General features: G+C 36.1%; 6 protein-coding genes across 10 annotated transcripts; 4 read left to right on the top strand and 2 right to left on the bottom strand.

Moving 5' to 3' along the window:
• Positions 1-11,118: 11,118 nt before the first annotated feature.
• LOC103447357 (acylamino-acid-releasing enzyme-like) lies at positions 11,119-18,522 on the top strand. Of its 4 annotated transcripts, none has more exons than XM_070810571.1 (18): positions 11,119-11,348; positions 12,322-12,474; positions 12,649-12,958; positions 13,072-13,293; positions 13,395-13,613; positions 13,739-13,813; positions 14,192-14,330; positions 15,018-15,169; positions 15,255-15,334; positions 15,415-15,536; positions 15,624-15,702; positions 15,782-15,959; positions 16,101-16,161; positions 16,453-16,575; positions 16,885-17,082; positions 17,635-17,703; positions 17,984-18,060; positions 18,178-18,522. In XM_070810571.1, the coding sequence occupies exons 2-18, from the start codon at positions 12,324-12,326 to the stop codon at positions 18,239-18,241; spliced, it is 2,319 nt and encodes a 772-aa protein (XP_070666672.1). In that variant the 5' UTR covers positions 11,119-11,348; positions 12,322-12,323; the 3' UTR covers positions 18,242-18,522. The 4 variants fall into 4 exon arrangements, with proteins under 4 accessions (XP_070666672.1, XP_070666671.1, XP_070666674.1 ...); XM_070810570.1 differs by having other exon boundaries at positions 11,165-11,348; positions 12,299-12,474; XM_070810573.1 differs by having other exon boundaries at positions 11,184-11,348; positions 12,282-12,474.
• Positions 18,523-19,420: 898 nt separating this feature from the next.
• LOC103447356 (pentatricopeptide repeat-containing protein At3g23020) lies at positions 19,421-22,745 on the top strand. The gene has a single exon (XM_008386549.4). It carries the CDS (start codon positions 19,659-19,661, stop codon positions 22,263-22,265), a length of 2,607 nt encoding a protein of 868 aa, XP_008384771.3. The 5' UTR covers positions 19,421-19,658; the 3' UTR covers positions 22,266-22,745.
• Positions 22,746-25,143: 2,398 nt separating this feature from the next.
• On the bottom strand, positions 25,144-26,442 carry LOC103407240 (CBL-interacting serine/threonine-protein kinase 4-like). The gene is given in 1 exon segment (NM_001328752.1): positions 25,144-26,442. A coding segment is annotated over 1 exon segment (1,299 nt).
• An 11,563-nt stretch (positions 26,443-38,005) lies between these two features.
• On the top strand, positions 38,006-39,001 carry LOC103447353 (uncharacterized). The gene is made up of 2 exons (XM_008386546.4): positions 38,006-38,298; positions 38,630-39,001. Exons 1-2 carry the CDS (start codon positions 38,170-38,172, stop codon positions 38,729-38,731), a joined length of 231 nt encoding a protein of 76 aa, XP_008384768.3. The 5' UTR covers positions 38,006-38,169; the 3' UTR covers positions 38,732-39,001.
• Positions 39,002-40,089: 1,088 nt separating this feature from the next.
• LOC103447354 (U-box domain-containing protein 43-like) lies at positions 40,090-44,481 on the top strand. Of its 2 annotated transcripts, none has more exons than XM_008386547.4 (4): positions 40,090-40,350; positions 40,894-42,209; positions 42,353-42,674; positions 42,843-44,481. In XM_008386547.4, exons 2-4 carry the CDS (start codon positions 40,980-40,982, stop codon positions 44,336-44,338), a joined length of 3,048 nt encoding a protein of 1,015 aa, XP_008384769.3. In that variant the 5' UTR covers positions 40,090-40,350; positions 40,894-40,979; the 3' UTR covers positions 44,339-44,481. The 2 variants fall into 2 exon arrangements, with proteins under 2 accessions (XP_008384769.3, XP_070667140.1); XM_070811039.1 differs by having other exon boundaries at positions 40,131-40,350; positions 42,458-42,674.
• Positions 44,482-52,059: 7,578 nt separating this feature from the next.
• Positions 52,060-56,981, bottom strand: LOC139190657 (uncharacterized). The gene is made up of 6 exons (XM_070811038.1): positions 56,861-56,981; positions 56,563-56,612; positions 53,746-55,389; positions 53,529-53,659; positions 53,362-53,437; positions 52,060-53,278 (listed from the first exon to the last, which is right to left on the bottom strand). Exons 3-6 carry the CDS (start codon positions 55,376-55,378, stop codon positions 53,175-53,177), a joined length of 1,944 nt encoding a protein of 647 aa, XP_070667139.1. The 5' UTR covers positions 55,379-55,389; positions 56,563-56,612; positions 56,861-56,981; the 3' UTR covers positions 52,060-53,174.
• Between the last annotated feature and the right edge of the window lie 7,846 nt (positions 56,982-64,827).

Raw genomic sequence — 64,827 nt, 5'->3', positions numbered from 1 at the left:
CTTCATTTACAGAGCTCTAGCTTCAAAAGCTTCATTTACAAAATGTAACGCCCCACCCAGAATTAATTCTTTAATTCCAGAAATAATATTATTAGTATTAATAGGTCCAAACTAAACTCCACTTTATTTAGCAAATTTTAAAACACAAATCTTTATTTAAATAACTCATTCACATAAAAAAAACCATCAATGTTAATTAAAGATTAGAACGTATAGTTACCTTGCCAAATTTTTGTACTAAAATTTATTTATTACACTTTATAGAAAATTTCCTCATTTCCAATATGATTCATAAATATTATTATTTGAACAACCACACAATTATAATCTCAAGATATTTCCATTTCCTTTCAATTGACCAAAGGTCTCAAAATAAGAATAATTCTCAATTAAAGTGAAATTCTCGATTATTTAAGGCTGCATCTAACACTGTTAGACTGCCTACGTACTCTGGAGTAAGATCAAGCCTTTCGTAGTTCACATACTCCAAAATCGTATTAATATTCAAACCGCAACAATTTGATCTCAAAAACATAATTAAAATAACAACATTCACATAAAACATAATTATCGGCCCCCTGGCCGTGCGTCGCCGCACCCGCCGCCGCGGGTGGCGGTCGGCCGTCCCAACTCGCCGGAAAATTCAATTATTTCTAAAAATTCTCAAAAATTACAGAAATGAAGATCTCAAATAGTAGAGAAAACTTCATACCTGTTGCCAAAGTCCAATTTAGTCTAGAAAGGCTCCAATTTGGCCCAAACCCGCTGGAACTCTAGAAATGGGTATCCTTAATTCGACTTCAAACAAACTCCGACGCCCCAACCATTGCTTGGGGTTTGTTCCTGAGGTTAATAGGAGTCTACTGGTAGTGGAAATTTAATCAATTCATTTCAGATTTGGTTGAATTTAAGCAAGGTATGTCGCGGCACCCTCGGGTGTGTTCTTCCAAATTTCAAGACCAAACTTCATGATTTTTTTTTGGGGTAATAGGGAGAGGGAAGGTCATGGAAGGGTTTCCAAATGGTTGATTGATCCAATTCACCGGAAAAAGGGGTGAAATTCCGTCGGAAATGTGTGTAGCGCCGAACCGGGTCGGGTTGCCAAGGCCCGGGTCCCGCTTCCCCGTGTCCCCTTTCTCTCATTTCCCTCCTTGTTCTCTCTCCCCATTGGTCCCTCAATCATCTCCCCCTTTCCTTATTGGCTCCTCTCTCCCTTCTTTCCCTCCTTTATAAACCATCTCCACCGCCCATCTTTTCTGTCTTCAAATCTCGGCCACACATGTGGCCTTCCAGATTTTTCTTTAAAAATCTGGAGTTATCTTGAACTCAGCTATTTTACTAAATTGCCCCCAACTTTAAACGTTAATAACTTCTTCGATAAAACACCGTTTCACGAACAGTTTGCGCCTACGCGTTCATGAGATCGAGCTCTATTCAAAAATATAAATTGTGACCTCAAAAGGTCTATAAATTTTAAATAATTAATTTCCAAACTTTAAACCTCGTAATTAGTTTAATTTAAAAACTAATCTCAAACAATTTAATATAATTTCTCGAAAAATAACAAAAAAACTCAATAAGACCAATACGTATATTATCATAATGTCTAGAAACAAAACTTTACAATTTCCCAAATTTTATTTCCGTACCCATACATCGATTTACTTTCGATTTTCTTCACATATTCATAATTATGAATATGTAATTCATATATTTAAATTTTCAGGGTATTACAATCACCCCCCCCCCCGTTAAAATAAATCTCGTCCCCGAGATTTCAACCACTAAGTAAGGATAAAACATTTTAACAACTCCGCAGTACCGTGATTCTTGAACGAAAACAAAATTTTATTCTAGGATTTTATTCATATTCTCATGTGAACCCAACTAACCATATCAATTATATAGCCATGAAATAAACTCGCGTCATCAATGCTGACAAAATAATGAATCTAAACAACAACAAACGTAAATATGATGTTATACGTGTTACGCACACAAGTTGGAAATAGTCGTCAGAGTGACACAAGAGCTAGGTCACAATTATCTTTTTCATTCGTCCATCACCAAAAATTAAACCAAAAATAGAAAGGGGTTTGATTTACTCCCACCATTCCTTTTATAATGAATAAAAGTATATCCCCATTTACAAGTTTCTTTCAATTCAAAATAAAGAAATCAACGAATAAATCCTGGTAATTTCCACCCACCTTCACAAATTCTCAGCCACATTCATTGGCAGAATAATTATCCGACTCGCTAGCCAGACATCTTGATAAAAAATCATATCAACCGCCAAACCATCATTCTCGTTGGCTAATATAAATACCAAAACATCATCCTACCTCAACCATTTGCTAGATATATACTAGCATAAACGATTATCATAAATTCCAGCCATAATCATCTTCGGTCAGTTTAAATATCAAGATTTCAAGCCATAATCACTAGTAGCTAAGTCAATATCAAAATTTCATCCAACCATTAAAATTTCCAATCACACCCACTGGGTAATGGAAAGAAGTTTAAAACCAAATATGCAATACCACTAAATTAAACGAAATCAATTTCATTCTATGATTTCATTTCCTATTCAGCATTAAACTAAATTACCCATAGTAAATTTAAAAACTTATCTTTTGTTCGCAATATCAAATCTATCAATAATAACTCATGACTATGGTAACCAAATCGTTCCAGTTTGCATTTACAAGCTCTCTCCTACAATTATTTCCATCAACAGTTAACATACAATTGAGAAGTCATTTATATTAAGCAAACTCGATGTTTCGTTCCATAATCTCATTTTCACTATTTCAATTTAAATAACCAAATCATAACCTCATTTTATGAGTTCATTCTTATCCGATAAATTTTCCATCACTATTATTGATAGCACCCCTTACCATCACTTTTAGCAACACTAATATCCGAGCTTAATGTCATAAACAATATTAACACAAATTAAATATCAAATGCCAAACTATAACTACCGTGGCTAATAAATACTAGAATTTCACACCATAATTCGTTAACGGCAAACCAAATCAATCAAATTTATAATTTATAAACCTTCTCCGACAATTCTCCTCATCAACGAGAAAAACTCATATGAAAAAAAAAATTTATATTAAATGAACTTAGCACCATCCAAGTTTAAATGAAGAAACTTTATGATCTTTTCACCATCCCAAACATAATAATCAACCATACTCACGGTTTATAATTTTATCTCCAATGGTAGGCCCAACCTAAAATCATGGTTAATTTATTTTCATTAGTCACATTGCTTCCCATTAAATGCATGCCCAACAGTACTTCCCAAAACATAAGATTCATAATCATGCCATTTACCAAATTTTTTTTTTCTAGTACAATCTTTCAAACAAGGATTTTAAAGCCAATCATTTACTACCATTTTTCATGTTCAAAAGTTGTAATATATCAGTGACCAGTAGATTGGAAAAAGTTGTAATATACATAGCCACACATCATTTTTTTTTTAAAAAAAATTTCATTCTCGCAGCCCGCACAAGGAGCTTTTCTTCCAGAACACTGGGTCTTTGTACCCATTCATTTCTCACATCCATGGGCCTTTTTCGCCCAATTCACATTTCTCACTGGCACAGGTATAATACAATTCTTCCATCCACTTGTCACCAGTCCACCCTCACTTTAACGTTCAAATTTTCCATAATGCATATCATAATATCAACTCAAATCAAGATTAATCCAAACTTTAATCAAATACTCATCTTCAAAGCTATAACATAAATACGATAATTTAAAATTTCCTACTCTCATTCACTTCAATTCAAAGCATCATAATTCACAATATATGCATTCAACATAAATTCCTTCATAAAAAATAATGCAATATAAACGCGAATCACAATTACCAAGGAAATTGCATCACAATTATAATACACTTTCTATATGTATTTCACATATAAAACATGAATGCCATTTTATTACTAATAACATAAATTAATACATCTACACTGCATGTCATAATTCACACCAACAAGACTCAAAAATAGTGTATCACGTAGAATAGGATCATTTGCTCTGGTACCATTTTGTAACGCCCCACTCCGAATTAATTCTTTAATTCCAGAAATAATATTATTAGTATTAATAGGCCAAAACTAAACTCCACTTTATTTAGCAAATTTTAAAACACAAATCTTTATTTAAATAAATCATTCACATAAAAAAACCATCAATGTTAATTAAAGATTAGAACGTATAGTTACCTTGCCAAATTTTTGTACTAACTATGACCCTAATAGCCACTTTTAAAGAGAACCTCTTGGACCTAACTATCATTGCACTAAACCATTATTGACAATATCATTGCACTAAACCATTATTGACAATAGGCGAGTTGATTATTTTTTCTTAGGTAATGCTAGGTAGACTTAATTTGTAGACTAAATTTGCAAACAAAATGATGTGTCACCAATAAGAAATAAGCACGTTAATCAACACTTAAATAATAATCTAATAATTAACTTTCACGTCATTTAGTTTACAAAATTGTCTACAAATTTAGTCTCTTTTGCATTACCCTTTTTTCTTCTATAAATTGATTTTTAAATGTTTCTCAATAATAATTGTTGGGGAGACTAAGTTAATTGAGTAGTCATTTAACTGCAACGTGCACCATGATGAGCCATTCAAAATGAATAGTAAGGGCAACTTACATGCATTTGCCCTCCTAAAACGGGTAGACTTGTTTGTGTCTATTCCAATCCTACCAATCTTTTGGAGATTAGAAGGGACAAGTTTTCGTCCTAATTAATTTATCTTCTAGTTTCACTTCGACAAATTATGTGAGTGGGCACCCACTTCTTTATTCCATATTGATTGAATCTAGTAAGTTATCTAATATAAACCACTAATCGAATCCTATACACCAAATGAGGCCGAAATCTTGACCAATATGAACCTTATAGCCACTTTTAAAGAGAACCTCTTGGACCAACTATCATTGCACTCGACCAATTATTGACAATAGGTGAGGGGATTATTTTTTCTTGGGTAATGCTAGATAGACTCAATTTGTAGACTAAATTCGCAAACTAAATGATATGTCATCAATAAGAAATAAGCACGTTAATCAATACTTAAGTATTCACATCATTTAGTTTACAAAATTTAGTCTCTCTCACATTACCCTTTTTTCTTTTATAAATTGCCCTTTAAATGCCTCTCACTAATAATTGTTAGAGAGACTACGTTAATTGAATAACTGCCACATGCACCATGATGAGCTACATTATTTCTTTAATACACCATCCAATAATATATATATATATGTTCTCATTCCCTTCTAAATTTCAATTCCTAAGCCTAATATATAAACAAGAAAGTCAAAAAGCCGATGCAGAAAGAAAGGAAGCAACAGAAAAAAGGACTGAATTGATAGCTATATACCTTTCATGCTCAAACTGGTTGAGAACTTGAGAAATCCCATATTAATTATGGCGGAATTTACGACACATGAATTTCTATCTCTTCATATTATCTTCCTTCTTCACAGTCACAGTGAAATCCCACATATCTCCATATTTCTCATTGAAATCCCATATATCCATGGTGTTGTAGTCCGCTATCAGCTTGTCAAGAGCTCCCCTCTCCATGTTGTATATTTAGGGTTCAAAGTTGTCGGGTTTGTCCGGCTTATCCATCTCAATCATGCAAAACACAATTGCAAACAAACCGGCGCCAATGTACAAGTACTCCCCCTGAAAAACAATGCATTTGGGATATGATTTCCTATGCGACGATGAACAAGACCATCATGTTAATGAATGCAAAACAATTGGCATTACCGGAGCATTGAAATACATTCTAGCAGCAATTGCAGGGAGAAAAAAGCCATAATAAAAGACATGCCGAAACAACCAAAACATATAATGTTCGTTTGCTGTAATGTAGGTTAGTGAATTGTTGTTGCAAATGTACAATATCGTCCAAGTAATATAATGATAAGTAGAGTGTCGTTCAAATAAGGATCGAATTAACCTAAATTTACTATTGAGATTTACTTCAAACTAAACTTAAATAAAAGAATGATTACGTTGACAAATTCAAATATGCAAAGAACGAAAGTAAAAATAATAATTGATCGAACATGAAGTAAAAGTGAATGAATTAAAAAAGATTAATTTATGGAAGCATTAGGACATTAGGTTCCTCATTCTTAATCCCATCTAATCCTGTTATTCATATTAACATCAAATTATTCCTAAGTTGCTAGCAATTATCCCTTGATTTGTTAATATTTCCTGTCAGAATATACTAACTATGTTTCTAACTATCCACCTATGCTATGTCTAGCCACACACACACACACACACACATATATATATATATATAATCGAAACCATTTACGCTAAATAGATAATTACACGAGACTACACAAATCATAACCTGTATGTCTACTCATTTACGTAATTCATGGTAATTGTTACAAGAAGCAATCTACTAAACTCAACATGCCAGTCACAATTTAGTTCTTCACACAAATAATGGCCAATTATTTGATAACGACAAAGCATAATAAGAATTACTCAACATGGAAAATAACTAAGATTAATATAAAATAACGAGAATTATATGTTCATGATAAGAGTACACCCTAGTCCTAACAAAAAGACTTAGTTCATGATTAAACTAATGACAAACATGGATGAATTCGATGACATGGAATAAATCTTGAACTTCAACTTTGTATTAGAGTAATTCCACCCTTAAAGACTTTACGCCAGCACCCAGCGCATTTATCCACTCAAGTGAACAGTAATAGACCCCAATGAACAGAGTTATATGATAAGAATTACTCAACATGGAAAATAACTAAGATTAATATAAAATAACGAGAATTATATGTTCATGATAAGAGTACACCCTAGTCCTAACAAAAAGACTTAGTTCATGATTAAACTAATGACAAACATGGATGAATTCGATGACATGGAATAAATCTTGAACTTCAACTTTGTATTAGAGTAATTCCACCCTTAAAGACTTTACGCCAGCACCCAGCGCATTTATCCACTCAAGTGAACAGTAATAGACCCCAATGAACAGTAAGAGCAAGTCTACTCCTAAAGACTTTGCGCTAGCACCCAGCGTATTTATTCACTCAAGTGAATAGTAATAGACCCCAGTGAACAGTAATAGGCCAAAGCATCTCCACCCCTAACAAAAAAATTGCCTAGTCAATTTTATTAAAATATTATTATTTATTATTATAAAATAATAAAAATAATAATTTTATATATAAAAAAGAAGAAGTCAGGAACCTTTTCTCTCTCAATCCATCACGCTTCTCTCTCTCTCTGGTTTCTCACATCCCTCTCGCAGCCTCGTCTCTCTCGCTCTATCGTCCTTCACTCCTCATGGACTGGAATCTATGCTCTCTTTCCTTCGAAAGGTAGGTGGCTTTCAGGTTCCACTACCCTCTATACTCTCCCCTCTACATCCCCAACCGGTTCTCTCTATTTCTCTCTCTCTTTTCCAGCTCACTCCGGCGGTTCATAATTCCGACGTTGAAGCGGCTTGGGAAATCGTACATGTAGACCTTAAGAGGCAGGGAGGTGGTGGCGCAAAGGGACCGGACAACCGGAGGCGGCGATGAGGGGAGGAGTGGGAGGAAGTAGGATCGGATGTCGACGGTGCCGATGAAGATTGAGTAGGTGAGGAGGAGGAGGAAGGTGAAGATGAGGGCGTCGGGCAATGGGTCACCAGCTTGATTTCGCGGGGGCCACCAGCTGTTTTTCGTCTTGCTTAGTCGTCTTGCGTTTCCTCGGCGCCATTCCCAAAAAACGCACGCTAATAGCCCGGTCCTTGGCTCTGTCAATTCTAGGTTGGTTTAGAGACTAGCTTAGGCTGGGTGCCAGGCAATTGAACAGGCTGGAGTGGATTGACTGAGTCCCGACCCCTTGTTTTGATTGGGTGTCGGCCTAATGGTGTTTCGGTGGAACTGCTCTAATAGGCCAAAGCATCTCCACCCCTAAAAAAATGCGCTGGCACCTAGCCCATTTAAATTTTTTTATAAAAGAATAAATAAATAAAATAGTTTTAATTTTGGATAAGATTTTTAACCAATCTCGTAACGCCACGTGTATTTATCTAAACGTACTATTTTGTGAATAGATTTCCGTTAAGATTTGCAACCAATCCCGATGCGCCACGTGTCACTATCTGTTTACAATAATTTAGCCAAGATTACGATAAGATTTTCAACCAATCTTATTACGCCACGTGTCATTATCCGAACATACTATTTTGTGGATAGATTTCCGATAATATTTTCAACCAATCCCGACGCGCCACGTGTCACTTCTTGTTTGCAATAATTTAGCCAAGATTTCAATAAGATTTTCAACCAATCATGTAGTGCCATGTGGCATTGTCCAAAACCTCATCCTTTCTTTTTTTGTCCATATAAACCCTACATCTCTACATTCATCCTCACACCAAACTCAATCCTTCTTCTTAGCTCAGAATCTTTCTTCATCGTTTTCAAATCTTGAGTTTTTTTTACAATGTCTTCTTCAAGGAGAGTGCATAAACAATTTGTGGAGCAACAGAAAAGATTGTTGGCACAATAGGAAGAATTGATCAATCTCGAGGAAGGTGTAGGTGGAGATGAGGCTTTCGCAATGGAGGACTCAGATGATGACCATAGAAGGCAGAGGGTCTCACATTTTCATCGTGTCATGGAAGCTGTGAGTCAGATAGCCAAACCCAAATGTGCCGCAAACTTCGATAGAAAAAGGGAAAGATGAGGTAAAAATCTCTTGGAAGATTATTTTATTCCCAACAGTGTATTCCCTGATCATGTTTTTAGGCGTCGTTTTAGAATGCAACGAAGTTTGTTCAACAAAATCATGAGTGCTATTTGCAACCATGATCCATATTTTGTGCAAAAGGAGTTGTATCTGGGGCAATCTTTGACAATTTGCCAACATTCCCATTTGTTGAATGATTTGTTGTGGTTCTTCACATTGTAGAAAGCTTGTGCTTGTAGTGTCTATAAATGTGGGATAAGACAATATTATAAAAAATGTGGGTGTAACACAAATAAATAAATTAAAATATTGATGCGGGTGAAATACATATAAATAAATAAAAATATTGTCACCTGATCCGCTAACCTTGTCCCACTACGTAGATTACCGAAAGCATGAGAGATGACGTTTTTCCAACAAGTAAAGGATGCGTTGAGTTTTTTCCAACGACCTTGAAGGCCTTGACTACTTCTGGCATATTTTCCATGTACATCGCAAAACATTTTCGTAATTTTACTCCACATTTCTCACTTATCCATTTCATTACCCGTAATCGAATCATGAGTTGTGTGAACCCAACATTCAAACAATGTAACATCTTCAATGAGCTTCCACATAGACATTTTTTTCTCTCAAAGTGTAGAAAATATTGAAATGTAGAAAGTGTAGAAAATATTGAAATGTGTTGTAAGGTGGAAGATGAAGGTTAGGTATTTATAGAAAAAAATTTAAAAATTTAATGTATTTTTTAATAATTTTTTTGTATTTTTTTCATAATTTTTAATAAATTTTAATGTAGTTAATTAATCTGGACCGTTGGATTTGAAAAGTATTCAAATCCAAGAGCTAAGGAGCTGCCACGTGGCCAATGGTCATAATTCTGACCGTTGGGCCTTTTTATTTTTATTTTTGGTTAAAAAACGTGGACCGTTGATCTGTGATCGGACGGTCCATTTTAAAAGTAAAATTTAAATTTTTTTTACCGTTGGATTCCAACGGTCTAGAAAACTAGCCATTGGAAATCCAACGGCACTGAGAAGGCCACGTAGCCTACTTCTGGGTGAAGAACATGTGGGCTGACAGCGGGCCCCACCACCTGCATCCATGTCCCCTACTAGCACCCACTCGCGAGTGAACTGCACACGACAGCCAAATGCGTCGGTCTCTGGGTCTGTCAAAAATGGGCTGGTCTGTTGCTTGGTTTGGGCTGGGTGCCAGGCAAGTTTGTGGGCTGGAGTGAATAGACTGAGCCCCAGCTTGGTTTTTTGACTGGGTGCTGGCACATTTGCACCCCGGTGGAAGTGCTCTTAGAGTGTGTATATGCGTTGGGAAATCTTGGAGCCTTTGTGGAGTTGTAAAACTGGTAGTCTGTAAGTGTGCGTGATATGATCTTCCCCAAAATCCTTGCGGCACTGGGTTCTTTTCCTCTTTATGTGACTTTTTTTTCCTTTAAAATCCCCCTCCTCTTCTTAACTAATCCACGTGCTTGTGGGAATCTCAAAAACCCAATTCCTTTTGGGAAATACAGCACCGCATGCTTTGCACCGCCTAATTATATTGGGCTTCCCTTAATGATCCAATTTTTTATATGATGTACTGTTCCATTCTTTGCTCCAGTCCATCAGTTTACATCCCACTAGGTAATTCTTTGTGTTTCTCTAATTTAAGCTTCCAATTCCCTGCTCACAAATCATATTTTCTACTAAAACTCACACAAGACACATTAAACTCACCAATTTAATATAAAATCATGACTAAATAATAACTGTAAGAGGTATAAAACATGCATATAAAATCAACCTAACATATACCCCCAGTCCTATCTTTTGCTAGTCCTCATCAAAACATAAAATGAAAACAAATAAAATTAACTAAAACAAAAACCTAATTAAGCCCACTTTCGTTGGTGAAACGATTGCACTGTGCATATGCAACAAGCCTTTAATCCCTATTTAGCGTTTGGTCTAAAATTTGGGTGCTTATTTTTTATGCAAGCTGAAAAACGCTCTTAACCAATTCACAAGCTTCTTGCAATTAGAAATAAATCTTAAAATAAACTAATGGAGTTAGGTATTTATTTTTTAGCTTAACCACGAAAATGATTTTTATACGCTAAAGCTTGAAAAAATGTGTGCAGAACCTTTTCATGCCTATTTATTTCTATCATTCTACAGCAGATTCAATTAAAATATGAGGAAGGGAAGTCAAAACTTGAATGCAGAAAAAAGAGGTATAGCTAACTTAACTAAACTCGTGACCACTTAACATTTCTATTTAGCTTCTTTGGTAAGCGGAACATGACATAATTAATCATTGTTATTGGATTTTACTGTACATGGTCACCTAGAAGAATCATAGAAAAATGGTGTATTATTGAAACAAAATGAGCAGTGCATTATTAACCACCTCGGCTTGGTGCGTCAACTTGCTTCGTCCGATTCCAAGATTCCCTCCTCCTCCACTTCCGATTTTATCTCACATTCCCACTCTTCTTCTCACTCCGAGGAGCAGCAGTTGCAGACCCCTTCGATATTTTCTCACAACGTAAGCTCTCTCTCTCCCACACCCCCCCCCCTCCCTCCCAAAAAAAAATTCTATGCACTGTTGACTTTTAGTCGTCGAATCCAAGTGTTTGTGCTAAACTCTTTGATGGGTATCTGGTATTTCTTCCTTTCTTACTTTGTTCATCTCACTTTGCTCGGTGCTTTGATTCATTTGTTTTTGGTTGCATAGAGTGGAACGTTTTGAATTGAATTACATGTTTGTTTGAATTCTTGAACTAGTGTGCGATTGTGAATTTTAATCAGGAGTTACCAATCAAAATTATCTTAGTATATTGTCTCTGGATTGATGGAATGGCCATATAAAAAAACTAGAAAAGGATCATTGGTTTTGGACATAGAAAAAGATTCTAACTTTATTCCACATTGCCCGAATTCGCGAGTACCCTTTTTACTAGATGGGATTCCAGTGATGGGTATGAAATTTGGTCTTGGAAGTGTAAATTGAATTTGAGTAATTTCCGTGACCGCAAAGAGGCCTTAAGATTTTCCTGTAGCCGAAACTCTTACAAGTGGTATGTGGTAGAATCGAATGTGTGAGTTAACTATTTGGCAATTCCAAGTTATGTAGAACTATAATCTGAGGTGGCAGATTGACTTGAAGAAATTTCACGTAGCTGTTATTGACGTTCATCACAATAATCAGAAGTAGCATCCTTTTTCATGTAAAGTAGAATTTGAGTTGGCGGATTGCTTGTTTCTGTTACCATACATCTGCTGTATTCGGTTGAAGAAAGAATGACATGCTAATACTCATTTGTTTCATTAAAAGAACAAGAAAATATAGTTTTTTTTTTCTTTTTCGTTCTAGGAGATTATGCCTTTTTTTTATATGACCAATGCTTCTGACCTTTGAGTTATGAGCTACGACATACTTTCATAGCTCCTTGGCATCATATATTGACAATATCTTCAGTGCAATCTACTCCGTAGTAAAAGATTGTCTACACTTTTAGCCATGGGCAGTTCTAAAGACGGTTCATTGAAGGAGATGCCTCTGGGGGTAGATGCAACAACTGAGGAAGAATATACGTCACAGTCTAGGCTACTCCAAGACTTCACTAGTATTTCCAGCATTGACAAGGCATGGACTTTTAAATCTGACATTGGTATGATTTCTCATTCTTCTAACGTGCATGTCCTTATCCTCAGATTACGTACAACAGATTCATATGTACATACATTACATGCGTAAGGAAATATATAAGCATATATACCTCCTCTCTAATTGAAAGGCAAAGACTTTTTCCTAATGAGGATGTGCACATTAAACTTTGTTTCAGGAATTGAGTCTCAGGCAATGTTTTCAATTAGTCAACCGAATCTTTTGGCAAACAAGAGGAAGAAATTCATTCTATCCTCTCATATTTCAAGAGAAAGTAACGATTCTATAAACTTCCAATGGTCCCCATTCCCCGTTGAGATGATGGGAGTCTCTGTATTTGTTCCATCCCCGTCCAGTGCAAAGCTTCTTGTAGTTCGGAATCCCGAGAATGAATCTCCCTGTCAATTTGAAATTTGGGGTCGAGGTCAAGTGGAGAAAGAATTCCACATCCCCCAATCTGTTCATGGTTCAGTATATGCTGATGAATGGTATATATCGTGAATGCATTCTTTCCATGCACGATATTTGATGTGTGTTCTAGATGCTTTTTTGCTTATGTCTTTAGTGATAGTGGTAGACCTTCAAACTTTCAATGATACAGGTTTCAAGGAATTTCTTGGAACGCTGATGAAACTCTCATTGCTTATGTTGCTGAGGAACCAGCTCCCACCAAGCCCACATTTACAGGTCAGGGCTACAAGAATGGTAGTTCTACTGATAAGGACTTTGGTAACTGGAAAGGTCAAGGGGATTGGAAGGAAGAATGGGGGGAAACGTATGCTGGAAAAAGGCAGCCCGCACTTTTCGTCATCAATATTAACAGGTCTTGTACAATTGGTTTAGTTTCTATTAGTACCAGGATTAGAAGTAAGGAGATTTCTCGTTTAAATTCCCAGCTAACTTTAATTATCCTATGTTGTACAGTGGAGAGGCCCAAGCTGTCAAAGGAATTGAAAAGTCTTTGAGTGTTGGTCAAGTTGTATGGGCACCACCAGTTAAGGGCTCACATCAATCTTTGGTTTTTGTTGGGTGGTCTGATGGTTTCAGAAAACTTGGTATCAAGTATTGCATTAACAGGCCCTGTGCATTGTATGCAGTCAGGGCACCAAATTCTGAATCAGAAACCGATGGATCTGAACTCAAGTGAGTTGCTTTGTGTAATACTTTTTGTTGCCCTTTGTTTTTTGGATCTTTTGCTTGTTAATTGCTTTGGAGATTCTCTGTGCTTCTACATTTGATAGAAGTATTGATCTCTTTAACTGTTCTAGAGCTAGTTCAACTGAAGATTTTCCTGCTGTAAAGCTGACTCAAAGCATAAGTAGTGCTTTGTATCCACGGTTCAGGTAATTTTTCCCCCATCTGACACTTAGTTCTTTGTTTGTGTGCACTTCAGTCTATGATATATTTTATGCACAGTGCTTGTTTAGATTTTTGATAACTCCTTATAAATATCTGTCTAGTGGAGAAATTACTTGTATGCTTTCGAGAACTGCACAAATGAAAATTTAGTTTTTGGCGTTTGTTACCTCCTCTTTCAATTTCACAACGGAAATTGATATCTAAAGTAAATACTAATTGGAGTTTGATGAACATTAGAATCGGAATTGTACTATTGTACTATTGTTTCAAACGTTATCCAATAGATGGCTGATTGATTCAAATATCATATGCGATTACTGATTCTGATTGTATTTGAAACATGATCAATGTAATTTTTGCAGCCCAGATGGAAAATTCCTTCTGTTTATATCAGCAAGAAATTCTGTGGATTCTGGGTCACATTATGCAACAGATTCTCTTCACAGAATAGACTGGCCAGTTGATGGAGTGCTATCCTCATCTGCAAAAATTGTTGATGTGGTGAGCTCTTCAGCTTTTATCTTTCTGTTGAGTAATCAACATTTTATTATCTGATTGATAATTTGAAACGACTCAGTTGGTGTGCAATTCTTTGTTCGAGTCCTTGGGGCATGTAACTTATCAACGAAGGTTCATTTGCTAGGATGTGGATATAAGTAAGCATTAAGCCTTTTCCTTGTAAAGGTGCAAACTTGTACAAGTTCGCATTCCTGAACTTTTAGGATTGAAAATCATGGTTCACTTACCAGTGGTATGTTATGTACTGATGTAAATTTGGAATTTGATGTTGTTATCATACACACTGAGGGTGAACATTCAATATATATATATAAATTTCCCTTGACCTGTTTTCTTCTCCTCTCTCTCTCTCTCTCTCTCTCTCTCCCCCCCCCCCCTTTTTTTTTTTTTTTTTTTTTTTGTGCTTGGTAATTTTGTGTATGGGTAGCTTCCCATTGATGCTTTATTGGTTAATTTGTATATGATCCTAAAAAATGTGCTTTTTTGAAAAAAGTGAAGGGGACCACAATTGAACTCCAGCTTAATTCTCTTCAACAAAAGGTTTTCATTTCATGGAGGTGACATCGCAGAACATAACAATAGAAGTTTAGAACATTTTGTATGATATTTTCTCTCTTAATCCCTCCCCATGCTTATATAATTATAACTAAATACACTTCTTTTTTGAAGATTCCTGTTGTAATGTGTCCTGAGGATGGTTGCTTCCCTGGGCTTTACAAGTCAAGTATCCTTAGTAATCCATGGCTTTCTGATGGATGCACGATGATCATATCTTCCATATGGGGCAGCTGTGAAGTGATACTTTCTGTGAATGTTTTGAGGTAATTATAGTGACCAATCATATGCACAGCGTATTTACATTTTAACTGTTTATAACTGACCTATGGTATTTACATGGTAGTACAGTGGGGAAGTATCATGTGTCAGCCCTGCTGATTCAAATTCATGGAATGTTCTTACACTAGATGGGGACAATATCATTGCTGGTAACATAAACTGCCATTTTTACTGATAAATACTTGGAAACATCAATACTGAAATTTCACTTCATCCTTGATTTCTGAAGTGTCTAGCAGTCCAGTAGACGTGCCTCATATCAAGTATGGTTACCTTGTTGATAAAGAAAGTAAAAGTACCGCATGGAGTTGGTTAAATGTATCAAGCCCCACAAGTGAATGCTCTGAGAAGGTCCATCAATCCGCTTTTCTATATTTCCACATATCATGATTATCTTCAGGCTTACATCTGTTTTACTCATGTTTCAACTTGAGATAGGTTAAATCTTTGCTCTCCTCTCTGCAATTCAGTATACTGAAGGTTCCCGTCAGGCATGTTTCTGGTGGCGTAACAAAAGGTATAATGAACCAATTTTCTATCTGGTGTGTCAGAGAATAATTTATTTTAACATCCTGTATATGCTTAAACCCTTTCAGGTGCTGCCAAACCAATTGAAGCTATATTTGTGTCTTCCAAAACTAAAAGAAATGATTCATTGGACCCATTAATTGTAATCCTCCACGGAGGCCCGCACGATGTGTCAGTGTCAAGCTTTTCAAAGTCCCTTGCTTTTCTCTCTTCAATTGGGTTCAACCTGTTACTTGTAAATTATAGGTATGATTGTGATTTTTCATACCACTGTCAAAGCTTTGAATTGTGCAGCTAAATGTATTTGATGTTCAACCAAATTGTGGTTCAATTTTGTTGTTCAGATGTTATGTTATGAGATTGTTCTGACATGTTAGTTTATCTCAGAGGTTCACTGGGGTTTGGGGAAGAAGCACTTCAGTCCCTTCCAGGGAAAGTTGGGTCCCAGGTGCTTACCTATACATATTTACCTTCTATTTGTTTTATAGCAATCTTAATTTTGTTATCCGATTGGCATTGTTCCTTAGGGGAGCCTACTTTATACCACCTGTTTATTTAGGCAGAGTCCTACATTTTGGTATCATACACACAGATATAAACACTTCTGGTGTAAATATATCTGTATATGCTCATGTATGCTAAGAATTTTATGTTGTTAATATACCTGTATAACTAGTATTTACTTTATGTATCTGCTTTTGTATTTAAAGACCCTAATCTCCCAGTTTATTCGCTACAGGATGTGGATGATGTACTGGTGGCTATAGATCATGTCATTGACATGGGACTTGCCAGTCCATCAAAAATTGCAGTTGTTGGTGGTTCTCATGGCGGCTTTCTAACAACTCACTTGATTGGCCAGGTTGGTAGTTCTATAGAAAGCATGACTGTTATTTTTTAGTTTATTTGAGGCACATATGGAGATTGAATCCCACATTGATGGGAGGAGGAGGGACCTTGCATGGGCATATAAATAAGTTGGGCTACTCCCCGTATTGCCAATTAGTTTTATGGTGGAACCTCAACTTTCTTTGCGTAAAGCTTTGTTCTTTTTCTGTGGGGTACTAAATAGATTTTTAATTTCCTATTGAAGCATCTATTACTTATGCACGCTTGGTAGACGAGTTCTTTTTAAGTTATTCTTGAGAGTTGAACAATATTTATGCTGCAGGCACCAGATAAGTTTGCTGTGGCAGCAGCAATGAACCCTGTCTGTAACCTTGCATTAATGGTCAGTACAACTGACATCCCTGATTGGTGCTATGTGGTGGCCTATGGAAGTGAGGGTAAAAATTACTACACAGAAGCACCGTCAGCTGAGCATCTGACTCTCATGCACAGCAAATCTCCTATTTCACATGTCTCAAAGGTGGGTGCTTGGTTAAGGCTTCTTTTCTGTTACCATATTATTAGGTTACTCTGAAGTTTGAAGATTCTTCTAGAAATATTTTCAAAGACGGAAAGTTTACATACAGATTTAAAAGCAACAAAGTCAACACAGTCGTTCTCCCAGCATTGATTAACTACATGCACATTCACCTTTAAGCAACTAAATAGATATCATAGCTGCAACCACAACCATACTTCTACATGCCGTGACACTGTAAAGGCAACTAGGCGAGTAGCATGATATTTTATATTTGCACAGGCAAGCTGTGTATTCTCAGTGCTGGATATCAAGCAAAATATAAATGGAACTAAAGAGAAACAGAAAAGAGTGAAAAATGGGTAATTCTTTATAAGCTTAATAGTCTTGGAAGGGGTCATGATGAATGTGAAGGTTTAGTTCTTGAGAGTGGCTAATTCAAGGGAATCAATTCCGAGGGTTTGGATTGTATCCAGATCTTCCCTCCTAGGATCACTTTGGTTGGTCCAACACTGCGATTGCTATTTCTAACTTTTTGAAGGATCTTATCTGCAGGTTAAAACACCCACCCTTTTTCTTTTGGGTGCTCAGGATCTTCGTGTTCCAGTTTCTACTGGATTTCAAGTAAGTACATGTTCTCCTAATGAACTACGCCTTTTCTTAATAGTTTGACAACAAAAGCAAGTGCTTGGATAATTGTTCTTCTTGGCTGCATTGCAGTAGAAAATGAATTAATGAAGCACAAACACAATAAACAATTGGAATCTATGAACTTAATTCTTTTAGCCTTCATCTTTAAAATTGATTTCCTTCCTGTGAAGGGGGTGTGATGATTTTGACTCAAACACTTACATGATTGGAATGATGTGAGTTGAAAAGTGATTTGGGTATTTATTATTCGTAGTATGCTCGGGCACTGAAGGAAAAAGGAGTTCCTGTCAAAATCATTGTGTTTCCTTGTGATGTTCATGCAATTAAGAGGTAAACTTATGCTCCAAATGTGCTAGTGCATTGTAGCATTGTAGTCGCTAGTCACTACAGCCAAGGTCATAAAGTTTCATGCTTGGATTTCCATCTGATACGAATTTGTGTTTGCAGACCACAATCCGACTTTGAGAGCTTGCTTAACATTGGTGTCTGGTTCAAGAAGTATTTATCGTAAATGAATATAGCCATTTCTCCCCTGCCCCCGTAGTTCGACTTTGAGAGCTTTCGTAAGATGGTTGATTTATGGGCAGGGCAAATCAGTCTGCAACGTTGTTTATTAGAGTCATAGTCGAGTAGGTTGAATCCACCTTGAACGTGTAAGGTCGTCTGCCCATGCCTTTGCTCAGCATGTATAATCTTCAATCTGAATGCAAAACTACCTACTTGAAAACTTATGATTATTGATTTCAGTAATAGAACTTCAACTCAATTGTTATATAATATTGTTTTGGCTTACAGGTCATGTTTGGCACTTGTGTTTTTAATTTGTCTAATTTAGCCCTTGTATTTGTATCTGTTAGCCAATGTAGACAATTTGTCAAACAAATGTTGAGTGAGTTATGAGCATTGCATATGAGCAATATAAATGTGTTTTTCTCGTAGAAACACAGCCAAGTCTATGGGGCTGTATCGAGAATATAAGAAGTGGTCTTCCTTTGGAATGTTTTGACAAATCTAGACGAGTGTCGTGGGTTTTTTTGGGCATAATCCTGGTGCTGTTGGCGTTTCAGGGCGGTGTGAACCGCGAAGCCAAGAACATGCGCGTTAAGAATTTTCATATCTAAAAATGAAATGGTGGTTAACAGGTGCAACGGGTTTGTAGATAAAGAGGCAGGGTAAAGAGCTCTTGCGCGTTGCCTACTACTTTATGAAAAAAAATCACTTTTTTATTAGAATCCATCAAAACAGAAGAAAATTAACACTCTTCCATCCTCTCTTTTACACTTTTCAATTCTTTTTACTACCCCAAACAAAAAATTTATCCACGCTTCATAAAAGTAAAAAAAAAGAAATGTTAAATTTATTAAGACGAAAGTGCTGCAAGAATTATGGACGTTTATAAGATTTTTTCTAAAATTTTAAATAATTTAGCTTTCTCCAATATCTTACTCAAACCCATTATGTTAGCATTTCTCAGTTCACATCACTCGAATTCTAACGTTGTCAAACTAAATTGATTTGAATTCAGGTTAGGATCACAATTTTTTTCCAACCTCACGATGTTGGAAGTCATCAACACATAGGTTGAATACTCATTAATTAAGCATGCAATGAACATAAATTGAATGACTACAAAAATCTAAGCCATGCTAATCATACCATATAATTCATACAAAACAAATGGTGTTCAAATTTTGATGGGTTGGGTGGACCCGTATAATACGATAGTTCCCACCTCGGTATTTGGATGCTCCGAAACTCGCATTTCCGAAAAGGATATTACGCGCTGCTGCCTAGTGCCTATAACTTTCTCGTATTCGAGTCCATTGGATTCCACCGAGCACGTTCTGCACATTCTCTAAATTTCTATCCATGTCATTCTCCTGAAACTCGAGGAAAAGCTATAGTATGATTCAGTTTCTGTGAAAGCAATGTTTCTGAAGCTGCACTTGGACACCAGTTGCTTCCCAATTCTGGGTTCCATAAAAACGTCCCCCAACGCAGGACGCTCTCCACTGGACAAACTCGAACTCATAAGCAACGATAGGAAACAGAGAGTGGTTCAGAGTCCCAATGGAGGAGGAGGGCTGAAGAAGAAGTTGGGTGAAGTTCATCGACCCACAAATGGCAGGTGTGGAAATGGCGTCGCTGTTCATGAGGTCGAGCTGAAAAAACCCAGTTTTGTGAAGAACCCAGGTGGGGAGAAGAGGAAAAACGTCAAGGGTAGTGGCCGTTTTGCGAAAAGTGGAGATGTTGGTGGTGGGTTGAGGGTGGGGGATGGGAATGGAGTGGTGAAGAAAGTGCACTCCAGGTGTTCGACCAAATGCGTCAGTTACGGAGGTTGCATTCCTGCAATTTTGAAGGCTTTGGATGAAGTTGAGGATTTGGATGAGGCTCTGAGGCCGTGGGAAGATAGGCTTACTAACAAGGAAAGGAGTATAATTTTGAAGGAGCAGCTGTGTTGGAAAAGGGCTTGGGAGATTTTTGAGTGGTTTAAGAGAAAGGATTGTTATGAGGTGAATGTGATTCACTATAATATAGTGCTTAGAATTCTTGGGAAGGCGAGGAAGTGGAGCCGTGTCGAGAGCCTTTGGGATGAGATGAAGGTTAACGGAATAGCACCGATAAATTCAACTTATGGAACTTTGATTGATGTTTACAGTAAAGGCGGGCTTAAAGAAGAAGCACTTGTTTGGCTGGACAAGATGAGCGAACAAGGAATGAAACCGGATGAGGTTACCATGGGGATTGTCGTTCAATTGTATAAGAAAGCGAGAGAGTTTCGAAACGCTGAGGATTTTTTCAACAAATGGTCGTTGAGCGTATCTTTGAGACAAGAACAAGAGGGCACTTCTACAACAAGTGCTTCTGGATTGCAAAGTTCTTTGCATTCTCACATTTCTTTGAGCTCGCATACATACAATACATTGATTGACACATATGGAAAGGATGGCCAACTTAAAGAAGCATCTGAAATATTTGCAATGATGCTTAGGGAAGGGATTGCTCCAACTACAGTTACTTTCAATACAATGATTCACATTTGTGGTAACCATGGCCGGCTGGAAGAAGTTGCTTCCCTATTGCAGAAGATGGAAGAGCTTCGATGTCCACCCGATACAAGAACATATAATATTCTAATTTCCCTCCATGCAAAGCATGACAATATAGACATGGCGACAAACTACTTCACAAAGATGAAGGAGGCTCACCTTGAGCCAGACCCTGTCAGTTACCGCATCCTTTTGTATGCGTACTCAATAAGGCACATGGTTAGCAAAGCTGAAGTCCTCATATCAGAGATGGATGAAAAGGGTCTTGAGATTGATGAGTTCACTCAGACAGCTCTGACAAGGATGTACATAGATGCCAGGATGCTTGAAAAGTCATGGTTTTGGTTCATGAGATTTCATCTTTCAGGGAATTTGAGTTCTGAGTGCTTTTCTGCCAACATTGATGCATATGGAGAGCGTGGCCATATTTTGGAAGCTGAGAAAGTTTTCATTTGCTGCCTAGAAGCAAAGAAATTGAGTGTCCTTGAGTTTAACGTGATGATTAAAGCTTATGGGGTGGGGAAACAGTATGGTCAAGCATGTCAGCTGTTTGATAGCATGGAGAGTCATGGCGTAGTTCCGGACAAATGTAGCTATAGCTCTCTGATACAAATTTTGGCTAGTGCTGATATGCCACATACAGCAAAACCCTATCTCAGGAAGATGCAGGAGGCAGGATTGGTAAATCATTGCCTCCCGTATTGTGCTGTGATATCAAGCTTTGCAAAGTTAGGAGAACTGGAAATGGCAGAGGAACTATACAAAGAGATGGTCAGATTCAATGTTCAGCCGGATGTTATTATCTTTGGGGTGTTGATAAATGCTTTCGCTGATATCGGAAGTGTTAATGAAGCTCTGAGTTATGCTGATGCAATGAAAAAGGCAGGTTTGCCTGGGAACACGGTGATTTACAACTCCTTGATCAAGCTCTATACTAAAGTTGGATTTTTGAATGAAGCAGAAGAAACATACAGACTTCTTCAATCTTCAGAGGATGGTCATGCTATTTATGCTTCAAATTGTATGATTGACCTTTATAGCGAGCGATGTATGGTTGAGCCAGCAGAAAAACTCTTTGATAGCTTGAAGAGCAAGGGAGCTGCAAATGAGTTTACATACGCAATGATGTTGTGCATGTATAAGAAACTGGGGAGGTTTGAGGAGGCCATTCAGATTGCAATGCAGATGAGAGAACTGCGACTTTTAACTGATTTGCTCAGTTATAATAATGTGCTTGGGCTGTATGCGATGTATGGAAGATTCAAAGAGGTAGTGGCAACTTTCAAGGAAATGATAAAAGCTTCCGTTCAACCTGATGATCATACATTCAAATCACTTGGAATTGTTTTGGTGAAATCTGGGATTTCAAAGCAGGCTGTCGGCAATCTGGAAGTATCAGTGAAGAAGGATGCTCGGCGTGGGTTGCGAGCGTGGATTTCAGCCCTCTCATCTGTTGTGAGATTAAATGAAAGTAATTATCTGTAGATACTCTCTGCGAAGAGCATTTTGAATACTCACCAGGCATTGTCCTTGCTGATTAATGAAATTCAGTAAAGGAATTGAGCTGTGGAACTTCAGGTGTAGAAGTTGATTATTTATTCAAAGTTACAACCGATGTCTCACTCAACGGTACTGAAAAGGGAGATGAAAACTTTGACAAAACGAAAATGTAGGTCACATTTCGGTTCACAGGGGCGAGAGACGTGATCCTGTATAGAGCCGATTGCTCGGAACAAGAACTGTATAGCCAACTCTACAGGAGTAAGTCCTTGAACCAAATTGAAGATTATGTAACATCCTTGTATGACCAGCTGTGACTCTTAAATATATGTATGCAAAAGGTTGTAATGTGCTCTTCTATTCATCCGTGGGCGTTGTAAAAAGAAGAGCAACGAAATTGTCAGGTTTTGTGTAATTGCCTTTGTACATTGAATATTTACTAAGCACAAGGCAGAAGTTTCCTAATATTATTTCTTCTCAAGTTCACGCACCACAAACTTTACAAACATAGTATCTCCTAAACTTGATTAGGCCAGTTGGTGTTGTAAAAGATATTACTACACTCTTTTGATAAATACTTGGTGGGGATTTATGTATGAACAACTTTCAAAACAAAAGTGTTATGCATAGTCACTCACCTCTAAATTTGATATCTAAAAATAAGTAAAATGTCACTTTAGTGTTTTAATCGCAATCATTGGTATCAAATTTAAAAACCAGTAACTGTGAATCTTGATTACCAAGTGACCAAGAAAACGGAATTCTCTTTTAAAATATTATTCAGTAGGCAGAAGTTTATTTGGGTTTTAATCTCATAGTATTATTGATTTGATATGCATGTAAATATTGGATCATCAATGTGGATCTCTTAAAAAAAATAGTAAGAATACAACAGTCATTGTATACAATTGTGTGTACGCATAATGCATGTGTTTCCAAATTTTCTTGGTTGGATTTTGAATATCGTATGTTATAGTTTTTTTTTTTCAATACACAAAAAGTGGTAGCAACCAAGGAAGAAAATATCGGTAATATCGGAAATATCGGTAGTCCGAAAACACGGAAATATCGATGGAAATATCGGGATAATATCGATATCGATAAAAATTACATGGAAACCACGGAAATTGTAAGAAAAACTTGGAAATTTTTATTGAAACTTTGCAGGATGTTTATTTAGTCAATTATCTATTAGTTTATCACAAAAAATTGGAAGGAAATGCATTGCATGATGGATTTAACTGATTTAAGTTGATTATATAGCGAGCTGGCAAACATTGTGAATGTAGAAAATATGTAGTAATTAATGAAAGAAGTTTAAACACACCATAATCATTTATATATAATGAATTAGTACAATATTTTACACGTTATACATTGCATGGTAAGATACATGAGTGACTTAGTACCACATAGAGTTCCTATGAGGTTCAAAATTTTCACTATCTTCATCATCTCTATTTGTAGAGTAAGTGTATTGTGAAGAGTAGTCAGCAACCATGGCAATGGTTTTCAAGAACCAAAACCCAAAAGTCAATAGGAAACCGAATACTTCGGTATTTTTCGGGATTACCAAACAAATGGGATTTGGAAACCAATCCCATATCGAAAATTTCGGGATGGGATTCCCGAACTTCAGGATGGTTTTGGTTTGGGATTTTTCGGTTTGGGTTTGGGACTTTTTCGATTTGGTTTGGGATTTTCGGGAATTTTTTCCAGCCCTACCATGTAAGTGACCAAATAAAAAATAGAAAAATTAAAAACCACATGCCATTGACTAAGTAATTAATTGACACAATTTAAAATATAATACCACAAAAAATTTGGAATATGTGCAAATTTGTTTCTTGTAAAAAGAATTCAAAACAAACAATATATATAAATATAGTAGCATATTATCAAAACAACATAAGTGATATGGTGGTTAAGGCGTTAAGAGTCAAATGGGAGGGGGTTCGAATCACTTTAGTCTCAAAATTGAGACTTTTCAGAAAATTTTAAGAATTTTTAGATGTCATATCGCGATATTATCGGTAATATCGCGATATTTTGACGAAAACTCATTGGATACTTGTTAAAATATCGGTAACTCTTTGCCGATATTTTCGATATTTAAATCCTTGGTAGCAACCTTCTTGCTTACTTTTTTTATTTTAACTTTTTAAATTCTCTTAGTGTCACGTGTATCCTACTAGAAACCTAAAATTTTAATATTTTTCTTCTTTTGTTATTAATAATTGAAATTTTAGTTTGTTAACAAAAAAATAATTAAATTTGTTAGCTTTGCATGCTAGTGGAATACGTGACACGGATAAAAGTGAAAATGTTGAAACGAGAAAATAAGTGGTTCTTTCTTGTTGTGTATTAGGCCAATTAAATCTAGGATCATCAAGGAAGCGATTAAGAAATGAATAATAATTCGATTTGAGTTGCATCATATTTTAGGGAGTAGCAAATGTTGTAAATGATACGACAAAATACAACAAACGAGTAGAATTTAGAGTTGCGAAGCATCGTTGAATCTGTTGGTATGCAACATCGATTCATACGCTAAACGAATTTGTGCCATACTTAAATCTTTGAGCTTGAAATGACAAGACTACAGTATCTCAGCTCATGTACAAGATCCAAAATCTTAACCCAACATTCTCTCAATAAACAAAGGAATCTAATTCCAACTAATAAACCACTAATCGGGCGTTAATTAAGCTTAATTATCGATGCCCCTGTTATCGGAAAATGACTTACATAACACGGATACACTGTCATCGGCCTTGGCCTCGGCCTCGTGTGTACAAAGATTAAGTTAAATCAACCCCGTGTTTATTTCCTCACAACACACGCAGCCAGCTTAAATCCAACATCAAACGACAAGGTTTTCCAACCCAGTTCCCAACTCTTCCCAAAGCCTAACCTCCCGCTCAAACTCAACCACGCCGCCGCCGCCTCCTTCCGCCATCTTCACTTCCCCAACCACCAAACTTGGCGCAATCTCCATTACCTCAACCGCCATTACCACCCTCATCATCGCCCCTTTCCCCACCCCAACACTCACACCGCTCTTCCCTTTCTCCACTCTGTACCCCAGCCTCTTCCCAACCTCCCCCACCTTCTCCACCACCGTATCCGCCCCCGCCTCCGCTGTGAACCGCCTCTCCCTCCCTGTCTCCGCCTCGAAAAGCCCGGAGAGATTCAACCCCGATGACATCGATATTATATCAAACGCATTAATCCCGCACGGAACGACGTCGCATTTCTTTACCTCCGCAGCCAGCTCCTCGGAAAGCCTTAAATCAATCGATCTTTTAAACCACGGCTTCTCCATCAACGCCTCAGTCCCCAACCTCGTGTTCGGGTTCGGGTCGAGCAGCTGGTATATGATCTTACCCGCCGGCTTCGAAATCCAACCCGGAATTTCGTACTCCCGCCTCTGAACCTTCTTATACATGGCGATCAAATTGCTGTCGTCGAACGGCAGGCGCCCGGCGAGCAGGACGAAGAGGATGACGCCGCACGACCACGCATCGGCTTTTGAGCCGTCGTAGCCGTGCCGGTAAACCACCTCGGGTGCCGTGTACGAGGGGGTCCCACAAGCGGTGTGGAGCAGCCCATTTTTGAGCTGACCGGGTAAGGCGGAGAGACCGAAATCGGAGACTTTCAAGTTGCCGTTCTTGTCGAGCAAAAGATTCTGGGGCTTCATATCGCGGTGAGCGACGCCGTTTTGGTGGCAGAAGTGCAACGCCGAGACGAGCTGCTGGAAGTAGCGGCGGGCAAGGGACTCCGGCAATTTACCGTGGCGCGAGAGTTTGGCGAACAACTCGCCGCCCGTGGCGAGCTCGACGACGAGGTAGATTTTGGACTTGGTGGCTAGGACTTCGTGGATTTTGAGGACGTTGGGGTGTTGCTGGAGGCGACGCATGGCGGAGATTTCTCGGAGGATGCGGGGCTCCATGGTGGCGTCAGTTTGGGACTTGTCGATGATTTTGACGGCGACAGCGGTGTTGTCGACGAGGGATTGAGCTTTGTAGACCTTGGCGAAGCTGCCTCGGCCCAACAGCCTGCCCAGTTGGTATTTGCCTAGGAGGGTGGTGCGGGTGGAGGTGGGGGTGGCGGCGGCGGCTGCGGAGGTGGGTGATAGGGTTGGTGGGACCCCAGGGCCCATGGCTCGCGGGTTGGAGGAGGCAATAGCAGCAACAGCAGCAACGACAGAAACCCAGAAACTGTGAAGAACAATGGCCACTGCCTTATGAGTTGGGTTTTATTTATAGCATATTTTTCGGGAGGCTACTAGCTCGCTTCTTAATTTGGGTTTCCCAAAACACCCTTTTAGGGTTTGGTCCGTCTTTGTTGGGCAATTGTGACCAGTTTTTCATATTTGGTCAAAAAAATAATTAAGTTTTATCATTTGAGTCAAAAATAATTTTTTTTTTAATAAATTGATATTTTTACACTAAGGGAATGAAGAGTTTGACAAAACCACGCAATAGGCTTAATTTGATATCGAATTCATCATCCACGAGATTTGAACCTAAGACCTCTCACTTTCAAGTGAAGAAGGTGAAGAAGAATATTACCAGACCGTAATACTGAGTGGCGTTAAAATCATTATTAAGATTAAGCAAGATTTTTAGAGAGTTCAACACAATTATGGTTCGCTAGGGCCTTATGTTTGGAGTGCTACTATTATAAGAACGTAGTCGTTGTATCTTGAAAGAAATACGCCAATTAATCATGAATATCGCAGTAAAGCTTAAATCGTCTTAAAGAAAAAAGAACTAAGCTCTTGACTCGACCGTATTTTTCAAAATTTTCTAATCCAATTTCATTTGCATGAGCATTGTGTTTTGTTTGTTAGTATGCATTAAATTTTGTATATACTTTCATGATAATATCTTATTTTTCTATATGATTGTTTGGGCCCAAAATATTAGTTTGGGCCGAGTATAGAGTTATTCTCGGCCCAGAAGGCCTTACGACAGGGTTCTCAAGGATCGGTTAATTCTGGATCGGTTAGGTCGTGGGCTTCCAAATCCTGGTCGGTTATGCCATGTCGCAAGACGAGTCGAATCCTGGTGCAATGAGGAGTCTCGGCAAGATCAATAACTCGGAAGTGAATCCGAATCAATAAAGGAATAGGTTCACAATTATGGTGAAAGAATGACTGGTCGAGTTGGTGTTTGATCAGGAGAAAGAGTCCTAATCTGGGTAGGGTTTTAACTCAACCTTGAGGGTATCCGGTGCTATAAATAGAGGAGGTTGTACATCATTCAAGCCTCCTCCAATTCAACACACAACTGCCCTGCGCAAACTATCTCAACAACTTTGAGATTTTTATTTTCTCTTTTCGTTGACACATCTTCTGTTGGCATCAACAGCACTGTGAAAGCAACCGATGATATCTTAAGTCGGCATAGATAGCTCTGTCGCCGTAGAATCAGTCGATCTCGCAGCATCTTCCGTTGGCATCAACAGCACTACGGCGAGGACGGTTGGTTACCTATCCAAGTCTCGGTCGAGAAGGATTTCCGAATCCTTATTAATTGAGGTCATCTCATTAGCCTTCTCGGCGAAGTGAGGTGTTACAGTTTACTGAGCTCGGCGCATTGCATGCCAAGTTATTTTATGATTGGTTATTCTCAAGTGGGATTTAGAGTTCGGCATTCAGACGGCCTAACCACGTTCACTATCAAGACTTATATTCGCTTTGAGTATTTGTGCCCTTACACTTTGGTGTCGATTCGTCGTGAGTTTACTCTGACGAATAACATCACTGTGACCGAATCCGACGACGGCGATTCGTGAGCTTCGTAAGAATAGTAACCTTGTCTTCAGGTTCGAGAGCCCAAGAGGCCGAGACGTGTTCCTTTCTCGGCCGCAATCGCAAGACGCAGAAATCAGCCGCGCACCCAACGCAACAACAACAAATTTACTCCTCGGCAAAGCTCGGCCGACGAGTTGGCACGCCCCGCATTCACCGAAGGACGTAGTTAGCTTATAGATTACTCGGCCTGCGCACCACGTAGGCTTGGTAGTTTTTAGGGTCAACAATGATTTATTTGGTGATTTATATAGCAATTAGACCGTATATATTTTATATGATTATACAACACAATGCATATGTGAGTAATTTGCTCTAATACTACCATACTTATATGTATTATATTCGGTCATATGTATAGGGTTAAACCTTCCTTTCGCTGTCAATGAAAAAACGAGAAAGGGCAAATTGAGCATGCAAGATTCAAAAGAAAGTAACTTTCATATTGGCTTATACGGCCACAAACAGGATGTAAAGCGTTATGCAAAAACAATATCAATGGAAAAGGTTAAAGGCATTTTCCACTATGCTAAAAGTAATTGGCTTTTTCCTCCATTTGAAAGCCTTAATATTGGTGCCGACAAATCAACCTATGCAGCTATGCTTAAAGCCTTAAACAGAAAATTAATGAATTATCCCCCCTTTTCAAAACAGTAATTGGCTTTTTCTCTCTTTTAAATATTTATCTTTAACGTAAGTCGTACTGCTTTTATAATTAGAGCCTTCTTCTCCCTTCTACGACATCTTGGATTTAAACTTTTCTCAATTAATAATATACTTTTAATGTAAAATATCGTTTGTATTAAAAAGAATAAAATAATAAAGATGAAAATATCTGTCTTTTAATATGAATTTGGATCCTTGCCAGTTTCTCTTTGTGAGGATTTCAAAAATCCGTGGATCATAATTGTTTATCGTATATCATGCGGTCAGAAATCATTTTAAATATTTTTATTTAAAATTAAATACAAACAGTACCCGACAAAAATTGATTACACAATATACGATGAATGAACACGATTTACGAATTCTCATAATCTTTCTGAAAGAATCTAGAAAATATCCTGTTGGATTTAACATATCACGGAGTGGAAAACGTAATGCACCACCTTCGGCAATTTACTGGAATCATAATCATAATCATAATCATAATCATGGTCTTTCATGAATCAGCGGTCTATATTTGTTCATGTGCAACTTGGAATTCTATAGTCGAAAAGACAGTCAAATCAAGCGGAAATATGACCTTTCCTGGTGTCGTTTTTGTTCGAAAGTTTCACGGTTCTGAATTCTGATGGTGCCTGCTGCTCAGCTTAATATTCAACTTTAATTAATTGCGTGGTCAATTTCGTTTCTGTGATGGAGAAAATGGAAGAAGGGCTTTTAGGTAATTCAATACTAGGGGTTTTCACGTAATTTACTACGAGGGGTCAGGAAACAGCGCACAACACAAGTAGTCTGGAAACTGGAAAGCGATGAATTTTGGACACGTTGGGATTACCTAGGGCCCTGGGGCTGGGGGTCTGCGGCTGCTTCTGCAAACTGGAACGACGACGTATCCTGCTCCTTTCACTCCTTTTACTTGTTGCATTATTGGCCTGGAATTTGTTTTCTCGTATAAATTATATGCATTCAATTTAACTAAAGTCAAATATGATAATTTTGAATATTTTGACAAAAAAAAAAAAAAAACTATGTTTTTGAATATCTTGTTTCCACGTTTTATTCGATCGGTTGTTTTTCATACTTTTATTCACAGTTATGTCAGAATATTCAACATTAACAAAAGATTGACATATCAATTTCAATCAATTTTAGTTTTTTTGGTTCTAATATTCATTTTGTTTTAGTGTTACAATATGGCGACTTTAGGAGCATCAAAACTGTTGTGCTACTTATTGGATCCGGATTCCCTTCTATCCCATTTTTCTCTTTCCTCTAGTCTTCTCTTATTTGAACGTTTACGATTAAATCACGTCAACATTTTGTGTTGACTTCTTTATAGAAAGATAAAAATTAAAAGGAAATTGACAGAGAGGGAGAGGAGCAGAGGGAGTTTGAAACAAAATTACATAAGAAGCCCAGACAAAAGTTGAGCCCAAAACAATCAGAAAAGAAAGGAAACCTAGAACACTGCTGTATCCGCTTCCGCACCAGCAAATCTTGTCGAAGACGATTCCACGCTCCTGACAAAGCATCCCTACTCCAATCGCCTCCACTAGCTGAGAACAGCTCTTTAATCGCAACCATAAGCTGGAAAGAAGCAGCCATGAAGCCTGTGGAAATCCACACGCAACGCTGCAAAAGGTAGAGAGAGAAGGTGGTGATGTTGATAGCACCCGAACTAGTGGGAACACCGGAATTCGATACACCGACTCGATTAATCGCAACCAAGGAAGAAAATATCGGTAATATCGGAAATATTGGTAGTCCGAAAACACGGAAATATCGATGGAAATATCAGTAAAATATCGATATCGATAAAAATTACATGGAAACCACGGAAATTGTAAGAAAAACTTGGAAATTTTTATTGAAACTTTGTAGGATGTTTATTTAGTCAATTATCTATTAGTTTATCACAAAAAATTGGAAAGAAATGCATTGCATGATAGATTTAACATTATCAAGTTGATTATATAGCGAGCTAACAAACATTGTGAGTGTAGAAAATATGTAGTAATTAATGAAAGAAGTCTAAACACACCATAATCATTTATATATAATGAATTAGTACAATATTTTACACTTTATACATTGCATGGTAAGATACATAAGTGATTTAGTATCACATAGAGTTCCTATGAGGTTCAAAATTTTCACTATCTTCATCATCTCTATGTGTAGAGTGAGTGTATTGTGAAGAGTAGTTATCCAATTTAATGAATAATAATCCAATTTCATAAAAAAATAATCCTAATATAAAACATGGTGATGAATAATAATCCAATTTGATAATAATCCAATTTAATGAATAATCCAATTTGATAATAATCCAATTTAATGAATAATAATCCAATTTGATAATAAAAAAAGGCGATAACAAGCCAATTGGCAAAAATGATTAAAAAAATCTAAATTGTCTAACTGACCGACACTCTTATAGACTCATTATATCACTTTTATAGACTCATCTTACCCTTATAAATTCATTATTTTTCTTGAAATTGATTAGAATCATTAGAAAAACAATTTTTTGCATTTCCATATGCCTAACCAATAAATACAACTTCTACTATTTCCCTGAAATTATATATTTTCACTTTTTCCCTGAAATTGAGTCATTTATCCTAATCTAATCTAGACCCCCAGATTAATTTATATTTTCACTCTTTTTCTGAAATTATATAAATTGTGCAATTGAGTCATTTATCCTAATCTAATCTGGACCCTCAATCTTGATTCTCACTCTCTGTCACGCTGCCACATGGCAGCCCACTAACCCTGACCCTATCTCTCTCTCTTTTCCCGAGTCCCTCTCGGACCCCTCACTCTCTCAGAGTTCTCAACTCTATCTCTCTCTCGAACTCTCGTTCTCTCACTCCATTTCCCCGATCGCACCCACACCCAGGCACACCCAAATCCATCCACCACGATACCAGCGCAGCATCTCCACCATCCTCTTGAACTCTCCCTCCCTCTCCTCCGTCTCTGGGAAGCACGGCGACGCGCAGAGGAAGCTCGGCTTCCCCGATCGCACCCACACCCAGGCACACCCAAATCCGTCCACCCCGATGCTAGCGCAGCATCTCCACCACCCTCCTGAACTCTCCCTCCCTCTCCTCCGTCTCTGGGAAGCACGGCGACGCGCAGAGGAAGCTCGGCTTCCCCGATCGCACCCACACCCAGGCACACCCAAGTTTTCAGGTGAGATCCGACTAAACCCTATGTTGATTACCTCTTGCATGCGTGAAATCTGAAGTTTATATGTGAAATTGATGTTAAAAATCGTGTTTTTGCAAGGTTTTTGGGACGAAATCGGCTCGGGAATAGGCACACCATCTCCGGCGTTCTTCTCCGATGTTCGGCTCAGAGTTCGATTGCACCGTTCAAAAAAGTTTCGCGACATTTCCAAAATATCGCGATATTATCGATATTATCGATAATATCGCGATATTTGGATGAAAACCATTCGGATACCACTTAAAATATTCATCCCCCGAAAAACCGATAATATCGGCGATATTTCGCTGATATTATCGGCATTTTCTTCCATGATCGCAACGAATCGCTATAATAGTGGCTTCAGATCGAATTGGAATTGACCAAAAAAAGGGCTGCCAAAGAATTGTGGAGAACAAAACTAGAACATGATTGAAAGGAAAAGGAAAACGCAACATAGAAATACAAAATAAAAAATAAAAAAACGAAAATTGACGAAGTTGCAACTACTCACACAAGACGGTGAGAAAGGCTCTCAAGCAGAGGAGAGGGATGTTATTTGCTGGTAGTGACAGAGTCATTTATGTACATATACAAAAGTAAATTTGAAGAACAAATTGAAAACCTCCTAAATTCGAATTCCGATTTCATTTGATTAAAAACACGGCAAACATACCATTATTCTATAAAATGTCCATTTTATTAGAAACATCGGGTACATTTATGCTATTCTCTCCAAAGCAATGCAAAATAATCTAACTAAACTCAATAATCTTCGCAAAAAAGTTGTACCTCAATTACTTAAAAGCATTATTATTATACTCAAAGCTTCGAATTTGAGTTCCACTTCCTAGTATCATTGTACAAAAAAGAAATAGAAAATGAACAATCTTGTAGTAATAGCTAACAGCATCTATTGGGGCGACGAAGACGAAACCAAATTGTGTGTGGCTATAAATAATCATAAACTTGTGGTTACCTTGTTCTTAGTTAATTAAACATGAGCACGGTCTCCTTATTCTTCACTTTGAAAGTGCCATTTACGACACTTTCAATTATGGGCCGTTCATTTCCTTCCACTAATTTCGTTTGATTGGATCCACGTTGATATCATTGTCGCGCCGCTATTATATCATTGAATTTGATTCATTATAAACCTAATAGAATCCCATTTTTGTCCACAAACAACGGGTTTAGCTTAGATTTTTTTTTATAACTAAATTGTGGCTAATGACAAAGTGAACATAGTTTAGTTGCTAATTATTAGATATTTTTCACCAAATGCTTTGTGCTTGAGATCAACAATGGTTGGTACTGCATACGAATTTTCTAATTATCCAATAAGTTTAGTTGCCAATGTCATCCTTTTGATTTTTATTTACATTTAACGCATGTGCATGAGTTATTTTTCCGTCTCCTTTGTCCGTATCTAGCTAATTAAACAAAAAGAAGTTAAATTGCACAAACATCACATGGACTAATAAGGATTGTGTGTGCAAATATCACCTAAACTATCTTGTCATTTACCACGAAGATTTTGCTTTTAGTGCAGATGTACCGTCTCTCCTTTCAAATTTTCACCACTCCGAAACCCCTAAACAATTTATGTTGTAAATTATTGGTATAGGTATATATTATTGTTTAAACCCTGGCCAAGCATTGTAAGTTGTAACAATGAAATTCTTGGAAGTTGTTTGCTTATTTTGGATCACAGCAAAGAGAGCATTAGATTTGCAAATCTCTCTCTAGTTTAATACAACCCTAATCCAAGTCTTAATCACTTTATTAACAATGCAACGCAGGATTTAAGACAATGACTCCCATGCTTATAATTTTCTAAGTTAAAATCATTGCAGCCATGGGATTTAAATTACCAGGTACAAGAACACACTAGCTCTCCCAAGGATAAGGCAAAATCGATGAAGCAATTGCCTTATCACTTTGCACAAGACAAACAAACGATATTATCTATACCAGGAGGAGGGGATGGGTTTAGCCTCACAATGAACTAGCAATAATGTGATTCAAATTCATCTTTGGCGAGAATCGAACCTAAGACCTCTTACTTACTAGTGAAGAGGAATATTACTAGACCGTAAAACTAAATGGCAAGATGCTCTAATTAGTACAATGATATCACTGTTCCTAACATCGAAAGAGATTCGTAGTTTGAATTCTCCATCAATAGATAACAAGAGCAACATTTTGATTTAGGCCCCTATAGTTTGGGCTTCTTGTAATTTGAAGAAAATGACGATCAATCGCATTTCCGAAGAAATCAGAAAATCATTGGGAAGGCTTGCTTTTTTTTTTTTTTTTTTTTTTTTTGAGAAAGGATTGATAGATTTCATTAAAAAGTCCAAATGGACAACAACACAGTTACATATTAGCCTTCTCAAATAGAAGGTCTGGAATGAGGTCCGGTGGAGCCCTTGCTAAGTACAATTAATTCCACAAAGTAGGGCAGTGATAGGATTTTTACTACTCATGTGAACGGGCTTAAATTTCCTATTTTACTTGCAAGAATCACAAGGTTATTGTAGTATAAACGGATCTCGCAAGGTCGTCTCCACAGGGACTATTAAATAATTCGAAACTAATAAGATTCCATTTAATTATTGTAAAATAGAAGTTTAGGTGATTGATTTTATAACCTAATTAAAATAAAAACGAAATTAATGAATTAAAATAAATAATCTGCAATATTAGGGCTAGAGAGAAGAAAACAGTTTTGGGAGAATAAAATTAAGAAAGCACTAGGGTTCCACCATCACCTAGCAATCCTATGAATTTTTACCAATTACTTATGAACTATACATGCCACTTTGAAGGTTAGATTTTCCTAATTCATATTCTACTTGGAACCTCCAACATAGAACCTATATCTAACATGCAACCCGTCCGGACGTTCGGATCAAATCTGAACATGAAAGATTCATTATGCTTTATGAAAATCTTTTGAAAATCCATGCAATCCTTAAGACGTGATATTCATCCTAAGTGAAATTACAATTATTAATCACAAGAAGCTAGCGTCAATTTCAGGGAACCTTCCAACCAAAATTGCATCAAATTACTTTCTAAAGATCCTAATGGTGATCAGGCATTAAGACAATTAGATAGTTTTTATCCCGGTGATTAACAATTCAAAGTATGCATACAATCAATAATAAGCAATTAAATAAAAATCACATATTCATGCTAAGGCTCAAGACTTCACCCTAGCAAAAGAAATTAGTTCCGCATATTCATAATTGAAATCATAGAAAATATATTCAAGAAAAGGATTGAAAGCAAAAGTCTCCAAAACCCTAACAATTCTCTCTGTCTCCAAAATTGCATAAAAGAAACGTAGAGAAATATTGTAGACGGCCAAGCAATATATCTGCTAAGCCCCCCACACAAACCCTAGGAAAACTAAAATTAATCAAAAAACCAATAAAATAGGAAACATAACCCTAAATTAAATGGTAAAATTCGCCTAAAATATGAACAGCCATGTTTTGGACCCATAAGCTACTCCAAAACTAGCCCAATATAGCTGGATTTAATGTTTGGAATATTCTGAACACTTCTTCAGAAGGCCACGAACCCATCCGATGTCATCTTGGGCTCCAAAAACGCAATTTAAGCCAAAAAACGTCATTTTCCAACACTGGGCATCGCTCCTTTATTTTATCGCCAGAAAATAACCGCTTGGTGGAAAAATCCCAAATTTTGATATGATCAAGCTAAGTGACTCACGAACATCCTCCAACTGGAATTACTCCAAAATTCGTCCATTTGGTCCTGTTTTGCTCCAGAGGAATTCGAAAGTCCTATATTGAAAATACAATTCAAAATATCAAAATTCTTCCAATATATTAACCAAAATATACTAAGATTAGGGTAAAATATATAATATAAAATCTACTCATCAAATACCCCCAAACTTAGCTTTTTGTTTGTCCTCAAGCAAAACAGAGTAATAAAAAACAACAACAATGAAACAATAGACCTTCCATAAATTAGCCTCAAAGCAATCTAGAGACGGTCACCAAACTTAAGAGAATTAAACATTTTTCAAAATAAAATTAACCAAACCTTAAACAACATTCTCAAGCGTAATGAGTGACATAACCAATATCAATACAACTTACTCAACCCGGATAGGTATATGCAAACCAAAGCTTCCACTTCAAATCCTCTACCATGAATATCACTCACACAAAAATCACACATTAAAGGGCAAAGTGTTTCACTCAATCATGATAAGCAATATAAAACCCCATAAGCTTGCTCTTCATATCAACTCTCCACTAATGTAAATCAATGCAACACCAAAGATCAAAGGTCTTTATAAAGGTTGTAACATTAGGCTAGGGTATGGGCTATCAAAGAAAGGATAGGGAAAAAAATTAAAACTTAAGAAATACCAAGATATCTTCATAATGTAATTCGGTCGGCCCTCTTTTGAAACTTGAATCTTCTATTATTAGCGTCCAGGACTCATGTCACAAAGATGGAACAATTTCGAACTCTTCTTTTCTAATTTTTTTTTCTTTATTTTTTTTTATTATTATTTTTTTTCACAGAAGAATAAAAAAATAATACTAGACATGGTACCTCGGTACACGCCACTTCTTATTGTAGAACCCAACCTTTATCTTCCTTGATGTCCACTTGGTATCCCTTAAGTTATAGGGTATGGCTAAAATAGGTTAAATGTGTAGGGATGAATGTGGGTGATGAAAGAAAAGGCTAAGTGTTTGGCTTCAAAAGGGTAACTAGGGAAAATGAAACATAAAAGGTTGGTTAGAAAGGCTCAAACGATCCAAACATGGCCTTTATCATCTCTCTAATGTTGCATGACTTAGGATTTCGCCTCGAGAGATATTGAAGCAAGTTCTAGTGGATGATAATGCTATCATGAAACTCACAAGAAAGAATATGCAAGAGGCTCAAAATCTCACAAGGGTTCAATAAGTTTTCACTTTAAATCCACATATAATTCTCTAAGTAAGAGATAATCATACTGACATTGGTTATTGGTATAAAATAAACTTGAGAATGATCATGTAAGAATCGGATTAACCATTTAAAACAATTGAATTTTCACAAAAGAAGAACAAATTCAAATAAGTTTGTTGACCTAGAAGAAAGCGAATTATTATCATTGACTTATGGAAGGTCTAACTAAACGACTCAAGAAAAATAAAATCTTTTTGGATTTTTGACATTTTTCAATTATATATATATATATATATATATTTTTAATGACATTAAGACTTGAATAGAAGAGCAAAACAAAGAACAAATAAACAAAAGAAAAGAACAAATGCCAACAGAGGTTGCAAACGGCACGGTGCAAATATGATAACCCACAGGCAGCTTGACCTTTAGACAAAGATGTAATCATAACTTTTGAATGAAAAATCCGATTTTTATGGTCTTTATATGGCTGGAAAGAAGAAAAAAAATTGAAAAAGACAGCGCGGACAGAATGTTCAAATTCCTTCTCAGTTAATACAGTTTTACGCAACAAAGACAGCATGAACACTAAACAAAAACAGAACACAGAAACAGAAACCAAAATCCTCCCCCAAACTTAAATCATACATTGTCCTCAAGGTGTGGAAAAAGGAACACATAAAGAAAGAATAAAGAAAAAAAAAATAGACAAAAACAACTAACTAATCAAAGAAACTTTCCCCTTGTTTGTTTCTCCTTGCGCCATGGTCTTTTGGCTTTAGAACTAGCTTAGCTCAGTCTTGTTTAATAAATAAATATTCAATGAGTTAGTATCTTAATTCTCTTCGGTGCGCCTAAAGCATACGAGGATAAATTGGCGTGTGGAGTTACAAAAGCATCAAACACATGCCTCTCACTTGTTATTTCGTGTAGAAAGTAACGCACTTAAGTTAAAATACAACAATTGTTTAACAAGGTAGTTTAAATTTGGACAAATGAAGCTATAAAAAAAAAAAATGAAACATTGGAGCAGCCCATTAATAATTTTCTGACAAAAACCCGCCGCCCGGCCCAACATCACCGACACTCAGTCGGGCACCAAGAAACACTAGAGTCCACGTATCCAATTCCTCATCCGCACACGTGCACCCCCTGAACCTCTCTCTCTCTCTCTCTGCGAAGGTCGATCATTTTCTAGGGTTTGTGAGCTGAACCTTCAGACCTGAGCCAACAGGGAAGATGTCGAATGTGGGAACCGCGAAGGGAATTCTGGAGATCGGTAAATTTGGCCTGTACGTCTCCATCCCCATCGTTCTTATGTACACCGTCGCCAATAACTCCAAGAATCTCCAGAGATTCATGGGCAATGTAATCTCTCTCTCTCTCTCTCCCTCCCCATACATATATATTTCACTGGTGTTTTATTAATGTTTTTTGGATATATAAACTGGAAGAAATTTTTAGATACTGAAAGAATCTGGTTGAAATCTGAATTGGGTTTATTGGATTATAACGTTGTAGTGTGATTAAATTGAAGGATTCAAAGTTGAGGTGATAGTAAATCTGAAATTTCACAATGATTAAGTTAGAACTTATTATATAGCGAGAGGCTTGGTGAAATTTCATGTGGGTTTATTAATTTAACCATGTTTTAGAGGCGATCGATGTATGGCTTTAATTGTGTTGTTATGGGGTGCAGCATTCGTATGTAGTATATCCACCAGAGGCACCGAGACCTCCATCACCGGAGGAAATGAGGGAGATGGCACGAGAGCTAGCTCGGAACAAGGCTGGGCGTTGAGGCTTGTGCTGCCTCTGTTGTAACTTGCAAGTGCCTTGCTGCTGTAGAGAAATGCTATATTTGCATTTGGATTTGGGTTTAAATAAATGGCGAGGCAGAGTGGTTAGTAAGTGGATTTGTAGAGAAATGAACTTGTAATGTTGGTAATGGGGTGTGGCCTCCTCCGTTTCGGTTTGTAAAATATGAAACTTGAATGAGCTTTGTGACTGGGGAAGTGATGTAATACCGTAAGAGCATGAATGGAATGGAACCACTACTTGTTGCTTTCAATGATTTGATTTCGTTTATTGGCGATGTTATCGACCAAGTATCACCATGCCCATGTACCACTCACTGTGCTTAGGTTGAGCTTGAATGTAGTTTCAGATGGTTGAACTTGTCTCCTTTACTGTTGTGTTGATTCCGTGCTTTACTGCTCTGATCCATTGGGATTAATCGCCGGGAAAACCCTTCTCCGGCCTGTAAATTGGGACAGTGGGAGCCGATCCTTGGAGTTGAGGGAGTTGATAAGCTAATTCCTCTGGGTTTCTAATTAACCGGGTGGCCATCTGAAAGGCTAAACCGGAAACCAGAGGCCGTTATGGATGCTATAACAAAAATTCAAAAGAGAGAAGAAATTTTTCGTTGTGTGCGAAACATGTATGGTCGGACTCCTACATCAGTTTTTATTTTATTTTTTTATGCAAACGATATTGAAAAAGGAAGAACTTAAACTCAATATTTCGAATATACAAGTGAATTTTCTTAACTAATTCAGATATAAGCTCTTACCTTTTGTCTTTGAGAGTTTTAAGGAAACACCGACGGTACTGTTCATTTTAACGAAAAATTATATTTTTACACTAAAAAGTCAAATATTTACTATTCACTTTTATCATTTATTTTGTCATTATCGTTAAAACTTAATATTTTTAAACTCTTTTCATTAGTTTTTCTTTTGGCCTTTTTTTTGTTATATACGTAAGTTGCATGTATTATTGGTGGACAAGGATTGTCTACCTTCCACTTTCGGTGCCCTCACCGTGCCCTCCTGTTTGTGTGATCACGGTTAAGCCACGTCAATATTTTATATTACTATTCATTTTTGTCTTATTATATCTAAAAAAAAATATAAAATATTGACGTATCTTAACCGTGACTACACAAAATAGGAGGGCACGGATAGAGCACCGGAAGTGGAGAGCAGACAGTCCTTGCCCATTATTGTCACACCTTTATATCGCATCGCATCACATCTGTGATTACAATGGCATAAAATCAACAAGGACATTTTCAGCAACCTTCCTCAAGTACGTGGAAATTTCCTGATCTTTCGTGAAATTCCATAAAAATATTCAGTCAGGTGAAGCGTGGTTTACAAGTCGAAAACACAAAGAAACTCTGAATTTTCCACGCCGCGTGTGAATTAAGTAATTTAAAATTAATAACCAATATTTAATAAATGGTGAGTGACAGCCACAGAAAGAAGCCTTGACTTGCTTAAGTCTTCCTCCCTGCAGCGATAGCAGTAGGCTAATAGCAAATTAGCGAGTGCTATTTTCCAACCGGAGCAAATCTTTGATCGCGTTAACACCAACTTTTCCAATTGTAAATATGATGATGCACTTCTCTTGTGGCAGGTACCTAATTTTCATTGCTTTTTTCTGGGTTTCTCATGTTTTAATATACTTGTGCTTATTTTTCCTGCTTATTTCTATCCGAATTAGTTATAAGTACGTGCAAGTTCTCTCGTTACCCCGACCTGGGACGCTCTCTCAACAGCCCGTTTGATAACTGTTTCGTTTACCAGTTTGAAACTGAAAGTATTTCGTTTGCAAGTGTTGCAATGTTCATCTTCTGGCCCAGTTGGATTGTCCACTTTCCTTCCGTTTACATGTTCCGGGCAACGGATTAGTGACCAAAACTAAAGCTGAGATATTTCTTTCTGATTTTCTCAGCTTTTTAACCAGGCACTTTGATTGTGATTGAACTATTAAACTTGTAAATTTTTTTCGATTAGCAGAATTTCAGAATTCAAAGGTTTCCGTGTGAAAGGGTGTGACTTGTTCATTGCAATTTGGATTGCAGTTTATTTTGTTGTTGTAAAAAGTAATTTATCCTTGACCAACTAGAACGTTGATTGGTACAATTTCTTGGTATTTTTGTGTGTTTTTCGTGTGCAGGACAAGTATGCTTCGGTAGTTGTAGCCTTCATCTTATAAGCGATCGTGTTTCTGTTCGAATAAAGGGTTTGGCGTAGAGTATAACGATGGCATTGGAACTTATACCTATTGGTACCATCTTGGCTGTGCTAACGAACCAGGTCATTAAAACAGCCAACGCTGCGAAAGATGTTCTCGAAAAGGAGAGTTTCAAGGTCCTTTCGAACCATTTGCTTGACATTGGATTGGTTTTGAAAGAACTACAGCGTCAAGAATTGAATGATTCACAAGCTGCAAGGGTTGCTTTGGAGTCCCTCGAAACAGATGTTAAAAGGGCTAATAATCTGGTTGACAAGTACAAAAACCGAGCACGTTTCTACTTGCTTGTCAAGTGCAGGCACATTGTCAAGGAGGTACAAGACGTTACCAGGGATATTGGAAGGTCTTTGGCTGCTCTCTCCCTTGCAAACAACGACGTCTTAATGGGGATATCTGATCAGGTGAATAGGTTACAGAATGAGATGCAAAGAGTGGAAATCGAGGCTTCACAGTCTCAGCTCCAAGTTTTCGACAAGCTAAAACAAGGTCTTGATGATCAGACCCTTGGCCCAGGTTTTGCAAACGACATGCTTGCAGAAATAGCAATGGCAGTTGGGGTGCCTTTAGAGCCCTCGGAGATAAGCAAGGAGCTTGCAGATTTCCGAAAGGAGAAAGAAGAAGCTGCCAACAGGAAAGAAAGAGCTGAAGTTTTCTTCTTAGGTCAGATTATTGAGTTGCTCTCTCGAGCTGATGCTGCGAGGGATTATGAAGAAGTCAAGAAGCAATACAAGCAACGGGTGCAGGCCATAGAGAGGTATGATCCGAGTGAAGAATATATTCCACCACTTAAGCCTTTTAAATGCTGTATTAGAAAAACTGTGATGGCTGAACCAGTCAGTCTTTGCACTGGTACTACATGTGAGAGAGCCGCTATCATAGCTTGGTTTGAAAGTGGCGAGAGAACTGACCCCGAAACTCTTGAGGTTCTTCAAGATACTTCGTGGAGGTGTAACATCCCACTGAGACAATCAATAGAAGAGTGGAGAGAGCTAAATTATTGTCTCAAGATCCGATCTGCCAAGGCAAAGTTGTTATCAGGCGTTGAGACGTCAATGTTAGAGGCCTTAAGCCAAATGCAAGATCTTATGACAGAGAACTCTATTAACAAGGACTGGATCGCCATTGAAGGACTCACCGATATTATAATCTCCATCCTTGGAAATTCTCACAACAGAGAAGTGAAGAGGAAGATTTTGATCACCTTAAAGGATATTGTCCAAGGGCATGCAAGAAACAAGGTAAGCATCTTTGATACTCCTTGTATGTATGGAAAACAACTAAAAGAAAGTGAAAGCTGAAAATAAAAAAGAATACTACAATCTATTATTTCAGAGTTGGACAAAGTTATGAATTCTAAATCTTTTTCGATCAATTCGTTTAGGAGAAAGTGGTTGACTCCCAGGGGTGGGATCACATCATTCCCTGCTTAGGCCGCGACTCAAGCATCTCAACGGCTGCAATTGAGTTGCTATATGAATTGTTGCAGGACACAACTGGTTGGAATGCGTGTGCATGCAGGAAACTCTCTAAACAATGCAGTACAATTCTTTTCCTTGTTTACACCCTTTTAAAGGGAACTGTGAGGGAGTCAGCTGAGATTGCAGAGAAAATCTTGCTCAATCTTTTCGACATAGATGAGGAAAACATTTCTTGTGCAGCTAAATCTGGCTGGTATAAGCCACTTGTTGATCGCATAGTTCAAGGTAAGATGATTCATCTCCTAGGACCTATATAACATCTTCTTTATATTCTATTCCTTCAATCACATAAAAAAATGAAAAGATTTGGATGTAATAAATCTGTTTTTTCTGAATTGCCTTTTTTTTCATTTAACGATGGATTACTGATGCATTTATCATTCTAATTTCCAGGGCCGGAAACTTCAAGGTTATCAATGGTGAGAACACTAGTTAAAATGGAATTGGTAGACTCAAATTTGAAGCTCCTTGGTGAGGAAGGGATTATACCTCCTTTGCTCGAAATGGTGTCTGCAAATATTGAATCAAAACAATTGTCCTTATCCGCCTTGGCTGAATTATCAGGTTGCAGAGCCAACAAAGAACTGATTGCTGCTTCTGGTGGGGTTAATCTTGTTCTAAAGCTAGCGTTCACTCCCCATGTACCCTCAATCATTGCTGTTAAATGTTATGAAATCCTGGAGAAATTTACGTCTGACACGGATGGGGCTAAATTCTTTGTTGATGAAAATGGTTGTCAACTAGAGTTAGAGCCAATTGTCACCAGTTTGACTGAATTACAACAGAATCCCAACTTGGCCTACAATGTCCGGAGGCCTGCCTTGTGCTCACTTCTTGGAATCTGCAAGTTCGATGCAGGGCTGATAAAGAAGGTTGTTCTCACTGCCAATGCCATATCTCTAGTCCTTCCTCTACTTGATCACTCTGACTCAGAGATTCGGGAGATTGCCATAAATTTGCTCTTCCTCTTCTCGCAGCATGAGCCTGAGGGGGTCGTGGAATACCTTCTGAAGCCAAGAAGACTGGAGGCTTTAGTGGGGTTCCTTGAGAATGATGACAAGGGTGATGCACAGATGGCTGCTGCTGGATTATTGGCAAATCTGCCAAAATCCGAAAGATTACTAACCAACAAGTTAATCGAACTGGATGGACATACTGCAATCATAAACATTTTAAGAACAGGGACTATGAAGGCAAAAGAAAATGCTCTAAGTGCTCTTTTCAGGTTTACGGATCCCACAAACCTGGAATCGCAGCGTAAGCTGGTTGAAGGAGGAGCATACCCTTTGCTCGTAAACTTTCTCAGGTCCAGCTCAGTGACTGCAAGGGCGAGGGCTGCAGCTCTGATTGGTAATCTTTCCACAAGCACTCCAAAGCTCACCATGGTCTCCAAACCCTCTGGCTGCTGGTCATGTTTCAAGCCATCCGGCGCTCCACTATGCTCAGCACACGGTGGTATCTGCAGTGTGACTTCCACATTCTGTCTTTTGGAAGCGAAAGCTTTGCCTGACTTGGTAAGGCTCTTATCGGGAGAGGTCTATGAAACTGCCATCGAAGCAATTCAAACTCTTTCGACATTGGTTCTCGAAGCCTCTCCTCAAAGAGGAGCCAGTGTCTTGCATGACGCTGATGCCATAAAGCCGACATTGGAGATATTGTGTTGGGGAACGGATTCTCTGCAAGAAGACGCATTGAGTCTTCTCGAAAAGGTTTTCATGTCGAAGGAAATGGTTGAGGTGTATGGTTCAGCAGCTAGATTAAATCTTGCTGGACTAACTAGCAGGAACATTCATGAGGATGGGCGCCATAGGAGGAAGGCTACCAGGGTTTTGTCACTCCTTGAACGTTATTCGAAATCATCAACCTCTATTATTCCGGGAATGATGTAAGGCTAAAAAGTTTTGGTTACCAGATCAGAAGAACAAATGTACTTCAACTCTGTTTGGGATTATACCAGGATGGAGTTGGAAAATTTAGTGCATCAATTGTCACTCTTATTAAAACATTCATCAATTGTCTCTCTTTTTACTCCCGTCGAATCTACCTTTCACTTACAAATAAAGAGAAACAGCATTAGACCCTGATACTAAATGCGTTTTACTCTGCTTTGGATGAGTAAATATTCTGGACAGCCTAAAAGTTTTAGCACTCTGAGAAAAGGATCTCTAACTATGTAAGTGCTTCCGTGAATGATTCTATTTTTAGGTTTAGCCAAACGAAAATAATGTATAGATGGCTGCTGTTGCTGGATAATTATATAACTAAATTTCAGTATAAGGAATTTGTGCCTTGGAAGAAGTAAGAACTAAAAATTGGTGAAGATTTAATCTCTATATAATGGACGGTACCAACGGTTCGGCTAGGGGTCATTTTTTTCATAAATTCGGACCCCCCCCCGGCCCGCCCCCGTTTGGAGTTTACAAAATTTGTACCCGCCACGTACCCTTCCTGAACTCACTAGATTCGCCTCGTCCTGCAGTTCCTAGACCCATTAGCCCACCCCTTGTAGGAATGACTAGAAAGTTGACGGTAAGTAAATGCACTTAATCATTTGCAGATCATGATTTATCACAGTGACGAAAAAATTATGTATATGCACCCTATTACAAATTCGATCCCTACCGATCTCTATCTCTTAACAATTAACAATTTAACTTACTAACGCTATCGTTTATTAAAAAATACTCAGCAACAAGCTCCTTACAGGTTAATTACATTAACACTCCCTGAGGTTTATCGAGTTTTTTGAGACATTACACTAACATCCCTTGATGTTTTAGGTTTCTTATAGATAATCATTTTTAGCCAAATTTCAATTAAAAAAATTCTTAAAGACAAATTTACCTTATAATTAATTACTTGTAATTAATTAATTTCTTAAGAGTAAATTGTAGCAATGGTCCTTTAACTTTAACTCAATTGGAGCAATGGTCCCTTAACTAAAAATTCATTACCATTGGTCCCTCAACTCATCAAAACGTGCAACTATGGTCCCTCAACTAAAAATTCATTACCATTGGTCCCTCAACTTTAATCTAACTGGAGAAATGGTCTCTCAACTTTAACTCCAATTGGAGCAATGATCTTTCAACTTTAACCCAATTGTAGCAATGGTGCCTTCCAACACAACTCACTTTGACAAAATTATGATGAAGTTGACGAAAATGACCATAGCTACATGTTTTGATGAGTTGAGGGACCCCAATTGTAGTAATGGTCATTCCAACATAACTTATTTTGACAAAATTTTGACGAAGTTGACGAAAAGAACCATAGCTACATATTTTGAAGAGTTGGGACCAATGGTAATGGATTTTTAGTTGAGGGACCATTGCTTCAATTTGATTAAAATTGAGGGACTATTATTACAATTTACTCATTTCTTAAAGACGATTTTCTTGACACATATGAAGATACTGATCTTCAAAGTGAATGAGTGGATTCAAATATGTTTATCTAATAAAATATGGTGTCATTTAAAGAGGAATAATTGCTTACATTTAAGGATTGGGGGAAATTTTAAATGTTATATGAATTTATATAATTTTATTAATTTGTTATATGAACTAAAATTTTAAGCAATTCGTTATATCCAATTTCTGAAATCATAAATTTATTATATGTCATTAACTTCGTTAGCTTTTTCATCCAAAACAAGTTGTGAACATGCCTTGCATATGAATTATGTTTTGGGATATTTAGGACTTCAACTCTCCACTCCCCTTCTAAAAGGTTGCATTCGACAAAACAAAAATCTAGGGTTTCTACAAACTAAAAATATAAATGATTATGTAAAGGAAAAATATTTTTTATTCTAAAACAAAAACGAAACTTAGTATAAAGACATAATATAAATATTTTTGACTGAGTTTCTATCCAACAATATAGTCTTCAAATATATATCGCATGTTCTTGAAGTATAGTTGTCCTCCAAAACGATTGAAATATCATAGTTACATTGTTTTTACAAAGTTATTGCTCATGGTAAACAATGAAGTAAAATGAAAATGAGGTCAAATGTTTGAAATAACCCAAAACACAGGACATGTGCAAGTATTTTGAATGGAAAACATAATGGTGCTAGAATGAAATACAAATCGCTTAAAATTTTAATTCATATGACAAATTAAAAACAATGTATAAGTTCGTATAACACTTCAAAAATTATCCCTAAATTTTCCATTGTTTATTTTGCGCATGCCATCACTTGTTTTGAAAACTTCTACCTGTTATCTTTACTAATTATTAAGAAAACCTCTCTCTTATCACAAAGAAAAAATCAACTCCCCACCTCTTTGAGGAAATAAGTAAATAAGCTTCATGACTTCATTTACCAAATAAAGAATAAACATTCACGATTTCTCTTACGTTGATAAGTTATTGTACTGGAAAATTGGTTCCACACTTTCTTAATTTGCACTTACATTGTGTGTGCCCAATTGCTAGTACTGTTTAAGAAACATGTGTGCAGTTGGTAGCCTCTCTCTCCCCTTCATCAACATCTTAAACTCTCCTTGATGTTTGTTTATTTGTATATTTTGTTATCTGTTTTGGTTAAGCATTTCTAAGAAGGTAAACTACAGTTTTTAAAAACATTAGGTCATCGTCTTTCTGCCCTGCAAGCAAACTCCTATATATCCCATTTTGGTCAACAACCTTACATCCCTAGAGTCGTAGAATATATAGGTAATGTACGTCGCGAAGAAATGGAAATTACCCTTGTTTGGTTGAATATTGCTTTGCTTCTAAAATAAATGATAAAGGAATGGGTCGTGAATTTAGTAGAAATTCCCTATAATATAACTAACTATTTTAGCTAGTCCTTCCCGAAATTAAAAAGTTGTGTAATCCTAAAAGTATATAATATACATGGTCAAGCTACCTAACTCATTGGTTAGGTTATTTGTGAAACCAGGAGTTTAAGTACATTTTTCTCCTGTCCTTTTGGAATACCACTTGAAAAAATCCAAACCGGTTAGAGAGAAAAAATAAAGAAAATAAATTAGTCATCATACATTTCTTTTGGCCTTGGCGTTGCTAGCAATCCTTCTTGGTCAGTTCTCTCTTTTATTTCTCTTACTTTTAGGGTTATCGTGAAACTTTAGTTGTCGAAGCAGTTGACATTTTTTGGCTAACACACTGAAGAAAGTTGAGGTTCTACCATAAAATTTATTGGCAATATGGATAGTAGCCCAATTGCTTATAACATGCAAGGTCCCTCCTCCCATCAATGTAGGATTCATTCTCAACATACCTCCTCAAGTGTGGCGACTTTTCAAGTCTAACACGTGGATAACAAAAATGGGCAAACGCAGAGCATGTGTGACCATTAGGCTTCACGCGCCTAACATGTGGACAATACAAATGAGACTTCACACACAGGACAACCTGCTCTGATACGATGAAGAAAGTTAAGGTTCCACCTTAAAATCAAATTGGCAATATAGGGGTAACCAAACTACTTACAAGCACATACAAGACTCCTCCTCCTATCAATGGGGATTTATTATCAACATGCACATAACTAATATAAGGTTTTGGCTTAATTGTCACCTGATATGAGTTTGGAGATGCAATACGTAAGGTTCACCTTAAGCTAATACCACTATATATGTATTTAACTGGTATGGTTCCATGACTTTCTTTTGGTGACCGGAAGATGTGGAGCGGTGACATATTACTAGTTTGATTATTTTATTTTTATTTTTATATATAATAATTTTCATAAACTCACTAGGATTGTGTTGGTTTTGGTTTTTCTCTTAGGGAAGTTTTTTATTTTAATTTTTTCGTGGTGCGCTGAAACTCTTTCAAATCTATGTGTAAAAGGGATGGATTTGTAATTGAACTAATGAATCTACTTCACATGGTGTTATGGGATCATGGTATATGTGATGCGATTAGACCATGGACATCGTACTTTATGTCTAATGTGAGTTGACAGTTTTGTTTTTACATGATCTTTGTATAACATGAGATTTAACGATTCTATTATGAGCTCAGTTTTCAATGAAGTGCTTAGAGTCTACTTATTCAATTCTTTATATGTATCCAGCTAAGTTTGCTCAACAAACAGAAAATCGATTTGAATTTTAAGGTTTAACGTCTAAAGGCTGGCATAACTAAACATTTAAAATTGTTTAGTCCAAGTTTGATAGGGGCTAGTTGTGTGAATGTTAAAACCCTGAAGGCCTTCCATAAAATAAGTAAATAATTGAAAAAGCTTAAAGGTTTGGGAAAATTTATGGAGAGTATTTTTGTTCAACCATGAGTGATGTGAGCATTACTATCATATTAATAATTGTTAGATGAGTGTGATTTAATTTATGTGTTACGTAAAGTTCGAAATTTATATTCATCGATTCATCATCAGTTAATACGATGATAGACATTAACATCACTTAACTTCTAGTATTACAGTCTAGTGGTAAACTTTTTTACTTGTAAGTTAAATGTATCAAGTTTAACTCGCATAGATGACAAGGACATATTATATTTACATGTAATTCGATACCAAGTTAATGAATAATTCATTGTATGGTCCAACCCAATCCTCATTTCCTTTAGAATAAAATAACTCCCTCCCACTTACGGTGGAATATCGTTTCTATCAGAATGAATCACATTTATAGTTTAAACTGCCCACTTAAGGGCGGTGCATGCTGCCAACTTTATGTCCCATGATAAGATTAGAGTCTTTTCAAGGACACCGATGCTTATATGGAGGGAAAGCAAAGGTGGACTAATATATAGCTATATATCTTGATCATCTTCTTAGGTAAAAAGAGGTGCCATTAGGTCCCCACAACATATGAGCTCGATCAAGTTAACCTGGATACAAAACATCACCGATTGTGACAGAAATTAAACACTAAGAATGAGACAACAAGATATACCCGAACTGGCCTAGCAAATGCCACAACAAACAACCAAATTAAGAAGAAAATATTAGGATCATTTCGTGCAAGTCTTAGTTAATTTCTTGTCTACCATCACTTACATAAACACAAATAGGCAAAAGTAGGGCCAACTTTATGTGCTTGCATGTCCCAAACCCTAATTCTTAGGCATACGCATGCACGTATACCTACCCAGCTGCCATATTATTTTTTCAATACGTAATTACAAGAGCAAGCGGGAATTGGTCTCTGGGTTGGATGATTTTTGGTGAGAAGTTTTGTGCATTAAATTAGAGATGAAATGGTTAAAGTTTGTTGAGTAGACCTGTAAAAAAAATGATAATACTTAGATATTCACTAGTGAGTACTCTATATACTCACTTTTTAATTCGATCCAATGAAAAAATGTGACCAAGCCAATCTTTTTTTTATAGGTGCCACTTTTTTTTTTCTAAGGGTGTAATCGTAAGAAAGATAAGTGATTATTGGCTGTTGGTTGTTGCTTCTTCGTTGTCCCTTGTCAAGTGTTTTTTGTTCTTTAAAGACGAGAAAAATTGATGATACGTCCTTAAAAAAAACAATAAAACATGTTAAAATATTATTAGACAATATCAAAAGGTAAGTACTCACTAGTTAGTAGCCAAGCATTACCATACAAAAGTAAAGAGAAAGGGAGGGATCAATGACTTTTGTAGTATCCCACATCGATCATATTTCTGAGAAAAGAAGTATTTAAATATCCTAACCTCACTCCAACTAATACTGAGAGATTTTGTGATAAACCCCACATGGTTTGTGCATGTGGTAATTAACAAGTTTGAGACAATATCTGTAATACCCTGAAAATTTAAGATATATGAATATGTAGAGAAAATCGAAAATATATCGATTTATGGTTATGAAAATTTAATCGAGAAATTTTAAAATTTTGTTACTGGAAATTATTATAATTTACGTCGTAAAATTTATTGATAAGTGAAAAAAACGAAAATGGCCCTATTGTATTAAACGGGATTCTTTGTGGACATATTTGATCATTTCATGATTTTTCAAAGTTCTTTACATATTTGGGTAGTACTCGTCGATACGAACGCGTGGACGTAAACATAATGTAATTTGGAGTTATAATGAATAAATTAGAGACATTTTAGTTGAAAGAAAAAAAAAAAAAAAGAAGAAGAAGTTGCTAGATGGTAGCAGGAGAGAGGAGGAAAAGAGAGAGGTGCGGGAGAGAAAAGGAGAGGGGATGACCAATCAGGAAGGGAGGGAAGGAGGGGAAATGAGACGAATAAGGAACCGGATTCCCTTTTGACCCGCTGACCCGACCTGGCCGTATCTCCCTCATCCGACTTTCGTTTTGGGTGATCTTGGTGTCCATGGAAAGCTCTTGGCGATCCCAACGTCCATGTAGTGCTAGATTTCTAGATTTCTAACTCAATTTTACATATCGAAGCTACAAAGTTCCGGTTTGTCCGACGCTTTTTACCCTTTTCCGGTGATTCCGACAACGATTACCATCGATCACCACCACCAATAGACTCCTCTCAATCCCAGGAGAAAGGCCCAATCGTTGGTTGTAGCGTCGGAGTTCGTTTTGGCGTTGAGTCAAGAACACCCATTTCTAGGGTTTTCGATGGTGCGAGGCCAATTTCAGGTGCTTCCCGGTCGAATTGAACTTCAACCCATGTATGAAAGTTGTTCCTCTCATTGAGCTCCAACTACCTGTAAATTTTGGTAATTTTTAGAGTTAGTCCGAAAAACTGGATTTCCGGCAAGTCGAGGCAATTTCTGACGTCTTCTCGGCTGAATTGAACTTCGGCCCAGGTATGAAAATTGTTCCCCTTGTTGTGTTCTACAAGTTTGTAAAATTTGGTAATTTTTGGAGTTCGTCGGAAAATTGAGTTTCCGTTCGCCGGACACCGCCACCTGTGGTGGCACGTGGCCAGTGAGCCGATGCTGCCTTTTTACGCAGATTTCAATATTCTGAATTTGTTTTTGGGTATCCATTTGATGTTTTTCAATTGCCAAATATGGTATTGAATATTTCCTCCACTTGAATATTTTAGGAAATGTATTAAAGATGAAAGGTGAACTACGAATGACTTGATCCCTATCGAGGGTACGTAAACAGTCTAACAAGAAGTTAGATGCAGCCATAAAATAACTAAGATTAATCTTTTATTGAAAATTTGTCTAAGAAAAGGAATTGGGTGATTAATTTAAAAATAAATCTTAGGGTTTAATTTCTTTGGGTCTGTAATAGTAATTATCTTCTTAATTAAGAAATTGGGTCGTTACAATATTGGTGTTGTTGAAAGTGGGCTTTTAGTCCGCATCTCATTCTACATAACTTATAGGAAGGTCAAACGTCGCAATTACTTATTCCGTGTATCTACCACCAGCCTTCTAACCAAGGTATTAAATATCGGTAATATCGGAAATATCGGTAATCCGAAAACACGGAAATATCGATGGAAATATCGGTAAAATATCGATATCGATAAAAATTACATGGAAACCACGGAAATTGTAAGAAAAACTTGGAAATTTTTATTGAAACTTTGTAGGATGTTTATATAGTCAATTATCTATTAGTTTATCACAAAAAATTGGAAGGAAATGCATTGCATGATGGATTTAACATTATCAAGTTGATTATATAGCGATCTGACAAACATTCTGAGTGTAGAAAATATGTAGTAATTAATGAAAGAAGTCTAAACACACCATAATCATTTATATATAATGAATTAGTACAATATTTTACACTTTAGTACCACATAGAGTTCCTATGAAGTTCAAATTTTTCACTATCTTCATCATCTCTATGTGTAGAATGAGTGTATTGTGAAGAGTAGTTATCAAATGATAAATCCCCAAAATAGTTTTGCATGTAATTGTTAACATGCCACCCATATGGATCCGAGATTGGTTGAGGTTGTCCATAAGAAAAATCATTTGAAGATTGAGTCTGGGATTGTTTCCATGAGTCGCTCGATTCCATCCCAACAGGAATGGGATATGAAGGGTAGGGATATGAAGGGTAGGGAAATGGTTGGTTATGAGTATAACCATAGTTATTACTTCCCAATCCAACAGAGTCTGAAGTTCTAGATAACGAGTCATCTTCTTGACTTGACAAAATCCCCTTGCCTCTTTCTCTGCGAGTATAGTTCTTCCCTATGGCACCAATTCCTGGTCCTGCCCGCCTACTGCCATGGTCATCATCCTGTGTTGCATGCGTGAAGTTTGCCTCACCAGTGAAGGGGCTCATATATCCGGGAGGTGGTGGTCCATAATAGTTTCCATATCCACCACCACTACCTCCAGCTCCACTATGTCCTTCATCATTCCCACCTCCGATGGTAGGTGAGTCTCCTGATCTTGTACTAGAGCTATCATTAGTATCAGCACGATGTTGTGGTTGTGTAGGATTGGAAGAAGGTGGAATTCCAGTGTTTCTTGGTCTTGGGAGGAAAAGTTCATCCAAAGAGTCAGCGCTGCTAGATCCCACCTCATCCTCTAATACTCTTTCTACATTTATCCCTTCATTACGTGCTTCTTCAGCAACTCTGGGAGCTGGGTTGCCTTCATCATCATCTAAATGAAGAGGTCTAATCCATTGAAAAAGTTGGTTACCCTCCGTATCATCATCTTCACCAACAATATCAAACACATCTAGTGGGTCACCACGGTCGACATGATCTATTTCAGCTTCCTTATCTCGAATTTGAAGCTTCATGTTGTAGTAGCAATAAACTAATTTTTCCAACCTACTATGCGCCAACCTATTTCTTTGCTTTGTGTGTATCAGTGCAAATGTGCTCTAATTTCTTTCACAAGCAGATGAGGAAGCTGTTTGTGATAATATTTTTATTGCTAACTTTCTCACAGTTGGTGCATCGGTCCCATACATGATCCACCATTCAGCTACAATGAAAAACAATGTTGATAAGCCTAATAACTCGAACAAATTCTATTATAAACTTATAGTGAAATATGTTTACACTCACTAGGAGACATTGTTGTTCGAGCAGCAATTGATGTTGGTTCTCCAAAAGTTCTTCTTGCATCTTTAAACCATGTTAGCTGAATTCAATAAATCGTGTTAGTTTAATCCAACAAAGTAATTATTAATATTATAATTTAAGTAATTATTATAATTTAAGTAATTGTGTACCTCATTTCCAAATTGGCCAACTGCTGGTGATACAGGGTCTAATTTAGAGTATACATTATGTACAGCACGTATAAGGGTACCATCATCTCCAACACCGGGTCTGTATTGGTATCGAGGATTCAAATAATAGGCTGTTCAAAGAAACACATACTCTAATAAGAGAAATAAAACTTATGCAACTAAAGAAATGAATTGCAAATTATGACATAATTTATACCTGCTGCATGCAAATCGTGGTACAATGTTTTATACCATCGATCTTCAATTATCTTGATGACCCACCTTGCACCATGTTTTCTTTCCAATTCATCCTTCACTACACGCATCAACTCATATACTGCCCCCATAGTAGGATACACTTCTGTGTCAACGATCCGTAAAACTTTGTAAAGAGGTTCAAACAGTTGGCACACATGTTCTGATTGAGTCCAGAAAGCATGATCAAGCACTATACTTTCCACCATACGACCTGTATTTGAGCGGCTGAAATTGTGGTTGGCCCAATCGTCACTAGTGAATAGTTGCTTCAACCCTGCTTTCTTCTTCAGTAGGCTGTCTAATGCAATATAGTTGGTGGCGAATCGAGTGGTAGCTGGACGAATGATTTCTCCTTTGCAAAATTCACGCATCTTTGCCAACAACCAACCGTGATTGTAAATATAATTTGTGATCGTTCTAGCTCTTTTGACCACAGTAGCAACATTCTCTCTCTTCCCCATTGCCTCAAACATGAGATCAATACAATGTGCTGCACATGATGTCCAAAACACATTATGATGCTTCATTAACTTTTTTCCAGCTTTGACAAATGCAGAACCGTTGTCGGTCAGGACTTGGACAACATTATGCTCTCCCACCTCCATGATTACATCCCTCAATAATTTGTAAATATACTTGTAGTTCTTTATATGGTCTGAAGCATCAATAGACTTCAAAAAAATTGTCTTTCCCTTGGAGTATACCATGAAGTTGATGATAGACAATCTGGTCGGCCCAGTCCATCCGTCACACATGATTGTGCAACCATTAGTTTCCCACTTTGACCTCAACTTGTTAACATACTCGCCAATGTCTTTATACTCCATATCCAAATATTTGTTTCTTATCTCATAGGGAGTGGGAGGTTGTACTCCAACACCGGCCTGTTGACATCCCACTACCATATTTTTGAAATGATGTGATGATGCTTTCTCAGCAGGGACATTTTCATAGATAAAGAACTTGCTAATTAGACGCCCCATTCCCTCCTTCACATTACCTCCTTTGAAATAACTCCAAACACTCTTTTGACGTGCGTTGGATGACTTATATAAACTTGGGGCTATTGGTGGTGTTGGTTGTGATTCTCTAATACTGCCTCCCCGTCTCATTTGTGCACCACCACTTGTCCCGGAACCTTGTCCCCTATTAGGAATTTTATGAAGGTGTTCTCTTTCCCATGCTGACTGTTTGGAGGCACGTAATGCTTGTTTCAAACTGCGTCGTTCTTCAGGTCCCATGTCATCATCACATTCGTCCTCATCGTCATCATCATCACTGTCAACCGCTTGGCCAATGACTTCTCCTCGTAGCCCAGCTCGAATATTTTCCATTCCATGTGTTATCTTGTCCTTCTGCTGTTTTTTATTTTTTAATAATGTGCTGATGAATGCCTTCACTTCTGGGGGGACATTATCGCATCGTTGGATATTTTTTGCTGGATCTAATCCACTAAGATGGTACTTAAGTCGTGTCACTCCGCCACTCTTCATTACCCGACCACAATATTTGCAAATTGTGCCATGTTTGTTTCCGTCTATTGGGTCTCCATGTTCCCAAGCTGGATCACGTTTAGTAACTCCACTTGACATCTTAAATGTACCTATATTAATTTTTCATGAAAATTAGACAATTATTTTTTGATAAAATAAGAGAACCTAAATAATAAAGTTATTCTACAGAAGAATTAAATACGAAGTAATGAAAATGAAAATGATTGTAAAAATTTAAGTAATTATACAAATAATATGGAATAATAAAACCTAATATTACTGAATAATAATCCAATTTGATAATAATCCAATTTAATGAATAATCCAATTTAATGAATAATCCAATTTGATAATAATCCAATTTAATGAATAATCCAATTTAATGAAGAATAATCCAATTTGATAATAAAACCCAATATTAATGAATAATAATCCAATTTGATAATTAAAAAAACCTAATATTAATGAAGAATAATCCAATTTGATAAAAAAATAATCCTAATATAAAACATGGTGATGAATAATAATCCAATTTAATGAAGAATAATCAAATTTGATAATAAAACCTAATATTAATGAATAATAATCCAATTTGATAATTAAAAAAAACCTAATATTAATGAATAATAATCCAATTAGATAAAAAAATAATCCTAATATAAAACATGGTGATGAATAATAATCCAATTTGATAATAATCCAATTTAATGAATAATCCAATTTAATGAAGAATAATCAAATTTGATAATAAAACCTAATATTAATGAAGAATAATCCAATTTGATAATTAAAAATAATCCTAATATAAAACATGGTGATGAATAATAATACAATTTGATAATAATCCAATTTAATGAATAATCCAATTTAATGAAGAATAATCAAATTTGATAATAAAACCTAATATTAATGAAGAATAATCCAATTTGATAATTAAAAATAATCCTAATATAAAACATGGTGATGAATAATAATACAATTTGATAATAATCCAATTTAATGAATAATCCAATTTAATGAAGCATAATCAAATTTGATAATAAAACCTAATATTAATAAAATAATAAATAACATTAAACATATTAAAATTATCCTAGGGAATAATTATACAACATTACTTAATTACTTAAAAAAATTAACATGTAATTGTTAACATTACTTAATTACTTAAAAAAATTAACATGCAAGTATTAATTACTTAAAAAAATTAACATACGAGTCCACACAAATTTATTTGTTGTTGTATAAATTACAATAATATAAATTTAAGTTTGTAAACTTACCTTAAATATGGAACCGTTTGTGTTCAAGCTTTGGAATGGATTTGGAATAGCTTTGAAAATGGTTAGGGAAATAAAATAATAAATAACATTAAACATATTAAAATTATCCTAGGGAATAATTATACAACATTACTTAATTACTTAAAAAAATTAACATGTAATTGTTAACATTACTTAATTACTTACAAAATTTAACATGATAGTATTAATTACTTAAAAAAATTAATATACGAGTCCATACAAATTTATTTGTTGTTGTATAAATTACAATAATATAAATTTAAGTTTGTAAACTTACCTTAAATATGGAACCGTTTGTTTTCAAGCTTTGGAATAGATCTGGAATAGCTTTGAAAATGGTAAGGGAAGAAGAAGAAACGAAAATACTGAATGCCTCTTTGATACTATCACTCCACCTCTGATAAGGCGTGCCGCGTGAAAGAATATAATAGACAATGATACACTGTTATGCATGTGAAACCTAAAAATCACGGACTCACGCACACAGACACGGTTTCATTATAAAAGCAGTATTATTTGATGTCCATGGTCTGAAACTGCAAAAAGTTATGGACATATTGTAAAATCAGTCAGGCATCTCAGATGAGATGACCCAACCACATCAAAGGGCCACATAAATTTTTTGCAAGTATTGCTAGAATCTAAAACCAAAAAGTAAGAATATTATTGGTGTTGCAGGCTTTACAGGTTACAAATGCATTACATAATATTTATATGTCTATATACACTTGACATCTTTCACCTCACACGACACCACACACACACCGACATGACACCACACACGCACACATCCCACGCACACTCACCTCTCACACGCATACGTATTCTCTCAGACTCTCTCGAACCTTCTCCCTTCTCTCTTCTCTGAGTCCCTTCTCCCCCTTCTCCGTTCTCCCACGTCAATTTCCCCCGTCAAGAACAAACACAGATCTCCCAATCCCACCCACGTACGTCTCTCGATCCTTCTCCCACACACACACACTCACGCACAGAGACCCAAGGTCTCTCGATCCTTCTCCCACTCCCACACACACGCACAGAGACCCACATCGTCGCCGCCGCCGTCGTCTTTCGTTCTACCTCTCTGCGCCGATGGTCCAAGACCCACATACACACATGCACACCCATCATCATCAGCATCGTCTTTCTCCCTCTCCTTCTCATCTCTGCAACTTGGCGAACTCCGGCGAGGCCGTGCGTGTCGACTCAATTTCCGAACACCTCCGATGATTTCACGGCAAATTTCATATATACAAATGTTCATCTCGTCTTCTTTTTCATTTTCATACCTAGATCGGAGTCTAGGGTCCTGTTTTACAGTCGGCCGGAGCTTCTATAGCTCCGGCGTTCTTCTCCGAGGGTCAGCCATATCGATAATATCGTGATATTATCCCGAAAACCCGTTAGATATAGAAAAAAAAATCGGTACCCTTCAAAACCGATAATATCGGCGATATATCGCCGATATTATCGGCATTTCGGACCATGCTTCTAACTCAAAGTCATAGGGGCATCCTCCCTTGATGTTTCTATTCACACATGATAGTATGTATACGACTAGCCTTATATTTATTGATAAATTCGTATGTACGTTAATGAGTAAAGTTATTATATTTGTTGAATTTGATCCACGTACCGACGTAGTTATTAATGAGTATATAAACGTAATTAATATTTTAAACTTTTTTTTATCTTAAATATTTATTTAGTATGTTTATTTTCAATAATATGTGTTGAGAGTACATGAATTTTATATGAGAGCAATCATGTTTAGTTTAGAAAACATATGGATTTCAAAATCATTTAGAAGTGTATTAGTGGTTCAATGTCAGTTGCCGCTAATTAATCTAGCATCAATATTGTCATCAATTTAAACGACGGGTCTATTAGTAGACAAAAAACGTGAGAGGTCTTATCACAAAAGTCTGAGTACAATTAGTAGTGAAACTACTTAACACACATCTTTATGTGAGACCACTCTTTAGTTGACATATGTACATCCAATTTCACTTTAATAATCATTGTTGTTTTTTTTTTTCAATCCGAACAACTTAAGATTTCATATATACAATTTGAATGATCATGGTCAGGGTCATTCACGGTTGGTACTCATGGTTATTTAAACTAACCTAAATAATATATTAATTTAAACCAAATTAAATTTGTAAGCGCACAAATCAATTGCAGTAAAAATATACAAATACCAGGTCGATTGAATAATTGATTACAGCTAAAACTAACAAGAAAAGGAAAATACGAATAAATAAAATAAATACACAACATAAAGGTTTTGAGAAAAAAAAAAATGAAGCCAAAGGTTATGAATCTACCCATAACAAACCTATTTCATTTTCCTAGAGCCAACTACTATCTAATTACCATTTCAATTTAAAGGATATTCTTTCTAAGGTATGGATTAATATGTGGTCAGACATCAACTCGTGTATCTGTACATGATAACTATATTTTATTGGTTAAGCATACAATTAAACGCATAAAAACTCATTAAGCGTAGAAGAATTGTATTAACCAAGTAGGACTAGCTTGATATTGGTCATCCTCATTAATTTATCTACTCTTCTTAATCTTTGTTCCAAATAAACCTAATCAATTGCTCATCCTCATAGATTTATCTAAGTGTCTAGATGCAAAATTTCTAAAGGTGGTTAGCCATTTGAAATCTGAGTCTAGAATAAAATATGCACAAAGATTAAAGAGTATAACATGACATATAATCAAGGAGCAATTAACAAAAGTAATTCGCAAATATTCATGTCATGTCTTATCATAAACCTCAGAAAATAACTTAGTTACACATAAAAATAAAAGTAAAGGAAAGATAGAACCTGGAATCCATGGATAAGCACGTCCCTAAACTCTTCTTGTGAATTGTGGTGTATGGTAATGGTAAGGTATTATGGTATCATATCGAAGAGAGCTTAGGGAGCCTTATCTACACTAAAAAAACATTAAAAGATCCGTTAGAAACTCTTCTAAAACAAAACAAATTCCTAAACAATTAATGACACAAACTAGGAAAGAATCTTTCTTGGCTTGGGAAACTCGTCGTCTTTCTATCACGTCTGATTTATATGGTCGATTCAGCTTTTGAAAAATTTTGGAAAAATAAAAAAACTTCTAGCTATATGTCTTGGCTTTCCAAACATTATCGCACGCCACTAAGAAATATCGAGAAAGCCTTCGAATCTTCATTCTCTCACATATGTGCAGTTTTGATGGGAAACTTTCATGAGATTGATTTGTAAAACTATAGCAACCAACTTCATAGAAATAATGAAATTTAGACACAATGATCTTTAGCCTCCTCACTTTATTTTAGAATTTTCCTTGCATAAAAACTCCTCTGGAAAATCAATTTATTTTAAAAAAATGTCGTAGATTGGCTACAATTAAGGAAAAGAAAATAATAAGATTCTTTATGGGCCAATTCCTTAACAAAACATAGAGATAATTGACATGAAGATAATGAGAAATAAAATACATATAAAAAATGGAAAACTAACCAAAACACCCTCAAAACTTTACTTTTAATCATCAAGACAGATTTTTTCAAAAATGCCGATCCTACCCTTCACACATATGTACAAAATTGTGTCAGTTTTATGCAAAGTTCATGTGGATACATCCAAAAGAAGAAAAAGGAGATTGACATTTTCAAAAAGCATTTGCATGGAAAAGGATATGTGGCAAACATTGCAACAACCAAGACAATATAGATTCACATGCAAAAGAAAATGTGGCAAACACTGCAACAACCAAGACAACATAAATTCACATGACATTCAAGCAAAGACAAGGCAGCCAAATTTCAGAAACAGTGCTGACAGTTTTCAGAAACAGTGTACTGTCACTATTCAAAAAATTGTAAATAGATGAAATGTTATTTTGTCTTTGAAGAATCAGATTTTGTATATAAGGGAACATTTCCTCCCATACAGAACACACCTGAATACCACACACCTCTCTCAACATCTAAAAACACCATACTCACTTCATACACTCAGGCATTCGTAGCCTTCATAACATCCTTGTAAACACTTCTTTGTAATCACTTTCTTGTAAACAACTATCTCTGTAAACATTCCATATATCAATAAAAGTTCAAGTGTACATATTCAAGCAATCTCCAAGTCTTAAGTAAGTTTTCTTTTCCTTATTTAGTGTGTTTGTTTAATTAGACTTCTAATCCAAAACAGGGAAACACTATTGTGGTTATATTATTAACCTGCTAAACTGACGATCATACTTTATTCGAGTACTCTGTTATAGTTGAATGTTTGCCATACAAATAACTGGACATTAACCAGGGTACCTCTGAGTTCTTTGTACCTCTGAGTTCAGCCGTTAAGGCCTTATACTTGTACTGTGAGTGGCCGTCATGCTGAAACATGTCGAGTTCCATGTGCAAGGTTCTATGTCTAGTTGTTATAATGGTCATCCGACTATTTAACCGAGCATGCGTTTCGAATTTGGTATCAGAGCCAAGTTTAGCATTTTAATAAAATAAGCATAATAGTAAAGTACCTTTAGGATAGAAGTCATTGATACAACTGATATCATATTTGTTTATTGTGTATGAACAACAGATATTATTGTCCCTATAGACCCTGTCAACCACAATTACCAAGTATTTATTGCCCCAGACATCCAACTATAACTAATATAAAGAGAAGATTAACATATATATCCAAAAGAATTATCAGTACTTTGAAGAAGCAAAAGTTTTATCTTGGCTATCTTGAACATCCTTCATTTATTCGTAAATATAATAACACAGAAGTGCAACATAAAGTTTTAGAAGCAAAAAGAACAACAGATCAAGCTTTAGAGATCTTGAGAGAAAAAAGAGAGTTTTCAAGAAACCAATTATCTGTAACTTTAGAGAAGGGTAGATTGTAGTTTATGATAGATTATCTTAATTTAGAAATTAGTGAACCTCAAAAAAGAAAAATAACTTTAGACTAAAATAGTTTAGTTTGTTATTTTCCATCAAGAAAGAATAATCATATTTTGCACAGTGAAGAAAATCTGCAAGCCAATAGTATTGTAGATCTTATTATTAGTCAAGCAGAAAATATAAAATTAGAAAATAATAAGCATAATCATTTGTTAAACCAGTTTTTAGAACATTTTCAGAAAAAATTCCATAAAGATAATTAGACAAAATTTAGATTATATTATATCTCAGTTAGAAGATAATAATAAAAATATTCAAAGGTTTCCTAGCAAAAGAGAGATAAAAGAGCTTGTTGACCTCATAGATAATAAGCCAAAGCAAGTAGAACTTAGGTTATTAGAAACAGTTGAACAACTAAAATTAGAAGTTCAAAAAATTCAATTAGTACAAAAGGAGTTGAGTGAACAAGTAGATAAGTTGCATAATAAAATAGATAAATTATTAGTTTAATGACAGATTCTAGAACTAGCAGAAAATATATTCAAGCTTTGAAAGAAATTAGTAAATTAGATAAAGAACCAGTAGGATTAACAGATTTTTCAATACAAGTATCCAGTAGTAATATTCCCATTAGACAAAATAATTTGATTATCCAATTAGTTTTAAGTTTAGCTGAAAAATTAGATCAAGTTGAAGAACAAATAGCAGAAATAAACCAAGTTTTACATAACGCATCTTGATTACTTCCACCATCCTTGTAAAATAAATTAAAAAATTTAACTTTGAGTGCAAATAATAATAGAAGACCTAAGCTAAATCCTTTTGATAATAGAAAATGAAACTCTTTAGGAAAAAAGGAAAAGAAGTAGTTAGAGCGGAATATATTTATCCAAATGAAAAAAAAGCACAAGAATTTATTCGAAGATGTTTTGAGAGAACACAAAAAAATAAATATAACTTGCATCAATTAGGTTTATTTGGAAAACAGAAGTAGAATTGTAAGCAGCATCAGTCAACATGAAGTTAGCTGTATTGATAAAGAAGTCACACTTAATCTAATTAGTAAAGAAGCGGTTACTCATTTGAGAAAATCACATTTTAGTCAGATTTGTACAGGAACAATATTAATTGGAATAGCAGGATTAACCAGAGCACAAGTAGGTACAAAAGCTTTAGTATACATATATGATGATAGATGGGATAATCACCAACAAGCAGCAATAGCAATATCTGAAGTAGAGTTAAGTTCAAATTTAGCAGTCATAGTTTGTATTCCAAATTATGTTATGACGATTAATGAATTTAGTAAATATATTAAAGTGAGCATAAGAACAAAAAATTATAATATGAAAGGAGAGTATAAAAATTTGTATATTAGCTTAATGTATATAGGTAAAGTGTCTGATATATATAATCATAAGTTTAATTTAGAGTTTCAAAATTTAGTTCAAACATTTGGCAGTAAACATGTAAATATGATAGAAGCAAAACCCGTAGATAATAGCTTTTTAGAAGGAACTCAGTGGATATTACCTAATTTACAAGTAGCACAAAATAGACAACCAGATAGAGTACAAATATATGAAACCAGTACAGGTCAAGCAACAATTAGGTTTAGTAATTATAAGCAACTAGAAAAAAATAGAAGAAGATGAGAGTGAAATTGATGAAAGTATACATATGACTTTTGATAATTTAGATATTAATTTAGTTGAACAAAATTTTGATCATATTGTAGATAAACTTATAGAAGATATTGATCATTTAGATGAAGAACAATATTTGAAAAAAATATATGACATATGATTTAGGACTAAATAAAATTTTAGACGAAGAAATGAAAATTTTAATCTTAGAAATAGGAGTAGAACACATTTTAGGATCAAAAGAATATAATAATTTATTAGAATTGAAAACAGAATGTAATCCAGCAGAAGAAAGTAGTACATCAGGAGTAGAAAATTCAGGACACGCAAGCAGAACCGATCAACAATTTTTGAGACCAACAAATGAATAATATAATGAAAAAGCAAAAGTAGACTATATGGAAGAAAGTATGATAAAACCTAGAACAAATAGGATTCCATATTTGAGAGGGTTAGAACAAATTAATATAGCTGGTAATATATTAAATTTAGATAATGTAGATCCACAAGATTGGGAAAGAACGATTGAGAGATGGGAAAAAGGCTGCGTACATGCAGCATTAATGTTAGATTTTAGTAATTCACAAAACATGTTAGATTACTTTGAACATACTTTGGATGGTTTAGTTTTTTATTATTTCCAATCATGGAAAGTCCAAAATCCAGAACAGCATCAGGCAGCTAAAACACATTTCAATATTGATGATTTTGTTACTTTGATTAAACAAGAGTTTTTAGATCATAATAGGTTAGATGGCAGAAGCGAACAAGAACAAATAAGAGCAATTAGAAATTTAGAACAATTACAAATTTGCGATTTACAGTATATAGCTGAGTATACAACAGATTTCTTTAAATATTTAGGAAGAACATGTAGAATTAGTGATATTAATTTATTAGATACTTATATGACAAAAATAAAAGGACCAATAGGTGAAAAGATTTGGAATGAATGGCAAAAGCATTCGAAGAAAAATGATATTGCTATAGGACCTATAATTCAACATGTATATGATATACTTAGACAAGAGTGTAGTCAAATAAAGGCTAAGAGACAAATTAGGAAACAATTTTACATGAGTTGTAAAAATATAGATTTACCACAACAGTATGGTTGCCATAAGAAAAATAAGCATAAGAAAATATACAAAAAGAAATATAAGTCATATAAACTCTACAAACAACATAAGAATTTCAGTATAAGACCTTTAAGAACATATAGGAAAAGAAAATATATTTCAAAACAATTTAGAAAAGGAAGTGGCAGACCTTGGATTAGGAAATATAAAGCACCAAAAGATAAGAGTAGTTGTAAATGTTATTCATGTGGAGAAGCTGGACATATTAAACCTAAATGTCCAAAATTAGGCAAACAATCGAAAGAAAAAGTACATTTGATGGAGTTGTTTAAGTTAGGATATTCAGTCAATATACAGTTTAGATAATTTAAGTGATAATGAGAGTATTTATAGTATAGAGAGTATTAACATGATAGATTCAGACTCGGAAGATTCAAGTAGCACAAATAGTGATCTAGAAGAGTATATGTGTGCATTCATAGAAGAACAGCATGAAGAAGAATATAAATACATTAATTTAGGTTGGCCAGAAAAATGTCATAAATGTAATAAATTAGTTGCAAATAAATACTACAATACATACTCAATATTATGTGAAAAA

This window comes from Malus domestica, chromosome 13 (assembly GCF_042453785.1).
Source record: "Malus domestica chromosome 13, GDT2T_hap1".
Classification (NCBI taxonomy): domain Eukaryota; kingdom Viridiplantae; phylum Streptophyta; class Magnoliopsida; order Rosales; family Rosaceae; genus Malus; species Malus domestica.
The sequence above is the reverse complement of the archived record's forward strand: the minus strand, read 5'-3'. Positions and strand labels throughout refer to the sequence as shown.

Excerpts from the sequence above, each read along its gene's own strand:
- LOC103447357 (XM_070810570.1), top strand. The coding sequence starts at position 11,188 with ATGAGCAGTGCATTATTAACCACCTCGGCTTGGTGCGTCAACTTGCTT. Across the intron at positions 13,294-13,394 it reads TTCGTCATCAATATTAACAG|TGGAGAGGCCCAAGCTGTCA; the intron begins GTCTTGTACAAT and ends TATGTTGTACAG. Across the intron at positions 15,335-15,414 it reads TGGGGACAATATCATTGCTG|TGTCTAGCAGTCCAGTAGAC; the intron begins GTAACATAAACT and ends TGATTTCTGAAG.
- LOC103447356 (XM_008386549.4), top strand. The coding sequence starts at position 19,659 with ATGTTTCTGAAGCTGCACTTGGACACCAGTTGCTTCCCAATTCTGGGT.
- LOC103447353 (XM_008386546.4), top strand. The coding sequence starts at position 38,170 with ATGTCGAATGTGGGAACCGCGAAGGGAATTCTGGAGATCGGTAAATTT. Across the intron at positions 38,299-38,629 it reads TCCAGAGATTCATGGGCAAT|CATTCGTATGTAGTATATCC; the intron begins GTAATCTCTCTC and ends TATGGGGTGCAG.
- LOC103447354 (XM_008386547.4), top strand. The coding sequence starts at position 40,980 with ATGGCATTGGAACTTATACCTATTGGTACCATCTTGGCTGTGCTAACG. Across the intron at positions 42,210-42,352 it reads AAGGGCATGCAAGAAACAAG|GAGAAAGTGGTTGACTCCCA; the intron begins GTAAGCATCTTT and ends CAATTCGTTTAG. Across the intron at positions 42,675-42,842 it reads TGTTGATCGCATAGTTCAAG|GGCCGGAAACTTCAAGGTTA; the intron begins GTAAGATGATTC and ends TCTAATTTCCAG.
- LOC139190657 (XM_070811038.1), bottom strand. The coding sequence starts at position 55,378 with ATGTCAAGTGGAGTTACTAAACGTGATCCAGCTTGGGAACATGGAGAC. Across the intron at positions 53,660-53,745 it reads CCACGATTTGCATGCAGCAG|CCTATTATTTGAATCCTCGA; the intron begins GTATAAATTATG and ends TTCTTTGAACAG. Across the intron at positions 53,279-53,361 it reads TCGAACAACAATGTCTCCTA|CTGAATGGTGGATCATGTAT; the intron begins GTGAGTGTAAAC and ends TTTTCATTGTAG.